Below are 72,089 nucleotides of genomic sequence, written 5' to 3' on the forward strand. Positions count from 1 at the left end.
ATACTGTAGGCACCCACATTCTTCTGGCTACTCAGGCCAAATAGGTAATCAAAGCTCAAAGTTTAGTCCAGAGGTCTGTGTAAAAATATGGTCTAAGTGTGGTCACAAGAAAGTTCCTAAATTCCCTTGGGCTAGGAAATGAATTATTCTATTGACTATTTTCTGAAAGAGGCACTGAAGTGTCCCCAGTGAATGATAAGCTGAACTGGTTGGGAGAACAAGGCTAATGAAATGAACAATTTAGGAAGCAGAGCAAAGTCATGTGTGAGTATAGATACATACATGCAAAGGCTTCTGGGTGTAATTCAAGGTGCTGGTTGTCACCTTTAAAGCACTGCTTAGCATGAGGCCAGGTAACTTGAGGAAACCATGGTTTCTGTCCATACTACTGGATTTGGCAGGGTAGGCATGGTCTGGGTCCCTTCAGTGAAGCAGTATTGTCAGAAAGGCACCTTCACTGTCATGGCACCTACCTTATGGAACAGCCTCCCCCCCCCCCCCCACACACACACACACTGAGATACAGATAGCCCCAAACCTGTTGGCCTTCAGGAAGCAGTGAAACCTGGCGTTTCTTCCAGGCACTGGGGCCAGGATGTTGATAGAGCCATCACAGGCTGGATGGGTGCAACTTTTGCCAGTGACTTTAGTAGCTCATTTGTCCCCCATCCCACCCTTAAGATGCCCTTGAGAGCAATTCATTCTGAATACTTTCTGAAGTTCCATTAACTTTGATCCATTTTAATGTCAGTTAAAGCTGACATCAGTTTGCCTCATTCTTTTTTTGGGGGGGGGGGGGCGGCAGATTTTCCCAGAATGCACATAAAAATTCACAGTACCTGAAAATTAATTCAAAGGTAAGCAGAATTATTACATAGAATTTCTGTTACAATGAAGGGCACAGCAGTTGTGTATCTTGAGGGATAACAGAATTCTAAGTAATAACTATTTTTTTTCACAAAAGTGCCAGCTTTTATGTCATGGGTGGCTCAAGCTGCATGGTGATTTCAATATTCTTTTTGTGTTTCTGTTTCTCTTGCAAAGTCCAATTTTTGATTTTTGAATAGGAAACAACTGAAGAAACTAAAAACCATTGGATTAAGTTTCATTAATAAAGACAGGATAATTCATCCTTCATTTTATGTTACAAATTACCATGAGTGATACAAAGATATTAATAGATAGACTAAAAATAAAGATGGCTTGTTTATACAATAGCTGATGTAGTTCTTATATTAAGGCAAAACACGTTAAAAGTTTCCAACTTCCATTTGCAACTTAGATAAGAGTCTGCATGAATATAATAAAGTATTGTAATAAAGTGTTTATGTTCAATAACCACTTATTGTTACCATTTACAAATATAATTTATTCAGTTATATAAAACAAATATTAAGTAGGAATATTGTAATGGATTTCAAGTTATGCATAAATACTCCCCAGAAGAACCAGACATGCACAGCTACAATTATGCATTCATCTTGGTTGACATTCCATAAGATACACTGGAAATTTCTTCATTCAGAAAGAAAAATGCATGCTTATATTTGACCTCTGATTTATGCATCTTACCAGTGTAACATATTTTCATCAGTGGCTGTTCACTTACCCACTTCAAAGTCAATCATTTGTCTATAGAAGTTCAACTTTTCTCCTATATTTGTCTATATTAATCTATATTGTCCGTAGAAGTTCAACTACTGTATGTAGTTTGTAAAGTTCTGCAAATTTGCGGAATATATCACAGATGACTAGTATAGTATGGTGGTGTTGGTGATGACAATGATGTCGATGATATCAAAATAAAATGTTTGTATTTTTTTTTCCCCGTTACCTTCAAGGGTGTGATTTATATGTATTCAGAGTAGAACTACCATCAGGTTTTCAAGAACTATTAGCCCTGCAAGGTAGTCCAGACAATAAGACAACCAGGAGTATTAGCTTTATCTTTATTGTATGGTGACATTATTAGAATCTCGCAAGACTGAAAGTATTTCTCCCCTCCTTCCCTTTTAGTTTCCGGAAAACTAGGGAGGGTCCTTTCTGAAACACTTCCCACATCCTCCCTCCTTCTGTGGCTGAGACATCTTTTCCACACTGGTTGTCCAATCCACAGCTCCCCTCCTGTCTCCGAAGGTCATTCCCACATACTATTACAGTAACACAGGACAGAGTGCCCTCCATACCCTAGATCCTAGACCCAGTAAGGAAAGAGGCATATAAAAGTAGTTTCTTTCCTTCAACATTTTTCTCAGGCTAGAAGACACTCTAACCCTACTTCTAATGGTTGCACCCCACTTGATCCTTGCATTTGCCACTATGTAACTTCCATTTTTCTATGGGTAAGAGAAAAGGCAAACAAGCACATTTACTCTATTGTTGCATTCTCACAATGGTCTGTTGCTCTGGTAGCCTCCATTCTCTGTGGGTAAAAAAAACATCAAACAAGAGCACCCCCTGTCATTTATTGTTGGTTTATTTACTATTACCCCCTTACTTTGTATGTTCTAATAGTAGCTTATTCACACATATTCTTGCTGCCTTGAAATTGCCGACATCATAATGTATGAATTTCATAACTATGTATTGCTTGACATAAGTCGATGTAAATTAATTAAAGTATCCTAAAACAATTCTAATGATATTATATGAAATGAAATGAGGTGTTGTGCCACACATATTACACAACGGCAACTGAAGGGCTTTTACACAAAATTGACTCAGATTTCCTTCCCATGAAACTTCAGAATGCGACATTAAGTTAGAGCACTCCACCACAGGTGAGAAATGAGAAATTTTATGGGCTGTTGAACACTAAGTATTTTCTCAGTTGGTCAAGGCAATTTTATTCCATGTAGAAGTCTTTGTGTTTAGAATATCTCTTGAAAATTCCAGAACCTTCTAACTCCCAAATGCATTCTGGACTTGCTTGCTAGTTTCAGTACTTTGAGATAGTCTGGTATATGTCCTTAGAACAGAAATCACAATTTTGTCCCTCACAAATAAAAATCTCCTGCATCTCCAGGCTATCATAATGTTCCAGACTTAGCAAATGAAATGCTGGCTGTACTAGTTTCCCTTGAATCTTGACTCAAATTTCTGTCAATCATGCCATAATAAAAACAAAAATGTACTTACATTCAGATGTCATTGTGTGATTTTGGCAAGCATACTTAATCGGATTCTAAACCATCACCAGTTAGTGAAGCATACAATTGTCTATTGTCCCAGCTATATAGAACCATTTTTCAATTAGGTTAATACTGGAAGATGATGAACGAGATTTGCAAATCCACTTCCATATTTATGAAAAATCTATCATAAGTTCAGAGTTTTCCTGCATCTTCATCATATTCCATGTCTACTGTTTTGATTCCAAGGGGTTTTTGTTCATCAGCCAATACATTCTGCCACTCATACTTTATTCAAGAGACCCAAAAATCAAGATCTCCCTTGGCCATGGAGCTTAGCCCAGTCCAATTCACAGAGATGCGATCAAGTAAAGCGATAGAGGTTGCTCTATAGATCTCCCAGGGGAAAGACTGCTTATAAATGCTAAACAAACAAATTTAAAGTGCCAGTTTAACATTTCCTTACAAAATCAAAGCATGTATATCCACTGATGTCAGTAAAATGTTTGAATCAACATGTTAACTTTCACAGTGTGCGATTTTTTTTAAAGGTTTCTGACAATGGTAGGCCCCTGCCTCTTTCCACTTGATTATTTTAGGAGCTACCATGCTGCAAGGAAAACTCCAGCTTCTAACACTGACTTCATTTCCATTTCCAAGAATATTTCTGGATGTCACATAACACCCATAAAGTTTCAGGGAAAGAAAAAAAAAAAAAGCATGCTCACGACTCAGTCCTTTCCTTGAACTGCACTGGCTACTTTAATGCCCATTCACTGAATCTGCTGATCACTTTTCAGAGTGTGTTACAATCGTTTTTCTTTTACAGCCAGAAAGATGAATACAGTCAATCTTGCTACCATCCTGATCAGTCATAACTCTAAATAATGTATGTAATAAGTTAAAAATCACCTGTTTCTTGTGCGATGCACACATACACACCCACTCCAATTAAGCCCTTAGTTAGGCAAAAACACCTGCTCTCTCCCTCTAAGAAACAAGATGTTCCTGGTACCCCATTCTCAAATTTCCACAAAATTACGCATACCACCTTTCCTGATATGAAAACAAAGGTGTGTGTTATAGGCACGCACACGCGCACACACGCACACACAAAGATATCCCTTGAAGTGTAATTGCTTTCCTGAATTACATATTTCACATGATTATGTCTAAGTGAAATAATATTCAATGTTGTGAGATGATGTTGTAGGCTTTAAATAAGACAATACTTCATGATCCATATTTTAGGGAGAAATGCTAATTGTTTTATTTCCATTTGTTTTGAAGTTTATTTGCATACATTTTCTAATATTTCATAGTTGCCTCCAAGGAAAATTTTAATCTAAGCCTGTTAGCTTTTTTGTCATTTATTCTCTATGTGAATAAAGTTCATGATTGGGAATTTCACTTGTCTTGTATTTTCTGCCTGATTCTGTAATAGTTTCTTTTTTTGGCCTTTTTTTTTTTTTGTATGTAGAATAACATGCATATAGTAAAGCAAAATATCTGCCAAACGTAAGGATATATTGGCAGACAGGCTGGAAAGATACGAAGGCGGGAGGCACGGGTACTTTTTATGGACCTATTTTAGGAAAGCACAATGAATTATGCATGAATTTTCACATAAAGCTATGAAATCTTTTGGGTTAATACTACAGTGTTCACAAACCAGAAAAGAAAGAAGGAAAGAAATAGCCATTAACAGCATCTCTTTGAAATGCCTCTGAGTTGCATAGTATTGTGTTCTTAATGTTCATCTCACATGGGGCTACTGTTCCTTAAATGTAGCCTATCCCGATTGAAGTTGGTGTCATGCTACATAAAGGTTTTTGTTAAGATAACAATACCAACAAGTATGAGAAACCTTCTTACTTTTATAAGTGATTTCCTGTTGACGGCATCACCACCCTTGCTACAAGAATACTGCCAGTCATGAATGTTTCATTTGCTATAGATAGGAAGCGCAGCAAAATTTCCTCTTCTTGGTGCTGTGGTGGGGAACCCAGAATATAAACAATATTCATATGGGGAATGTACCTTATCCAATTCATCATGTATACAAACATTTATTGTTTGTAAACTTACAACAGAAAGAAGAGGTGGGTTTTTGTTGTGTTATTAAATTTTAACAATCTTTGCTCTAATCTTCAAAGTGTTCCTTGATGGCTCGCTGAAATAATTGAATGACTCTTGAGTTGTTCTACAGAAGACATCTTAGCTTTCTTTCATTACCCAGCCCATAGCTTCTTTTCTATTCCCATGAAATCCGTGTACATACTTTACAAGCCTTCCTGAACAAGCTTGCGTCGAACTCTCACCAAGCTCTTAACACAATTTGAATACGAAAGAGATACTGAATAAAAAGCTTTAATCTCTTGTCAGCTTTTCTTTTCTTTTCTTTTCTTTTCTTTTCTTTTCTTTCTTCATCTCTTTCTCTTCCAAGAATTTTCTATATGTAAGGGAACACTTTCTGGGTAAAGAACTTAGTATAACGCTCCAGAAAGAAGACCAGTATGAAGGAAATTGAAAGGCCAGAGTATCAAGCTTTCAGTAGCAGTTTAAGCTATATTTGTGGATGGATACCTAAGTGCAAGCTTTTCATTTTGGGCTTGCAGGTGAAATATTAGAAGGAAAAAAGGGAGTGCCCTTTAACAAAATGATTCAATCAACAAGGGAGTTAAAGCAGTATCCAGTGTGTCCTGAACCTCAAATACTGTGGGCCTTTTTCTTGAGTTACTACTGGAGCTGCTTTGAAAGGCCTTTCTGTTCTCTGTCTCTTGTCAGTTTGAATGCCAGGAAATGAGTCCCTTTTGTGAGATTAATTAATTGCAGGAGCTGATCGGTCCAAGTCCAATCACCACGCAACCGAGCTGTAATTGCTACTTTGTGGAAAGGAACGAAAAAGTTTTGGTTGCAGTTTAAGAAGAGGGTTTAAGGAAAGGTCTTTGAACTAAAGGTCTCGGCGCACTGGATTAAGGCGAGCAGCAAGGAGGCCTTTGAAGTTCGCTAAGAGGTTTTGGAGGAGAAAAAAGTTGGGTGGCAAATGGAAGTTGGCAACATCAAAAGGGCCTAACATCGTCTTCCCCCCCCCCACCTGCTTGCACTCAGAACGTGGAGGAGGCTGAAAGCACCATTTTCTTGAACGATCACTTTAATGAGACTGCTTTTGTTTTTCTTAAATTGTACTGTGGTATCCTTCTGGGGCAAAGCCACTGACACATCTCTAGACACAACTTGGTTAAATATGCAAATGGATATTGGATAACTTGGATCACACAAAATTCAGAAATAAATCCCCTTGCTAGTTGCAGATGGAATACCTATGAAACCAAGGTTTGAAATCTGACTTATTCTTCCCTCCCTCAAGCCACTGATTCTGTTTGCTCTAACAATCTATTTTTTCCTAGGATGATGATGATGATTTAGCAATGTCTCAAGTTTCTTACCCAAATTCTGATTTCTAACATGAAATTCAACCAGATTAGTTAAGTATAGGTGGGCTCAAAGGATTTAAATACATAAGCAAGCTTTTCTTTTCTTTTTTCTTTTTTTTTTTTTTACAGAATTTTACAGTAGCTCTCCAGCTTTTTTTTAAAGTTATATTCTCTCCCCTTCTCCCTGGTTGCTATCATTCAAATAAACTTAAAAAAAAAAATTGAGGAAAGCAGTTTTAGGGACTGCAGGAAAAAAGCATAGGGTCCTGGTAAAAACTGAATACAAGAATGAAATAATGCAAGCTATGTAAACATTGGAAGCCCTCCTTCAAATATTGATTTGGAGTATTTGATACTAAATAACATGAGCTTGTTAAACTTTGAGAATTAGTGGGATCTGGTTATTATTGGGTAGAGCTAAGTTCATACAAATATTTATATTTTATTGCATGTGTGCAAGTCCCTGAGCTTATGTAAATTTAATGTAGAAGCAAAACAGTGAGCAGCATGTGACTTGCTAAATTCCTATTTTTCTGGGCAACCCAGCCAATATTGAAAAACTAAAATTTTTCATAGAGCCAAAGCATGCACAAACCTCACTCCAGGTCTTGGTCAGGTTCTTTTTCAAATCTTAAACAGGAAAATTGGCTATCCTTTCCCCATACCAGGTCAGATCCAGATGTCGTTATGGATGGAATAGACCAATTAAAATCAATGGCATTTGACCAACTTCAGTTCAGGTGATTACAATGGGTATACCTAAGCATGAGCAACTTTGTATCTGTTGAATCATAGCAAAAGAATAATTCTGTGGGCAATCAGAACAGATTGTGTCTGTTTCTGTGCATTAGATGAAACCTTCACTAAAGCACTGAAGGCACAGACTAAGAGTAAAATTATTTCTTTATACTCAGCATGCAGACTTTGTCATGGCACAGATGGCAACAGTGAACCAAATCCACCGGCATTCATCTTTCTTGGCTGAAAAAAGTTTGTACAAACTACTTAATGTACATTAAGAAAATGTAGGTACAAGATCAGCCTCTATTGGGGAAATTAATTTAAACTTACATACCTATACTAGGAACTCTTAAGTTATAGCAATAAACTTATGCTATAAAAATACAATTGGTACAATTGTGCAGCCATTGGATTTATTACAAGATTTACTCTAAAAAGATTGTAATCATATGTGAGTACCTGCAACATGAAAACATCTTGGCAGGGATCAAAAGAGATATAGTATTGCAGTATTACATAACCAAGGTACCAAACAAAGTTGCTGGAATAGAATTCTGCTTGACATGTAGGCTGGTAGTTCCCATTATAGTAGATTCTCATATCTCACCACTTGTGCCTTGTATTTTTAACATTTAAAGTTTTTTTCCCTTTTCTTAGCATTACTGTTGACACTGGAAGCTTTACCTAAATCCATAATGGCTCCAGGAAATGTTTTAGCTTGAGGTTTTGGGTTGCAGGACTTGTGGACCAGACATGACAGCCTTTGGAGAAAAAAATGTCTCAGTTTCCAAGGATTTTGGGAAGGGGTGATGTTGTAGGGGTGACGTTGTAGGTTTCCAAGGATTTTGGGAAGGGGTGACATTGTAGGGTCTGCTATCCTCCTTTATGGGGTGATCAAGATGCTTTTATCTACAAGTATTACACAATTTTTACCTAAGGTGTATAGCATATTCCTGCACCGAACTTTCATGTTATACGATCTAGCCTTTCTCCAACTTGGCACTTTCTGTGCGGCCTTATGGAAGCTATCATTTCAATATATTGAGAGAACATTGAGAACGTTGAGAAGGCTGCTATAATTCTTCAGATTTTATAACTCAGTAAAGGAGGCTCTATTCTGATTCAAGGTTGGTAATTTTTTATTTCCCATGTCTTCTCAGAAATAGTACACTCTAGGATTTTTTAAAGCAACTTGATTTTCTATATCATGTATAAAATGGCCCTCAGTACAGTGAAGGGGTCAAAGGGATACTTGGGACTGGTAATACACAGGTTGTAATGTCAAAAGCAAAAGGGAAAATAACAAAGTTGCTTCCTCACACCCCCACCAATTCTTTTGTTTAAATGGGAACTTGCCAACATCTTTGGAAGTTTTCATACATCATGGCATTTACAGGACAAAATTAAAGAAATAAATGAGCAGAAAACCAAACAGAGATTCTTCCATCTAGCTTTAACCCTAACCCTAGCATCTAGACCAAAATGTAGGACTGAGAAAAAACGATTTACCTAAAGACTATGAAGCAAAAACAAAAAAAAAAAAGGATAAGGAAAGAAGAAATAAGCAACCAGTTCTTAAACTTAAATCCAGGACAAATGGAACAGCTTTGCTTTCCATTTCATAACTTTGTGTTCCAGCTTGATGTCGTAGTTGTATCTACTGATTTGGGCTGGTGTAGGTGGCTGACTATTTTTGTCTGGGTTTTAATTCCCCAGTGTTTGTACATTCCTTCATGAATGAACCATTTTTAAAAAACATTGTGAGAGCCGGAGAAAGCGCACTTTTCACAATCATCCACCCCTAAAACTATAGAAAGAAGCAACAGTTTTGGTAAATGATGACAGAACCACTTCGCTGTACCATGCCAGTTAAAGAACACCACATTTAAGCGAAAGCCAGCCCCCAAAACCATCTATAACCATCATATAAATCACTGGCCCAAAGCCAATGAATATATCAACTACTCTATAAATCCAGTATGCAGCTCCCGGAATTCCCCAGCCACCATCTTAACATTGCCAAGTTTGAAAAACACTGGTATAAATTCATCATCAAATAGGTGTGTAGGCATATAACAAAGGCCTATTGTATTTCAAGGATTTTATTTCTTTACAAATGTGTTGCCTTACAAAACCGCTCGTGTGATAAAGCTGACAAGATCAGACAACTTGGGAAAGGTGCATCCAATCTGAAATCAGGACAAATCAACTTTATGAAGCAACATCAACAGGTTTCTGTTTGTCTTTGCAGTACATTATAACAGGTCAGGAAGTCCGTGAACTCAAAAGTCATTTTGATATGTGTGGTATGATAGATGTTGCCAAACAGTGGAAAAGTACAATCATTCTCTTTCATTTTTTTCCTGGTAGTAAATTCAGTAAAAATTTTATATATATATACACACACACGCACACACACACACATATGTATATACATACATACAGTATATTATAATATTATATATCTGTTTCACCAACATGATATTTTCTAGTACAGCCGGTGGTGAATTTATGCCATATTATATTCATTAGGGATCTGTGAGCAAAGATTTGCATAGTTGAATCCAAAGTATCAAATTCAGCTTTTCTGTCCTCAGTTCGCCCTTACCCCTGCAACCTCACAGCTGCTGGACTTCCAACATTCTGTAAACCATGAGATCAGCTGGATATGGCTAACCAGGGTCTCACGTGCAGCAGACAGTAAATTGTTAGTCTGGTACAAGCATTTGTTTCCAGATAGATCAACCACTTTGGTCTCCAGGACAGTTTGAAAATTCTAATATTGTTCCCAGATTGTCTTCCTCCTTCCTTCTTCTTGGCTAATGCAGTTATGCAACGTGGCCCCCTTGAACCTTTGGGAATGCCTCATTACCTATTATCACAGTGTCTAAGATTGTGAGTGGCCTCATAGCAGCACCCACCGAGTGTCAAATAGAAAACGCAGTGACACACAGGAAAGGGTTCTCAGCTGGTTTGCAGATTTAATGCTCCTTGCCTCTGTTTAGGCATGTTCAGGCCACCAGTGTTGTCAGAATAAGGTAAGGCATTTTTATTTAGGCTACCATTTTGTGTCGAAGAGCAAACCTGAATGTGATCTAGACTGCTATTCTGCACTGCTGCACCATTTCACAAACAGAGGAATATGATTTATCATATTTCCTTATCCTGAGTTGGTTTGTACTTCAGGGTCTTTCACATTGATACGGATATTTTGGAAGATCCAGATCCAGGCTTTACTGGAATGAGGTGTAGTGAGACCTACTTACTAAATGCATTTTCCTTCCCAAGATACTTTAGCTACACACAACTGTTATTTTTCTAAGGCAGAAGAATAACAGTATCAATGTACTAATTAATATTAGTATATTGACTTCTATAATATGTCTAATGAGAAGTGAATGATGATAACTCTTTCGATCATTGCACTAAAGGAGCAAGATGTAATATACACGCTAGCCAGTAGGGTAGTATGTTAAATACACCAAGAGTTGGTTAATGGGGAGGGGAGGGGTAACAAGACTTTCAGCTATTCCTCTGGAGTGCAGTAATACACGGGAAGTTGAAGGAAAATAATTAAGTAGAGGCTGCATAATTGAGTGTCTCCAATTTGTTGGACTTATAACACTAATAAAATTATTATTGTTATTGTTATATTTGTTTTTTTCCCCTTGCTGTTTAAATGATAACATTTCTTTGCTAGATTGTTTTCATAATTAAAAGATTGTTTTCTACTGCCTTGTTAAATCTTAATGCATTTTACAGATTGAGTGTCAACAGACAGAATGAAGCACCACTGAGTTTATTGGAATAGGACTTATTCCACATAAGTGGCAATAGGAGCAATAGAATATATAGCAAATGTGTTATCTGTGTATCTATGTCTATGTCTATGTCTATATCATCTCAGTGTACATCAACATTCAGTTGATCTGACATTTAAGAAGCCATCTAATAATTACACTTCCCTTCTAATTTTCATCTACCAACCAACTGGATACAATCAGTTCAATTATTAAAAAGAAAGTGGGGGGGGGGGGAATTGACCCTTCATTTACTAATCACCTTTATTATTCTACCAGGGGGAACTTATTTCATGCTGTATATGTTTTAATGCTTGCAGCTACATTTAGTAAGAAATAGACAGAAGCTTGTAGTTTCACATGCACATCATACAGAGATTGGATACAGCATTTCCCAATAACTCTTATAGTGAGGATGAGGATGAAAAGAAGGAGGAGGAGCTGCCGCCGCCGCCTGCTTTGATATTTTCCAAGCAGTTTAACTTCAGGTGTGATATACCCAACCTAGTTAGTTGTCTGGGATTCTTTCCCTGCTTGGCTCTTCTAGCAGAGACACTGACCAGTTCTTTTTGCTTGCAATTTCTGCCTCCTCCCAAGAGACGTTTTAATGAGCCCCTCTGACATGGCTAAAGGCAAGAAGTGTCCTCTGGGCCACCGAGGTGAAGAGCCAAAGCTTAACCTACTAGACAAACAATAATTAATACACCTTTTCCCCTCCAATTCATCTCGGTGCTCTAACAAGTTACCTTTTTTGATTCCCACCAAGCTGCGTGGCGTTAGGTCTATCGCATTACATAGACGTAGGAAATGGAAATGTATGGCCTAAAATAAATGAACTTAGAATACTAATTAGGTGAAGGCCATGGGCATACAGTGAGCGATTGATTTGGGGGAAATCAAGAAATCTGCTTTCTGTTTACAGTAAGGAGAAGAAATGAATTTTCATTGCAAGTATGCAGGCAGTTTGAGCTAGAAAGTATTTGACTGTAAGATTGTTGTTGTTTGAAAAACCAATTTAAATAAGAAATAATCCATTCACATAATCCACATTCGCATACATGCTGCTCAGGTTTACAGGGTTGTATGCTGTGAGGATTATGACATCGGATATCCGGGTGGCAGCCTTGAAACCATTCTATTTTAAAGGCTGACAATTTTCAAGGAGGCGGTGTTAACTGAAAATGCTGTTTTGATTATATAGCTTTCCTGTAGATGATGATGATGATGATGATGATGATGATGATGATGATGATGATGACGATGATGATGATATACCCACCCAATACCTTCTATATCTTTTTCTTTAACTTATACCATCCCCAGTGCAGGCATATGGCTCTTTTATTTTTAAGCTAGGAACACATATATCCAGTGACACATTAGAGACAGCCGCATCATGTAGAATTGAAGGAAAGAGGGAAAGACATTGATAAAAAGATGAGTGTGAAAAAGAAATAAACATATTTAGTTTTAAAAAGTGTCTCAAGCTAACCCAAAAGCTCTTTAGTGATGGGAAGAGGGCATCAATCATGTCTCTGGGCACATTAAGCTGTTACATATTACAGCCATCTCATTTTAAGTGGTGTAAGGCTCATCTCATTTGCATATGTTGTCTTACAATCTGGCTGCAGGCCTGTCTCCACCGTGAATAAGGTGGCTGTGCAAGGCAGCTTGGGGTTGGCATAAAGGATGTGTCAGAATCAAGCTGCTCCAGTAATCAGCTTTGCTGGGGCAAATACATGATAGTCTATGTGAAGCAATTCAGATAACGGTAATGCAGCACCCGCCGGAATCATCTTTATACGTGTGTGTGTGTGTGTGTGCGCGCGCACGCTTGTATATATATAGAGAGGGGGGATAGTGTATCATTTGGGTGTGCATGTGTGTATCTCTGAAGGTTTTAAGCCACCTTCTAATCCTTCCTAGAAAATGTGTAAATACTGCAGTGATGTTCTACTGACCTCTAAAGGCAGTTGCTTTCAGTTGTTGAATTTTTGTTCAATCTTAAGGCTTTGTGCCACACATATCGTTAACTTCCTCATGGACTCATGAACGAAGAGTCTGTGCCTTCACTCACAAAGTCATCTGATTTTTTAAAAATCTATTTTGCCAGGCATCTATTATCATTACTGTTATTGCCACTTCAACACCAATTGATAAATGTTCTCTCCAACCTCTACTGCTTGCACAGCTCCTCTTCAATGCAGATTTATTCACATTGTCCTATCTCAAGACAACATGCCCAGCCAAGAGGGATAACATCTTGTTTGCATGACTTTCCCCCCTGGGCCAGATACCCTGGGGTCTCTTTCTACATTTCCTTCCACTAAAAGCTTTGGAACTCCATCCTCTCCTTAATCTCCTGCAGTGGACGGAAGCTGGCTATAAACTCTTTTCCTAGAGGAAAAAGCAGGACCTCACAGTGGGCAAAACAACATGGAGTTGAGCTGAAACAGACAGAGGAAGGAAGGAAGGAAGGAAGGAAGGAAGGAAGGAAGGAAGGAAGGAAGGAAGGAAGGAAGGAAGGAAGGAAGGAAGGAAGGAAGGAAGGAAGGAAGGAAGAGTGGTCTTTGGAAAAGCTATATGGTACAATGTTTGATCAGTTCCTAAGTGGAAGCTGCAGGATGATATTTTATTTATGAATGCAACATTGGTGTCAGTCAATACCACCCTGTTCTCAGATATTTGATTAAAGCCCAGCATTAAAATAACAATACAACGATCTTTCCTGTCACCACCATCAACACTAGCATGACAGTTGCTAAATACGACAGAAACCACAGTCGCCTTCCTTCTCTGATTTGTTATAACCATTATTACCGTGTGAGTGTGTTTGCGTGTGTGTGTGTGTGTGCGTGCATGTGCCTCATTGATCAACTGAAAACAAAAATCAAAATATACCCTGGATTTCATGACATCAAATGAAATAGGTTATGTGGCCGGTTGATTCATACGTCTTCTTATTACACGAGGTCAGGAAGAACTTTTTCAGTTTCTTTTAAGAATGATGGATTTTAATGGGAGGTGGGCAGGGGAGTCTGGGTGTCCCCCTCCCCCTGAAAGAGCATATTGAAAGACCTCTAACACTGAATAGTTGGAAGATAATAACCAAACGGTAAAAAGGTTCCTGCCTACATATACCACCCTGCCGCTGGCATTAATCCAGGCTTTGGGCGAATCTGAAATTTCCTAAAGATGTATTAGTGTCTTATACACATGTGCTCCTGTGCACTCATAATCCTTTTTACTGGCTTCTTCGTTGTATGCTTTGTATTTAAATTTTCCCTTCTGACCAAGTAAATCCCTTTGGATGAAGTGACAGCGGCTTTTCAGCACCCATAGCTGGGTGACAGCTGGTGTACAAGCTCTGAAAAGACGGCAGAGTGTTCCTCGCTAGCTTTCTTCAAGACCAGCGTCAACCACCAACTGAGCGATTTGTTAGTTCCTCCTTTAAGCATCAGTCAGCTGAAGAGGTTCATATTATATAGCGAAGTAATACAATAGCTATCAATATAAACAATATCTGCGCTCCCGGCTTTCAGCCGTGCTTTTAATTAGCTACTGAATTATGTGAACCTAGTACATTTTCATTAAACCCAGTGTAACCCTTTATTAACACTCTGTGAAGGACAGTCAGTCAGTTATAGGCTGGATTTGGGCACAGTCATTGAAAATCTTTGGCTTGAAAGGAGTAACCATCAGGAGTTTTTGAAAGAGGAGACCAGCAGTTAAAACATTGTGCTTAGAGGCCATGAGAGGGAAAATATTCTCTTTTTTCCGCATCCTCTCTCCATGTAAAATGTATCTCTTGAACATTCAATGACTAATATATTCTGTTCTTTCAGCCTAGATATGCTAGTTTTCTTTTTGAAAATCAGCAAGTTTTATTTATAAGTTGCTCTGGCGATCTGCATGGAAAAGCCATTCCCCAATTATTTTAGAAGCGGGCCATTCAAAAAATAGAAGTTTCTTGGATGAATTGTTCCTTGTAGGGAATTTCCAGTGGCAGCATGCAGAAATAGAGGTGCCCCTTTTGGCAGTTCTCAGTATTTAATCCAAAATCATTCTGTTTTTAAAATGAAAGATCACATTGTTCAAACTTTAACTTATGACGCATTTCTGATTCCTAGACTTGAGATTTTGTGGGAGGTGATGCTGCTAGGAAAGTCATGCATTTCAATCACAGGTAAGATGTATGAAACGAGCCATATCAGTTAACACTTACTTTTGTGATTTATCAAAACTGATGGCACCACACGCATCTACACATACACAAATATTTATAACAACATAATTGAGGGATATCAATGATCCTTTTAAAAGATTTTTTTTAAAAATGAGCTAACCTTTAATTTTTGATCAGCGGCAAATTTCACAGCAGCGGTACGGCATCTATGTGTTTATTTTATTTTTAAAAAATGATATTTTTTTACTCTATTTCTTTGAAAATAGAATGCTTTTAATACTAATAGAACAGAACAGAAACATTGCCAATTGACAATCCAAAATTAAATATTTTACACCTGGATCTCAAATCCATTATCTTCCAGCCCCACCAAAATTAGTATTACTACCTAATATTAGGAAAACAGGGGTCCAAACATGCATCCTGCAAGAATCTCAATGTATATCAATAGAAGATAATTTTAAAAATTATTTATATAGCCTACGATAAACATCTGGTTAAAGGTTGTATATAAACAGTCATCACCAATACAACTGGTGATCAAGAGAAGTTTTTATCTGAAGCTTTGACCTTTTCCCCACGTACGCTACATTATGGGGATAATAATATTAATAATTCCCATGATTATTATAAGCAAGCCCTAGTGAGAGAAACAATGCACTTTTAAGCTCAAAATATTCTGTAAAATATTTTATGGCGGTATTATTATTCCCAGATCATTGCTATTTTCTATCCATATCACTATGAGTCTGAACTGGAATTTTTAATAGCATAAAATACAGTTCTTACTGTCAGGTTTGGCATAGTTTGTAGACAATTCACACTGACAGCGTTGGGCTTTTAATAACACCAAGTAGTGCCTAAAATGCTCTTACTGCTTATTTCCCCCCCCCCTTATACTTCAAAAACCATCTCAACTAGCAACACCTGTCCTATTCCAGATGTTTGAAAGGGAGGTAGAATCTAATTTAAGATGTTATCTCAGTTCCATACCTATTTCTTTCTCCTTGTCTTACTGGGATTTGCAGAAACGCTCCCTTAACACATTCACTCCTGCCTCTGAGACTGAAAACACACACGCACTAAAATTTCATCTTATTTGGGGAGGAGGCAGGATTAGCTCAGAGAATCCCTATTTTCCTAACTCATATAAGGAGACAATCTTGTCATGGGTGTTACTGGAATTTTCGTGTAGATTTCTGTATTTATCATTCCTGAATACAGGTGTGGAAATAAAAATGAAGAGAAGTTATAGCCAGAATTGGAGAAGGAGCCTGTTTGAGAATGGCATGATCCAAGCACAAATCCTTAGAAAGTTCAGATGTTGTCCTCATCATACTTAAGGATACAAACATAAGGATGAATTTTAAGAAGTGCTGAAATCAAATAAATGAGAGTTTCTACAATGGGCTTTAAGGAGTTGATGGCTTTGCATAGCCCCACTGTGTAGATATACTTCACACATTACCTGCAGATCCATATATACAGCAAAACATAAGAACAGGACAACCTCTGAATAGATATTACATGTGTACACTCCAGCACGTCCCAAAACACAAAATCACCTTTCATTTGAATCCATCATAGTTGATTTATTTTTATTCAGGGCAGAGACTGCAACCTCATTCTTTGTGCTTCATGCCATTTGTGGTAGTGAACATCTTTGCATTTTCATAGACACCCCCCCCCCCACACTTATATATTTTTTTTTCAAAAAGAGTTTTTAAAAAATCAAGAAAGGATTAAAAAAAATAGGGCATACCTGTATGTTTGGTGTCTGTTTACATTTTCTGTAATGTAGTCATTAAGCACACAACGTCGACTTAAAGGATGTCAAAACTGACAAGCACACTATGATTGATGATGCTGTGCTAGACTAATTCTTACCAGGTGCAGTGTGATGTGAATTCAAATGTAGCTCAGAGAGCTTATTTGTATTAGTAAAGTTATGCTTTGTCAAAGTTCTCCGACTTCTTTACCTATCAAATCCATCTTTTAATCCACAGTGTACTCTCCCCCTTCCGTTACCTCTTAGATCTGTGAAAAGTGCCCCCCTTCTTTCCAACCCTGCAACTAATTCCCCCCTGTGCATAGTGATTTGTTAAATAACCATTTGTCCAACTCTGTGAGGAAGAACTCCCTGAGTTGGAAATCTTTGGTAACGCTCAGATTGCACATGCTAATTTGCACAAGCATCGTCAGCCCTAAATTTTCTCCACATAATCACAACTGGGGTTCAGGTGAAGAGAAAGTACTACGGAATTGAGTAATACACGTGTATTTTTTTTGCCAGTTCTCTGATTTTAGCAGTTTTGGGGTGCTATTTTGATTATGAAAATCTCTACATAGAATAGGCAGGCAATGTCATAACTCCATGGAAAATGTAACTGAACTTGTTAATGTTCTTTTTTTTTTTTAATGAGGCGGTGCTTTTATTAAAAGTGGTGCATTAAAAAAGGATCCACAGCTCTATTATACATGCCTCCCATGATACCCCCCTAAACATCCTCAGAGACTACTCCAGAGAGTTGGATGACTCTCTAGAGCAGATTCTAACCACGTTTGAGCTGTTCAAAGGTTCTGTAATGTAATACTCGAAAGATACGCCAGTGAGCTGATTTGGCTTCATGTATACGTATTTCACTGACTACCAATTTGAATGACTAGATCGCATTGTGATATCATTTACTGCATTAATTCATTTGCTTAGGTCCCCTGTGCAACTGGAAAGCGTTCTCCTGGCTCTCAGCTGCACTACCCCCTGATGTCATTAATTAGCCAAATCTGATTGGCTATGCAGGATAGTGATAAAGCCTCACATTACGTAAAATGATGCATGACTGGCAGAGAGGGCCTATGTGATTAATCCAGGAAAGGAGGAAAAATATTTATTGAAAATAGCGGTGAAATAGCAATAGCTCAGAGAGATATGGGACAGACCAGGATTCTTTAAAATATTAAACAATGAATAAATACTTTTCAGGAAATATGTACATTCCACAAAAATAACTATTTGACTATTTGACAATTCATAAATTGGTATTAATGAATACTTCATGAAGCTCAAGTGTCATAAATAAGAACAAGTCCCTGTATGTTGTTCAGTGAAGTTAATGATTAAAGTAATAGTTGCATATTGCATTTCCTGGCACCACAACTTTAGGCAACTGCTTTGATTGAATTAAAGTCCATGAACCCTTGCCATTTATAAGGAATTCATTTCCCCATTAAAAAAAATCAGCTTTTGCCAAACCAATCAGCATTTTTAAATCAGCAGCAGCAGTGCTTAAGGCGGGTGGTTACTTGTAAAATATGTTTATCTCAGATCCATGGCAACAGCAATGCTTATATCATTCCTATGTGCTTATTGAAAGTGGCTTTATGTTTTCCCTGTGCCAGCAAGAAAGAGAGAAGTAGAGGAGGTAAGAAAAAAATTCTTCTTTAACTAATAATCTAAAATGAAAGAGAAAGATCATAAGACCAAAAGAATAAGAAATTGGAACTGGAGTTGAGGGCTTGCTTGCAAGAAGGCCAGGAATCAGTAAAGACCTCAGAACAAAGTTTTGAAAATAAAGAATGCTTCCAAATACTATTTATTTATGAATAGTAAATAGTCCCGGTGGGACAGTGCCATCCTCGACTTTTTTAATACAAAATGTCTGACTTGGCTATCGGTGGATTAAAATATAGAAAAATGATATTTCTTTATTTTAATATCCTGTTCTTGCAACATGTCCCAACAGACCCTACCTACTATGTCCCTCTTTATATTTTTCTGGTATTTCCAGAAAATCCACATTCTATGTTACTATTATATTGGTCACTAGAAAACCACATGCAAGCAGGTAAAATTACCAAGGTTCCATCCCTTGGCCAACTAACTTCAAAAAGGAATGTATAGCTTTAGAATTCAAGGACCAGTTATGGCCTCTGAAAGCTATGGATTCAGCCAGGAGTACCCACGGGGTATGATTGAAAAAAGTGAAGATGACAGCCACAACAGTGCAATCAGAACTCTGCCTGTTAGTTTGTTTGTTTATAACCAGCACCTTGAATTGCACCCAGACACTACTGAAAGCCAGTGCAGCTTGCAAAGTACAAGTGTTACATGGACACACCAAGGTGTACCCATGTCTACTTGTGCCTTGTATTCTGGAACAACTGAAGCTTGGTTGGTCTTCAAGTGCGGCCCTACTTGAATAGCTGGGGGCAGAGACATACTGTACAATTGAGTATCATCAGCATACCGGTGATACTCACCCATGCCACCAGATAATCTCTCCCAAAGGTTTCATGTAGATCTTAAACAAAAGCAAGAAGAAGATATCATGGGATGGTATCCAACTGAATTGATGTTAAGAATTAAAGGAGTAATTTTCTGCATAAAGCAACAGTGGCTGAAAGAAATTTCTCAACTTTCCTTGAGCTGTTAGGGTTCTGTTCCAACAGTAGGGAGCAAATGGAGTCATTCTCAGAATAAGCAGAGTTGGGAGGGTAAAGCACAAGTTGCTACAGAAAGGACATCTAAAGAGTATGTGTGCTACAGGGTTGGTTCCCTCTAAGTCATAGGGGCAGGGTCATCTTCCCTCCAAAACTGCAGAGTTAAATGCGTTAACTTAAATGAGTTAAAGAGAAAGTTCTGCAGTGTCTTGGACAGGTAAAATCAAATAAGTAATGTGCTGATGTGAATGTTTCCTATTGATTCACTGCCAGTTTATAAATCTATTTGGAAATCTATTTGGAGTACTATGTATATCAAGGCCTGATTGCCAGATTGTAGTTCTAGGTCCAGTTCTAGCTCTAGGTCCATGGCCAAGAGGGCTTTACTTGAGAAACCACACTGGTGTAGGGCATTCTGAGTTCTAGCTTTCCAGGAAAGGAACAATTGTCAAAAAGGTTATGACACTCAGAGAATCTCTGAGCGTTGTTCCTTGGCATGAATGTTTCCTATTTATATACTGGCATATGTGGATCCTGGATTCCAAGGGGATCCTGCCAGTTTCTAAATGAAATGCTATGTTCAAAATGCAGCAAGGTACTTGTAATAGTGCTTTTGGGAATCTGGACTGGATAAAATCTAAGGGCTTTAAGTTATTGTATGCACATACCTGAGTGCCATGTAATATCTGAGAAATGGATATAGCTTTAAAAAGTTTTATTACAGTATGTACGTTCTTGCCTTCCATGGTATGAAAGAAGCCCAATATGGCCTTAGTGTTATTAGCCTTATCAGAAATAGATTTAATTTGTTTGTGCCAGATTTGCGAGAGTTGTAATACTGTGCCAATATTTGAAGGATGAAACCTGGTCTATAATATTGTTTATCTGCCACTTGTATTTGCAGCATCTCAGGCTTTTTTTTTCTGGGGGTGGGGGACATATTTTGCTTTTGGAATAGTTTATTGTAAGCCTTTCTTCCCTACAATAGTCCACAAAGGCCTGTCGTTTTCTTCTGAGGCCATCCTAAATTAGAGAGAGAGAGAGAGAGAGCATAGCTATATCGTCAGCATAAAGAAGCAGAGCCAGCTGGCTATTATAAGTATAGGGGAATGACATTATTATTTTTCCTTCATATTATTATACTTTCAAGAAAAAAGGAAACAACATCATGCCGATACAAATACACAGTTTAAAGAATATAGGAATATAGGAAGAAAATTAAAAAATAGCATAAGCAGTAAAATATGGGTGGATAACTATCATATCTCTAATAGCCAGCAGATCTAAAGTATTATAGGGCTAATGTATTCCAGTACCATTAACAAGGGGATGGAATGCTGGCTGGGTTAAAGTGGTGACCACTGAGTTCACATACATTAAAAAAAAAAATGGGAGGGTCAGAATACAACCTGTTTTACTCCTTTATGGATTGAGACATCTACAGTGACATAACCACTGCGATCACATCTAACTTGTTGATCTTAACTGTATGTTCCTGCAGCATTCTAATCAAGTAACTTTCAATCTACAGAGGAATGAAGCAGCTTCCAACCCAATTTTTCCCTTGCTGCTCCATTTAATATAGTGACCCCAAATCTTCAGATGATACATAATAGATGCCAGCCTGCTGTATTAACTCCCTGATTCTTGGAATTCTATACCTTACAATATTTGTCAGAACTTGCCGTTTGGAATTCTAGGTCTCAGTTTTCCAAAACACCAAATCTGAACACCTAAACTAGCCCCTTTTACAGAGGGAGGAATAATAACAAAATAAAGCACCACGCCTGTTCCTCACCAATCCCATCCATGGAACAGAAAGCTTGTTTAGACTTACCCAAAATGTCTAAAGTGTATGTCTGGGTGCTTGCAGTGAAGTCTTTAGATGGGAAACAGGGCTGTGTTTTACCATTAGCACCTAATCTGGTGTTAAAGTCCCCTATCACTATGAGACCAATGTTTGGATAGCATAAGATGAATCAGGACAAAATAGCTCTCCAATTTATCTGATTCAGCATTTGTTACAGAAAGCAACCTGCAAAGGGGAAGGTAGGCATCCCTAATTAAAATATCGACATCTGGCTAAGTTGATCCTTGAGGCTAATACTATGTGGTCCTCTTTCGATGGAAGTTGGAGACTATTCATCTCATTTTCAATGATAATAGAACATGAGGATGGAAGCCCTTTAGATACTGTTTGTGGAAAAGGGGAGATGGGAGTGCCCAGATTGCAATATATCCAATGGAAATCCAGATAAGTGGAGGTGAAATCAGTAGAATAAATTAGGTGGTGGATGTTTCCCATGGGATCCTCACCAAAGTTAGTTTGAGAGCTGTAGCCAATTTGGTTTGTCTGGAGCTCTGATTTGTGGCTAAGGGAAATACATCACATGGGTGAAGAAACATCGGTATTTGGTGGAATGTCTAAAGTTTGGTTTAGATTAATTAGTGAGACCAATTTAGAGGCGCGAGAAGGGAGAAAAGGATCTAGCAGGTGGGAGCAGTGTGTCATCTGTGTTACCATACCCTGCACCCTAGATGCTTCTCCTGGCTATAACAAGTCTCTGATTATGTTAGAGTGCTTGTGGGAGAACTCACTTATACCATTAGCTCTTGCCATCTTGTCTTTCAAGGGCACCAGCTGAAAAAAAGCAAGCAGCTTGTGAGCATCCATTTGAATTATTTCCCCAGGATTGCTGGTGTCCAGCAAAAAGTCAGAATTATCTAATTCAGTATTCCTCAACCTTGACCACTTGAAGATGTGCAGACTTCAACTCCCAGAATTCCCCAGCCAGCAGCCAAGGTTGAGGAACCCTGATCTAATTGATGAAAGCACAGTGTCTTTGGGGTTTGATGATTCCCAGTTGTCCTCGACCACCATTTTCTATTAGAAGTAATTTGGAATCTTCATTTATAGAATACTAGTGCAGCAAGGGGCTCTGTAGTCTCTTCTATCTGTTTTATTATCTGTGTAAGCCCTTCAATTTTGAATAATATCTCTGACTGTTCACCTTCAGCCATCATGCTGTAAGAGTTAATCAGTGTACTTTCAAAAGAACTAGGCAGTATTTTCCTGTGTTGGTAGAACATTTAGCTATATTCCCTGCTGTCAAGGTCAGAGATAAGGTAGAAGAAACTTGGCAGCTCTCCAAGTTAGACACAGCATTTTGGAATGGGTGAGCTGATGAAATATTATTAAGGAGAGGGCTCATGTTTTGATCAATGAACACCCAAGTGGGGATAATTCCCAAAAATTTCAAATAGATCTTCATTTTAAATGCATTGATGGTATTATTGAATTGCTAAAAAAGAACTGAATCAGACAGAACTAATTGATTAGGTTGATATAGGAGGACAGAGTCCTTGTTATTGTCTGGGCTCGAAGGAGTACAAGTGTTGCTGCTTTCAGGCTGCTTTATCAGTTGGTGGGATAACCAATGCAGAAGCTTGTTGAGGACAATTTGCTTTCTGCAGCTCTGCAAAGGAACCTGTGTAGGCTTCAAATATTTTCTTCAAAGCATCCATCTTTTGAGAGAGAGTTGTTAGCTACTCAGACAAGGCTATTATAGTCTGAACAGTTAAGCCAAACAAATCTGAAGGGGGTGTGTGTGATCAAGGTGTTATTTAACTCTTCAGCTGAAACATCATTAGAGGCATAGGTATAAATAATATCTTCCATATGGTCAGTATACTTAACAGAGGCAATATTTTCTTGGAAGTCATCATTCCATGGGAGCATTATCCTCAATGGGGAAAACAGAGTTTGGCATGTCTGTTGATTGCTGGGGCAGGACTTCAAATCTGTTCATAGAATTCCAGGAAATTAAGTCCTCAGTAGAAACCTTTGAGGTGAGGAGCTCATTAATTTTCAATTGTTTTGCTGCCTTTGCTGGTTTCAAAATCCCAAGGCTGGTTCTGTATTTCTTTTTCCTTCCCTGAATTGAAGATCAGAAATTTAAGGTCATAAAATAAGTAAAATATTTAGGGTAGGGTAGGGTAGGGTAGGGTAGGGTAGGGTAGGGTAGGATAGGATAAAGAAAAGATAATAATAACAAAAGCCAGATAAAAGAACTTGTAAGGAGCTTACTAAAAGAGTCACTTTTAATCGAATCTATTAGTTGAAAAGGTGCTACTACATTCCTTTTGCTTTTAGGTTTTTTGTTTTGCTTTCTTTTGTTTTTTTGGCCATCATAGAAATTATTCAAAAGACATATGAAATTGTCTGGTATATGAGTGCTTTTAAGGCTACCTGAACTTCATTGTAATATACACTGTCATAGGTCTTAGAATGGTCAATAATACAAAAAGTAGTCATTCACACTACTGAATATTTACAAAGAGCAAACCCCGCTCCATTCTAGCACTGAAGATGTTACCTAGCCAGGTAACAAAATGTTTGCAAGAAAATAGCCAAGCTCAGAGAACCCCAAGGGCTCCACAATATAAATAAATATATACGTGTGTGTGTGTGTGTGTGTATGAATGTGTGTATGTGTGTATATATATATATATATACATACACACACACACACACACACACACACATTTACTAGCAACAAATTCCATATTGCTCACAGAGCTTCCTTCATTACAATTAATATAGAATTGTAGTCTATGTTTTGGATTTTAGTTAGATCAAAAAGATGGGGCACCATGCTGTTATCTAACCCATCTTGCTGATCTCCAAAGTAATTTAATCAAAATCTGAGTTGCCTCTTATCTCAACAGCTTTGTCTTCTAACAGGCTCAGGTAAAAATCTGCCACCCTCTTTATTAGGTTCTGGAAAATATAACTAATTTTTTCACCAGAAATCTTCTTAACCAACCCGATAGATAGATAGATAGATAGATAGATAGATAGATAGATAGATAGATAGATAGATAGATAGATAGATAGATAGATAGATAGACAGACAGACAGACAGACAGACAGACAGACAGACAGACAGACAGACAGACAGACAGCAGACAGACAGATAGATAGATTTTTGCTAGGTGATTCCCAGCACACAGCAAGGGGCAAAGATGGGATAGCTGGAGTTATCCATGAAAAGGCAAGGATTATAACATTGCTATAAGCACATGCTTTTTGAGACACGTTTTTTGAAGGAATGAGGAGCAAAACATCCTGAGATTTTGGTGATCCATTTTTGAGCTTTGTTGTTAAGTTTGTGGGAAGGGGAGTACCACCAATGTTTAATTATTGTCAGGAGCTGCACATAACTCAGGCTAATTGTAATAAAAGCACTTTAAATGAATTTAAGCTAGGTTGCAAGTCCAGACAAATTGCAGATAATTCAGTTCAGAAATTACACTTGTCCACTAGACCCCTATTTCAAAATTTAATATTCGATTGTGTGAATGTGGTGGACATCCACTTAAAAACAATGCTGAGACTATATTTTATCCCTTTTACCTATTGCATGTGCACCCTCTGTGTAATTAATGTCATTCAAGATATTTTGCTGTCTGCGTTAGAGGACAAGGAAGCACTGCCCTTATTCCATATCAGAAAATTGACCAAACTGTTTGTTCAATCTTATTTCAACACCGGCAATAATGCCGTTTCCTCCATAGCAAGATGCTAGTATTTGAATACACGCTAAGTAATGTGGCAGGCCTATCACTTTATCATTTCCTGAGCCTTAGCATCTGCTGCTTATGTTGACTGCCTCTTTCTCCCTAGTGGTAGATCTGGTCTTGACTTTTCTTCTAGAACAGTGTTTCTCAAACTTGGCAACTTTAGGATCTGTGGACTTCAGCTCCCAGAATTCATCAGTCAGTTGCTGATTCTGGGAGTTGAATTCTGGGAGTTGAAGTCCACACATCTTAAACTTGCCAAGATTGAGAAACACTGTTCTAGAAGCATATCAACTATCTTCTTTTTTTAAATGCATTTCCTGTTCTATTTTTATAGGAATATTTATTATTTTCCTTTTGAGTCCACTGCCCTATACTGATTACACATCAACAGAACTCCAAAGTATCTATTTCATACTTCCTGAAATAACACATGACCCAGAATGTGATTATCCACCGATTTTTGGATTTCTCCAAATTTAGCAAGGTAGTTTTTTGACCGACAAGTAGAAACAGAAATAGATATATAAGGGAAAATGCATACAATTTTTCATATGCAAACATTAAGGAATTTTGCATATGAAAAGCACATTTTAGAAGAAATTACCTTGAAAGGTATATAAGAAGAATACACATTGACACATTGTCTTGCACATAACCATGCATATGACATTCTGTACAAAAAGCATTCTCAACATGATATAGGAATGGGACAGATAAAATTTCTTTCTGATTAAATGAGAACATTACAGAAACCGACAGCTATAATAGGACAGCTATGTAGCCTATTTATATGTGTAACATTTAAAGAAATTCCAGAGGGAAAAAAAGAATCTCAATTGGGAAGTGGGGGAGACTAGGAAGAAACTCCAAAACTGGGGAAAAAAGATACCTATTTTTTTTTTTAACACCCTTTCCATATATAAAGTCATGTTGTTATTTTAGGAACATAACAGGTATTATGTATGACTCAGTTTGTCCTAATATCATCAAGTCAAAGTATGGCTGGTTGATATATTTAAAAATATGGATGATGGGCTATTTTGCCACAAGGCTTCAGCTTAAAAGAATTCAATTATAATTTACATTTATTATGAAAATGTAACTAAAATAAAGTTTTAAAAATGGAATTCTCTGGATGTTGCCTCCATGTCCATTTGTTTTATAACCAGTTCACCAGTGGAAGGATGAAAAGGTGGGTGTTTTTGTTTGACTTACAAGTTCACTGATGGAACAGTGCAATAATACAGGGTTCCTCAACCTTGGCGACTTGAAGATGTGTGGACTTCAACTCCCAGAATTCCCCAGCCAGCATGGGAATTCTGGGAGTTGAAGTCCACACATCTTCAAGTCGCCAAGGTTGAGGAACCCTGCAATAATAGACCTGTCTTGTTTATCTTAACCAGGTGAAATTGACAGAAATTCTGCCACTTTTCCTTTCTAACACAAGGGACAGGAAAAATGGTGTGGTGTTCTTTGTGCTTGCTTAATCTCCTCTGGGTAGTAAAACAAAAACTGGTTGTTTTACCAGTCCAGGATGGGTAAAGAACTAGGAGAGATTAAGCAAGCACATAGACACTGTCGCAAGCTTAATTGGATTATAAATCCAATCAGTGCTGATCACCTTGAATGTAAGAGGAAGGAAATAATCCTGCAAGAAATCCCAAGCATATCTGTAAGACAATCAGATCTAGGAAGCCTTTTCTTTACTTGCCTTTTGGCAACTGGATGACTCACAAGCCCCTCTAATAACTCCTATTGAGAAGGCACAGTAGAAAACACACTGTACACAGCTAGTGAAAGGGGGGAAAATGTGTTGACAACTTCACTAATGGAAGTCACTCAAGAGGAGTGGTTAGATCCTGCATCTTTCCTCCTCTTTGCATCATTTTACTTAAACCAGGGTACCTCTTTGAGACATTGTTGATTAACTGCTCTTAAGAACAGCAAGCACGAACATGAAATGGGCAGAAGATAGGATTCTCCATGAGTAGAGGTTGCAGTTACAGACCCAAAGAAAGTGTTTGACATTCCAGGAGCTGAACTTAGCTTCACCAATTCATGGCCTCCTTAAATTTCAGAAGCATAACCTTCCTTGAAGTGTCCCTGCTGAATTGGCTTTTGCAGCCTAGATGAACCATCTGCCTCATCCTGATCAGCTGGATCCAGATCAGAAAAAAACAGCAAGGTATCAATGTCCAACCTCTGAGCTGACCTGAATCCCCAGCTCCAGGGCAATGGTGAATTGGTTAAACTAGCAAGAGTGCTAAACTGATCCATCCCAAATGCACTAATGAGCTCCTACTGATAAGGACTCTTTCCTTCCTTTTCTCCTGGGAACTTCTGAAGGCTCTGTCTACTGTCATTCCTAAAACAAAAAGGACTATGAGACAGAAAGATACCCACCCACCCCCTTTCCTGATCTATCTGTCTTTATATACAGACTGGCTTCTCAGACCTTTTGATTTCTTTTCCTTTTCTCCCCCAAAGCTACACACAGGCTGGCTTCTCAGTACCTTTTCCTTTGGTCAGGCTTTTAGACAGCTGAGTAACCAAAGTGATTCTTTTCTGACCAAACTTCTCACAGAGTTCTCTTGAGCATGAGTTCCTGAGATGGATGGGTTGGAGTTACAAGAATTCCAGCAACTGACCTATTTTCCATTTAGAACCCAAATTCCCAGTGTACATTAGGGCAGAGATTTTCTGATTCTCTATCTAACAACCTTCTGATGTGCTGAGGAGAAGGAGAGACACTTCACTTATGAGCTTGTTTTTTACATCATGGTCTCTTGAATTTCTATCAGCTGAGTTCCCACCTTACACATTTTTGTCCTCTTTTTGCCACTGAACTCCTGACCCTTACCTCTCTTTCCTTTTCTTCACCTTTATTTCCTCTCCTCCCACTGATGATGATGATGATGATGATGATGATGGTTGTCACACAGTCAGCCAGATGTTTAGACTGGATTTGGCATTTTGATCCACCTATCGAGTCCTTCCCAAGGACCTGGGATAGGCAGATGTTGTTATTTGATGGAATATCATTGCAGGATATAAGCTGTTCCAAGTAAAGCTGCCTTTTGCAATTAACTGATGGTGATTTTGTCAATGCTGATGGTGTTTCAAGTGGTGCTCCAGATATTTTGGGATTGCACCCAAGGCACCTATAACTATCAGTACTATCTTTGCTTTCTTTTGCCATAGTCATTCTACTTCTATTTGCAGGTCTTTGTATTTTGTGATTTTCTCCAGTTCTTTCTCTTCTATCCTGCTGTCTTCAGGTATTGCAATGTCCACTAACCAGACTTTTTTGTCTTTCTTATCAACAACTGTTAAGTCTGGGATGTTATATGGCTGCTCTCCTGCTTAAAAACTGCATTCTTCATGCTGTTCCATTATTAGTGAGCAGGGATTGCCGATAGTTCTTTCTTCTACACTACTTAAATGTTATTTGTCCACTGAATGTTATTTCCCCAAAGATTACTAGTTCACCCTTCATTGCCATTTCTTATTGGCATGCTTTCATTGTGTTGTCCTTCAATAAAATCTGACACTCTTCTCTGAGGCCTATGTGTGTGGTTGCCATATTTAAGGTCTATATTTCCTCTGAAATATGAATATGTTAGAAAATTTCTTTAGTTAAAAGATGTTGCTTGCATAGTAGTCCCTAGTGAACTGTCCCTGCAAAAGAAATGTCCTTTCTCAAACTTTTTTATTTATCATTCTAAAAGAAAAAAAAATACATAATTCATAAAAAATACAATTCATCATGAAACAAAAACAAGCAAAAGACGAACAAGGAAGGGCTATGTGGTAAAAAAAGATACAGTTTCATTTTTTAATGTCTTTATGGTCAAAAGATCTCAAGTCTTACTTTAGAGATGACATTACTCATTTTTGGGTGGGCATCCCATCTGTGTCCCAAGAAGTCTTCCAAATTATGATGCCAAAACATGACAGCCAGATGGCTGAATTTCAGCTGCTTCTTTTTGTTTTTTGCTTATTCAAAACCAAACAAAAATTAAAATAAATTTCTGGCAATTTAGAGTTGCAAATGGGTCTGCTTTGCTTTCCAGAGGTTTTCCATTACCATTCTCATCCTCAAAACATTGCCTTCCCCACAAAAAACCCAAACAGGCCAAAAACATTATGACAACACGTGGCCATCTGCTCTCCTGAGACTTGGAATTGCTCATCCTACCTTCACAAACGTTGCCTGCTCTGCTCTGTATGAAGGACCCATCTAGCTGAAGGACTTTCTGTCCACACTGATTAAAGATATACAAAGGTATAGACCATAGAAAGAAGAAGTTGCCTTATTTTAAATTGTCGTTCTTGATGATGATGATAATGATGATAATTCAAGTTATATTCTGCCTTTCTACCCAAAACATAATCAAGGTGGCTTAACTTGCTTGCGATTGAACAAGCACCAGGATCATCTCTGGACAGAAGCTACATTACTTTGCTATTTAATCTGTATAATCTTTTCCTCCAGACCTGTGCATAGTGTTAGCATATGTAAATTTGAGCAAATTACGCCCTGTCATCTTTGTGATACCTTGGCTGTTCTTGTGCAAGTGGCTCTCTCATCTGTACGGTGGGAATCCCCATGGGCTTGAAAGCTCTGAGAGTGCATCAAGGAACATATGGCAATTTGGTCCTTCCCCTATTCTTGGTGCAAAGGGTGGGGAGGCAGAGACGTGTCATTCAGATTTATTTTCCAAAGTTTAAAATAAGCCATTCGAGCCATAGGCGTGCATAAATGATTCCTAAATAAGTAAGTCAATAGTTCATTGTATCTTATTGAACAACAAACAAATATTAAAACAGAAATTTCATATAATGCTGCTTGAATAAATAAGTAGTGTTTTCTGTTTTAATGTATGCCCATGATGATCTAATTGAAACATTAACACTCCAGCTGCTTTTGAATATTGACAGTGGCGGTTCTGGAGTACAGTGTGCAGGTGGTGCTGCAGTTGCTATTCAGCTTGGCACGCTGTGCGCATGTGCTGAGTTCGCCCTGAAAAATGTGTTGCTGTGCCAAAATCTGCCTCCTGGTTTCATAACACTTCTTTGCCAGTGAAAGAGGTTTCTGTTTTTCTACTTCATTCTCAGAGCGGTTCCAACTTGCTTTCCCATTTCTTTGATAATCCTTCTGAGCTTATTTACTATTTCCGTGTGATCGTTTTTGTCTGATACATCTCCTTCACACTTAATTTTTCAGCTTCCTGGGCTACTTATGATTCCTGATTTCAGAAAGCCCATGAGCGGATTTCCCACATCGCAAAATACAGAAAGCCTGGAGGGAAGGAATCTCGGATTTCTGTAATCCTAGAGAAATTATTCTACCATAACAGATCGAAAATCCATGGCCTTCTCATAAGTAAGATAGAAGAATCTCACATCCACTCATAAGAATTTCAATGCATGCTATGTTCTATTTTGAAAAGGAAAAATCCAAAGGAATTTGCTTTTTTTTCCCCTCCGACTGAATGAAAAGGAAGAAGAAAATTGAAGAAGAAATTTTTCACGGAACAGTTCATTAAGGACTAGCCATTACTTCATATTTCACTTTACAGAGAGTTCTAAGAGTTTTTTCCTTCTACTACATTTGGTGTGTGGTTAATATTTAACAAAAAAGTAGCAGAAAAAGGCAGACATGAAGACGTGAAGTCACTGACTGGTGTTAGTTACGTCTTAACTCTTCTGTTTCGGGATTTTTTTCTTCCCAATTCCCTTCTTTCTTTTAAGAAAGCATTCCAAAAATCATGCTTATTAACTGTTCAATGATTGGCTACCATTATTAGGATCTCTAATGGGAAAACTTTAATAATAAATTATAAAATAATTATATTTATTTTCCTTCTATCTTTTTTATCTGCTGCTTGAAGCGCCATCTGTTGGTGAAAAAGCAGGATGGTGAAAAAGCTGTGCCTATCCCCGGGGCCCCAAAAATGGGAAGGATCCCACTGCCTGGTTAGAGCACAGCTTTGTCATCTTTTTCAGGCTGCTATGGGTTTTATCCTTTTGTTTCTATTTTGATTGTTTTGAATATTGTAAGCTGCCCAGAGTCATGTGTGTGAGATGGGTGGCCATATAAATCCACTAAATAAATAAACTCTCACAAAGAACAGAACAAGCAGTTGTTTAAAAAGGAGACGTGTCCTACTTACAACAATATCCCTAAAAAGGAAGAATACAATGGAACAAATTATTATACAGACAAATGTATAATGAGAAATTTTTTGAGAAATTATGCTCAAAAAGTGCAGGGCCGGGGCAAGAACTAGATTAAGTGAATCAGTAATTACAAATTAAAATTAATTTCCTATAAAATAATGGATTACACAATGAATATATACGTGCAAGTATTCACTCCCTCTTTCCTCCAGGAGATCCACAAAAGAAGGAAGTAACAGGTTGCAGTTAGGTAGGAAGGAAGAGGGAGGGAGGGAGGGAGGGAGGAAGGAAGGAAGGAAGGAAGGAAGGAAGGAAGGAAGGAAGGAAGGAAGGAAGGAAGGAAGGAAGGAAGGTGGCAGAATAAAACTGGGTAGAGAGAAGAGTACATTGGATAGGAAAGGAAGGAGAAGCCTTAGGTATTAGAAGAAGGGTTAAATTCACTAGGCAAACAGCACTGATGATGTTATCTAGTCAGGTAATGAAAGGTCTGCGAGCAAACAAGCAAGCTCAGAGAGCACCAAGGATAAACAGCCATTTCTAAGCAGCAGCTAATCTTCAAAGGCACCCAGACTTTGCATAGGGATGTCTAAAGCTATTTGCATCTCATGTTAATTCCTTCTTCTGTTCGTATCAGCAAATGTTAGAGATCCCTCTTCTTTGTTCTATTGAACAAATAACAGTAGAATGTTATTCACAGTATTTCTTTGTGAGAGAAGGCCCTGCAATACCTTTCTAAATCTTTCTTTCTGATGAAAACAAGGCAAATCCAAATTCTACAGATTCTTAAAATTATGCCTGTGGGGATATGATAGATAGATAGATTCTAAGCCACATAGCTGTGAGCAGTAATGGTGGAACTTTGTTTATTTATTTATTTGAAGCATTTCTATGCTGTTTCTCTTGATAGACAATCCATCTTTTGATAATGAAAAGAAAAAAATAATTCCTAGACTCAACAGTACAAAAACAGAATAAAAGCAACCCATCAAAACTGTAATATTAAAGTTAGTGGCTGGTGAAGGCCAACATAAAAAGTTGGGTTTCCCATAGATGCTTAAACCATGTCAGTATTGGAGTGTAATATATTGCAGAGGGAAGTCTTTCCAAACTACAGTTATGATCTTCAAGAAGACAATATGTGTATCACTTCCAACTGGTAATTTGCAAAGAAAACATATCCCTCTTGAAGACTGGCTATGCATCAGAAGCTAATGTCACTGGAGGCCTTCCAATTAATTTGATGCTTGAATATGACTCAGTAGCAGACTGGTGGGCAATGGAGACATTTTAGTTAGGGTACAACATTGGTGAAGTAAAATATTAGTGCTGCATTCTGCACTAAATGTAGTTTCTGGACTAAATATGAACAGCAGTGCCAGCAGTACATAATATAAGGATCCAGTCTTGAATCACTCTGGCCAAGCTTGTCCAGAAATAATTATATTGACATATCAGCCTAAATTGATTATAGATGCTTTTAGCCAGAGATTTTATTTGAGCTTCCAGCAACCATAGTGAGTTTAAGAGCAGCCCCAAACTGAGAACATTTTGGGTTTTTTGGGGGGAAAAGGCTTCAATTCCATCCAAATTTTGACTGGGAATTCTGAGTGTGTTAAGCCAACATGTCCAGAGGTTGAAGTGACAGGTTGAAGTGATTGTGCCACATGTTCAGCAAAATATGCATTTTTTCCCCTCAGACACATGCAATCTAGCAGACAGTAGGCATTGTCTTGGTGTAATATTTTGTCTCACTATAACCAATCTCATAATTTGCTCATTCCCATGGTATTCTTTTGTAGTGGAGTGGAAGAACATTTACTCCTATAGTTTACACAGAGAAGACCCAAGTTTAAGATCCCATCCAATCCAGAAGCTTATTTGGTAATTTTAAGCCAGCTACTTCAGACACATTAGCAAAGATTCAGCTCTCCGGAAAAGGCTGTAATGCTGGGAAAAGTGGAAGGAAAGAGAAGAGAATGACCAGCAGCAAGGTGGATGGACTCAGTTACAGTGGCAATGAATGCCCCATTGGGAGACTTGAAAGAACAGGTTAAGGCTAGTTTGTCATGAAAAATATCTATGTGGTCGCTGGGAGTTGAAAATGACTTGATGGCACATAATCAATCAATCAATCAATCAATCAATCAATCACTACCTCTCAGCCTAATTTATCTCACAGATCTAAGATAATTTTTTTTAAATGCATTTTTCTTTGAGATAAAAAGGAAGGCTATTTATTTTATTTTTCAAAATTGGCAAGTCATACTTCAGTTGTATGCGTGGAAATGCAGGTAATGTTGTTCTCTTTAGGACCCACTTTACATGTGATGACTAAACTTTCATACATAGTCGAAGTGTTTAGCGCCTTACAGTTCTAACTGTGTTATTACCGGTTCATGATAAATAGTATCATCACAGTATTAGCATAAGCTATCCATTCATCATCTGTTCACTCCATAATACCTGAATGGAAGCAAAGCTGCTACCAGAGCTATCTATTTGCAGAAGGCAATAAAAAATCTTCATTGTATTTTATAAGAGGAAGCTGATCTTTGAGAAAGGAAAATGTGTCATATTTCTACCTCTTCTGTAAGGAAATACCCCATTTATCCTGTTAAAAAGATAATGAATTTGATTCCGTAGCTGTTGTAATGAGGTGTATCTCAAGAGTGGACACTTTTCTTTATAGTCTGGCCCTTCCCAGGCCGCACTGAATGTCTGCCAAAGAAGCAGAGGTACAAACATTGTTGGTTTCTCCCTGCTGTAAAAGTCCTGCATGGATCCTTTCGCAGTAAATAATTATTGTCCTAGCTCCAATCTTTCCTTTTGGTGGAAGGTTGTAGAGATAGTGATGGAGTGACAACTGCAAAGAGCAATGGAAGTAACAGATAATCGGGATCCACGGCAGTAGGTTTTCAGACTTGTATGAGACCAAAAGTGCATGAGTGTAGAGGGCAGAAGAAATGGATTGAGGGACAGAGGAAGAGCCACTACCAAGACAATGGTCAGATAAAAGGTGCTTGAGTCCAGGACAAGAATGTAACATGAGTAAACCACTCAGACAAGCCCCTCCCTAGCTCACACAAAGATAAAGGGGTGGGGGAGGCACATTCAGACTTGCAAGACTGATGTCAACCCTTCATGGTAGATCAGACTAGGAAACCAATGCCATGTAGCCATGTACTACTTGAAAACCATGGGCAGCTCCAGCTGCTGCACCAGTTGCAGAATTAACTAGAATGGAAAGTTGAAAAAGCTCACTCATGCCCACAACATCTCATGACTGCATTATTGTAATTTGCTTTACATAGACTTGCCCTCGTAAACCATAGCTAGCCCAATTCAAGATTCTGGTTGTTTGCCCTAAAGACTTGTATGGCTCAGGGCCTAGATAGGAAGATCATCTTTCACAGCCTGCTAGGCCAATTCAACTGAACAGAGATTGCTTGAGGAACATCTCCACCTATCATGTACTGTAGAAGCAACAGGAGGAGTTAGAGAAGAAGGCAATATCTGTGGGAATTCCCTGCCTTTGGAACAGCTTCACTCCCTAAGCAAGACACTCTCATGGCCTCCCAAAGACTTGTAAAGACCTGGCTGTTTGGAAGGAGCCTGTTATGTAGTTGGTGACAATTTTCAATAGATATTGTTAATGTCATGTTAATGTTTATTAATTACAATGTTTAGTTATTTTTTATTTATACTGCAGTTTCAGACAGTTTTAAACAGCTCAACATGGATATCTAAACAAGGCTGAGAGGAAAAAAAGAAAGTTTTAGCAAGAGTCTAGCCATTAACTGGTCTTTTCAGTGGCAACTCTCCAATTGTGGAATTTCCTTTCAAGAGAACCTTTATTGTTGATGTCATTACACCAGAAAAAGCACAAGTTACTCTCTTAGATGTTTTACCATCTAAGAGATGCATGTTACTGGATGTCTCCATGTTTGTTTTGTCTTAGAAATCATCTCTCTGGAATTTTAAAAGCTTTATAAATGCATTGTTTGTGAGATTCTTACTTTTTAATTTGTTGTAACTGTGTTTCTGACAATATTCAGTTTTTAATTGTATGTACCATAAACACAATTAACATACTACATTTGATAAGACTGGAACAATTGTGTGTCCTCTATTTTTCTGCTCTTTTCAAACCCCATCTTCACAGAGATTTAAATTTCCAGAACAAAACAGCTGGAAATAAATATTTCCTATGTATGGTGACCCCCCACCATTCCAACTTGCCTCAGAACAAGACAAAATCTAAGCGAGTCAGTGCATGCCTTTTATTTAATATGATGGACAATTTGACTCTGAGAAGAGCATTATTAAATTATAACTTTTGAAAATTTCCACATCCATTTTCATCTTCAAGTATTTAGAAATGTGAAGATACGATCCGCTGAAAGGTTCTTCTGCACAAGTTTTCTTCAAATGAAAAACAGTGGTGTTGAATAGGTTCAGATTTGCAAACTTCTCATTTATTTCAATTGAGTTTATCTGTAGTTTAAACTGTAGTTTAAAATGTAGTCACTAGATGGTGAAAAACTCTATTCCATTTAAAATGGCATTATTAATTGTTAACACAAGAGCCATGGTGTTCTGAAATAGGCAATTCACCATCCAGGAGTTCCAGGTAATTCCCAGATTTTATACTCTGATGTCAGAGCAGTCCTGAATTATGCCAAAGTGGCAAAAAATAGCTGATTTTCAATGATGTAATTTTTACCTTTTTTAAAAAAGGTATATTTTGTGGGTTAAATTTTCCCACTGTCCTACCACCTGGAGAAATAGCTCATGTAATTTGAGCCCTACCCATCTACCGATTGGACATATACCCAGCATCCTGAAGCTGAAATAATTATTTTAAAAATGTAAGCCCAAGAGCTTGAAGATTTTTGAGGACAGTTTGATAAATATTTGAAATCTTGATTAATCTAATCAATATCTAATCTAATTTAATCTAATCTAATATCTCAATGGCTTACTACCAACATTTTATTCCAGGGTATCAGCTGTGTTGTATTTTACTTTAAATCCTAACTGAGCTGAATTACCTGCTCTTTCACATTGTCTCATCAATGTTGAACATCTGAAGCAGAACTGATTAGACTGTTCTAATTCAAGCATAGATCTCATATCACAAGCATTGGCTGGCAGAACTTATTGGAATTCCTTTCCAGAAGGTGAATATAGTGGTTCACCTAAACCACTATAAATGTTCCCTATCTGATTAGATGCTGAAGTTATATGATATTTGGGATTTTTGTAGGGTGTGGACAATTCATTTTTTCAATTGATGTTTAAATGTAAGTGTCTGTGTAAGTGTGGTTCTTTTTATAACTTTTAATTATGTATTTATGGTTTTAATTTGATGTAAACCGCCCAGAGTCCCCCATTGTGGGGAGATGAGCGGGGACAAGTCTACCAAATAAATAAATAAATAAATAAAATGTTGATAGTCCTGTAAGAGCTTATATAAGAAAACCAAGAGAAAAGCAATAAGAATGAAGAAATAAGGCTGCTCTATGAAATCCTTTTTTTTTCCCGGTTAAGTATATTAAAATGGAAAATTCTTTTTTCCATCCTTCAAACTACTGTCAGAACAACATTCTCACTCCCCACTTTTTTTCTTTATTTGCCAATTTGTAATTACAGTATGTAAATACTCAGCAGAATGGGACTTTGGTTAATCAAATTGATTTAATTGCTGAATCCCCACAGATTAATGTGAATGGAGTCTTCTCTTTTACATTTTTTGTTGGCAAAACACAAGCACATGCTTGACAAAGAAAAGTTTTTACTAAATAAAGGAATAAGGTTTGAAGAAAACTTGAGAATACTGGTGAGACTTTTAATATTCATCTTAACATAATTTTAATAAATACATTAAAAAGGAGTTATACTTTGAAGCATGAAAAATAATCAAATGCCAATGCCTATTGTCTGTAATATTTAAGCAGAAAAGTTTACTACATTACTAAAATGGCATGATATATAAAGGTGAATATGCTGAGAAAAGAGAAACTTTAATCAGAAATATGAGAAATGTGGAAAAATGTGACAAAAGGAAAAAGGAGAATGTAATTAGTGTTTTAACTATTCAGTGTTGTCATATATTCCAGTTTGTACCTCTTTAAGTGTTTCATCTTTTCTCAAAGTTGCAAGTCATTTGATCTTCTCTTCCTTCTAGTTTTCCATGTTTCTTTACTCCTTTATACAATATGCTAGTGCTTATTTCTACCAAACTATTAAAAATTTCTTTCTCTGGTCCTTAAATATCTACCCTAGTTTAGTTTCCTAACCATGTGTCTTTGGACAACTTCCAGGTGGCTAGGAATTCTGGGAGTTATATTCCCAAGACATCCTGAGGACACCAAATTGGAGAAAACTGATTTACATTCTTTAAAGCAAAAGCAAGAAGTCACTCTGAAGGTATTACTAGCAGCATTCAATAGCAGTAACTGCAGTATTCTTCTGGACCACCTGAAAGGGTTGGCAGTTCAAGACATTGTATTACGGTGGTTCTAATCCTTCTAAATGAATAATTCTAGTTGATATGGAGAGAAGAGAAGTCAGCCCCATGAGTGCTCACTTGTGTTATGCCCCAGAGCTCAATTATCTTGTCCCTGTTATTAAACATCTACATGAAATTTCTGAAGAGGTTTATATTTTCACCTTGAGCTGTGGTAATACTAATTCATGCTTGGAAGCTATTGGAGTCTAGATGGGAGAAAACAGACTTAAGCTAGACTTTAACAAGACCAAGCTGCAGTTTGTTCAGAAATGTTTTCTGCCAGCTCTGGCTGCATACTTGGATGACAATCTTCCTGGAGGAGGAAGTCCATGATTTACAGGCCCTCCTAAACTCATGGCTACTGATGGATAGGCAGATGAAGGCCATGGACAGGGAGGCCTGTGTGCAGCTGTGGCTGGGGCACCAACTACAGCCCTATCTAGAGCAGGAAGCCTATAAATTTGACTTGTACTGAATGGTATGCGTCTCTGTGTGTCAATGTGTAAAATAATAGTTCCACTAAGTAATCTTTAGGGTCACCCAGTAATCATTGTGAAAAACAACTAATGAAGGAAGGCTTATAAACACCAAAGCAAAGGCTGTGTGACGCTGTAAGTTTTTAGGGCAGACATGACTTCCACTTACCATGAGATCTATGTGTTTTACATAAAGGCAGAGTCAATTTAAATATCATTTATGTTTTTTGTCTTCAGAATGGGAGATCAGTCTTTGTTTTTATCCCAGCTGTTCTCTCCTTGATTCAGTCTAACAATCACAGCACCTAGTGTAGACGTCTGAATATTCAGATATAATTTTTGTCATTTCATCAAAAGTTGGCTACTGGCCATAGATGTGCAAATCAGTTTATTCCTGGTTCATTGTAACTTTTTGTTAGCTAGTTGCTGGGGGGCGAGGGGGAAGGAAGAGTTCATTGATAAACCCATTTTCAGATAAACTGAAGTGGATTTCAATCACTAAATGAATGAAGCAAAATGCATTTTTTATGTACTCACAATTCTTGTTGGTGATAGAAACCAAACGGATAGGTGGAATTGATTGCTAAGAAGGCTTGAAATCATTTTCACATGCATCCAGTTATAAGTGAATTCCACATGTTTTTTCACCTCGTTCAGCATTTTTTAAAACTCATGGAAATTTGAACTTATTTGGGGGTGCACTTTTACATCACATACATTTTCTGGGCGCAATTTTCTATAATACAACAGATACGCACTGTTTGTGTGAATCTTTCCAGACTTGGTTCTTTCAAGGACTCTTGCATAAAAGTGTCCCTATTTTGATTTGATTTCTGACGTACTAGAGGCTATGCATCATGATTTAAAAGGGGGGGAAAGAATCATATCCTGATCAGTTTGTCCATGGAGCAGAGAAAACCTATCACCTTCCTTTGAGTGTTCAGTGTTAGACACCCAAAGAAAGCCAAATGCCTTGATGGACTTCTTCTAGCTGAGCCAAAGTCAAGGAAGGGTAGAATTTAGTACATGTGCTGGTTGTTGTGGCTGATGTTGTTGGTTCAAAAATAACTCCCTGCCCACTGCAGACAATGCAATTCTAGACAAATTCTAGAAGGCTATCTAATTCTTTACAGCAGAGCTATGGATTCACCTACAGAATACCTGATGTGCCTCCTTTTCATCTCCCCCAATGCTCCAACCCTAGAGAAATAATAGCTATGGGACAAGGAAGAGAAATCCAAAACTGAATCTCTCTTGGAAGTCCCACCTTGAACGAGAATTTCCTCTGTCTCCAATTTGTCCTGGGAAATCATGTTAGGCCAGAGAATTACAGCTTTCATATTCAGTAGGAATGTTTTAAAATTCTGCCTGTCCTCTGGGATATATAGACATGCAAACAACATACCATATTCTCTAAGCAATCCAGATTTACAAAAATGTTTCTCTTGTAATGATACAGGAATTGCTTTTACTGACTGCATCTGCATGGCAGAATAGATCATAAGTTATATCCATTACCAACTCTGAAATTTTTTTTAACACTTGAATTAGCCCCTATATCAGAAGCAGATGGACATTGCAATTTTCTTTGCTTTTCCCAGAGAGAAATTGTACAAAGGATCAACCCCTCCATTGCAACCGAGGGGTTCCATGGATTAGGCCAGCATGCAATTATACACACTACAGCTGAGCAATGGCCTTTTCATGGCCCTCTCCCTACATGAAAAGAGCTCTCAGACTTCCAGCTGAAAAATCTTTCAGATTATGAATCAACCACTTTCAGAACATCTGTCCTATATATTTCAGAACAAGTCACCATTTTCAGCATGCTTCTTGAATGGAAATAAAGCAGAGGCTTGTGAAGACATCCTATAGGAAGCCTTCTTTATAACTGATTAATTCTGCTACATTTTGTGCAGATGTGATTTGGCTTCCATACACTTATAATTACCTGATTAATTTCTTCTTGCAGCATTGAGGCTGTCCCTTCACAGAATGCTAGTGTGTCTTGGCATGCAACTTTGGAATAACTGTCCTATGTGGTATGCAGCCATATCATAAGTTTGTTTAAGACATGACTCCATGCTTTACAAATTATATTAAATTAACAATGAAAAATAATAGGATAGTGTGTAAATACTGTAGGTCATGAATTATGCAGTAAGCACAATGAGAGCTCTTACATCTTTTTATCAGCTGACTTTAATTAACACCAGACCGAAAAATGCCTTGCTATGCAAAGAAAACATAGATGGATGGATATGCATGGTTATTCCTAGATTGCCACCAAGCATTCAAAAACAACATATCAACTTCACAGTACAGTTTGACCTGTTCACAAATATACAGGGCAGAAAGTTCAGATTTAATTGAACTGCTAATACAAATGGTTCAGATGGGGCCGAATGCTTTTGTGGTCCTGAAGTCTTCTGTTGAACAGTTAAGCTTCTCTTGAAAGTATCTAATACTAAGAATGAAGATATACATTTAATCCAAGGACCAAATTATTCATATGCCAAGCTGGCTATCTTCTCTAAGATGGAAGAGCAGGCTGGTGGCTTTCCTTTCTATTACAACGCTATAAAGTACCAAGCCAGGCCAGAGGTCCAGTTTGAAAGGCCTAGGTAACATCCTTATCTTCTTTAAGAGGGAATAAGTGTGTAAAATGGACTCCTCTGAAAACCAGGTCTCCTTATAAAGCAAGTTTTGCAATAATTTTGCCTAGGAAGTGTATCAAGAGTCATTATGATTGAAGGTTGTGTAACAATTCACCAGGTTATTGACAACAGAAGAAAGAAGCAAAGAAGCATGAAGGTGTGAATAAGTGAAGTGACTGATAGGCACTTATCAGAAACCTGTGTCTATTCCCAGACTAGTATGCTAGATGCCCTCTACCACCACATCACATACACTATCTGTTTTTTGCTGTGAGGTATGCCAATAGTTTGTTTATTTATTTATCTGCTTGTTTATTTATTTATTTATCTATCTATCTATCAATCATATTTATATAGCTGCCCATCTCACACAAGGTGACTCTGGATGGGGTACAACAATTAAAAAATAAATACATAAAAACAACTACATATAAAAAACTGTAAAAAAACACACACACACAAAACAGGAGGGGATAAAATTAATAAGGGAGCCATCGTAAAATCTCCCCGGTCCCCTGGGAGCCCCAGGCCTGATCACATAGCCAGGTCTTGAGGGACTTAGGGAATGTTAAGAGGGATGGGACTAATCTCACTTCCAGGGGCATAGTTAGTTGGTATCCAAAAGTTGGAATGGTTGTTTTGGAAGATCAGTCAGTACAGAGACCTTCTTGTAGTAGAAGACATTTGTATCATTTTTTTTTTTAAGTGACTCTTTAAACACTAAGTATAGAAAGAAACAGGATTTCAAACACTCCAGGGAAAACATGGTCATGTGAAGCCTTGAATATATGTACTGTACCTGTTCAAAAGGCATTTTCAAAGTATTTCCAAGAAGCAACATTAGAGCCATAGAAGAAGCTTTGTTTTATCAGGTAGCTGAACAGAAATTGTCCCTTCCCTAGTCGTAAGGACAGTCTGGGTGTATGCATTACACTAACTAGAACTGCTGATCCTAATCATGCAACTTAATCAATGGATACTTGGCAGGACTTAGTGCAATAAATCATCTTCAACTTGGCAGCAGGATCACTTAGAAGAAATATGGGCTATATGAATAATGTGCTGTTAATTTGATTTCCTGAGACGCCTTCACTGGACACGACTGTATAACAGTCCCTGTATATATGTAAGTGTGTGTGTATGTGTGTGTGTTGAGGTTGGTTAACCCTGAGGACATAGCTGAAAATAAGAGGGAGATGAAAACATGTAGGAAGAATTGTGCATAAGATCTGAAGTCTCGGATACAGAGACAAATGAGTAGAAAGTCAAATCTTCACATATGATTCAGCATTATTTAGTAAGTTTGCTTATTTGATTATATCTTTTAAAAGTCTCTGCATGCACAATCACTTTTTTTCCTACTAAGGATTTTACCAAGGGCTTCCTTCACCCTTCCTGGACCTGCCGTGGAATGGAATTGATTGTTCTGGTGTGTGGGATGCAGTGAAATAATTGTTCATCCAAATGGCATTACTGAGAGACCACCATGCATTGCCTTCTATCCCAGTATTCGGTAGGCACAAGCTATTGCAATGGCTGTAACTCATGCCCTCTGTTGCATAGCTGGCTGGGGAATTCTGGGAGTTGAAGTCCACACATCTTAAACCTGCCGAGGCTGAGAAACACTGGACTAGAGGATAGGATATGGCCCTACTTCTCTTTGTCTTATTGCAGGGAATAGCCTACTGGCCAAAATGAAATTTTCCTATTATCATGAATACTCCTATAGTCCCTGCTTTCTCATTCTTGGCCCAGATGTTACTCTATGTCCCTGTTTTATCACTTTTTCCACTGTGTGAAGGATTTTAGTATTAAAATTTAAAACAGTTTAGTAGTAAGCAATTTAAAATATGAAGATACTGCTTTTTCAAGATGTCAGTTTTGTTAAATCTTGCGGTATTTGCTATAATTAAAATATATTAGTTCTGGACAGGTCAGTCCTTTAGGACTTACCGCCAAATTGTAGTCAAATTGTAATTAATATCAGAAAAAGGCAAATATTATGTTAGCTATTAAGGATGTGCAAATCAGCCAAATTCTTATTTGAATTCGAGATTTGATATTCAGAAGGAGTATATTTGGATTTGACTTTGCGATCTGAGATTTAATTCAAGCAAGAATTCAGTCTAAAACAATTTAAGGTTTGATCTGATAAAAGTATCATAGGCTGTAATATGGAAAGAACAACCTGCCTGTATTTGCTTCAGTTTTTAGAAGAATGAGATGAAATACCAGGAATGGTTGTCCCTAAAGGCTATTAACTTTGTAAAGTTTCAGACTTTAAGTTTAACCACCATATAATTTAGAAATATTTTCCCTACACTTTTTTTAATGCAGAAATGGTAGGGATAAGAAAAGGACAGCACAGTAGCTTCCAAATTGTCCAGCACAGAGAAAAGTGAAAGAATAAACACAAAACACAAAAGTATACATTCTTTTACAAAGATGTAAGTGCCTACTAAGAATTGGAGAGTCCACAATCCTCTTGGCTTTTCTGGACTAGCAGGCTTGTTCCTCAAGGCTCATTGGCAAGGTTAGCCTCTTGTGGGAATGGTGCATTATATGATGCTTGTGTGACATTACAAGAAAAAAAAAACAGCCTCTGAAAGGTATTGCTGTATATAATGCATTATGATATTAGAAAACAGCCTTCCATCAGGGTTATCTGTACTTTCCAACTAAAGTTATGCAATGGCCCATTTTTATTAGAATGTATTCCTCCAAGCCTTGGGGATGATAAATACACGTGATAAAATTGTACATCTGGGCATATTTGATTCTAAAGGAACAAATGAGACATTGTTGGGTATTTATTTATAGCTGACTGAAATCAGTCTTTCAAAAGTGAAGTGCCATTTAGAGGCAAGCTTGGAAAAGTGGTCTGGCAAGGCTGGGGGAGGGGTTGATATCAATGTCCAGTAAATACCATCAACAAGTCTCTTAGTTGCCTTGTCAAGAAATCACAGCTTTGAAAAAGCTGTCCTGCACGGCCCAGATACCAAAACGGTGAAATTAATCATCCCTGATTTAGAAGACTGTAGGTATTTCTCTTTATTCATTATTAATATTGCTCCTACCACTATTACTACTGTTATTCAATCTCTCTGTTGTTCTCAAATGATAATGTGCTGTCCTGGATTGTAGGTCGCTCAGACCAATCTGGAGGACATTCCCACTGCCCCTTCCTCCCCACTTATTCTTTTCATTCTGACAGGCGTATTGATGAAGACCTCAGGAAAAAAAAAAAATAGCAGAGCCCAAGACACTTTGATGGCCTTTCCACTGTGTAATTATACTTACTCTTGATAACACTAAAGACATGCCTTATTGGTAATGGCACGGGCTGCCTTCCTTTTCAGCACGAGATGGATTGTTTCTGCAGGCCGTGATGGCCTTCAAATTATCTGAGCACCGAAAAGAGAGCAGAGTGAATTTTATTTTAACTCATTTTATTTCTAAATTTATTTCCCAGTAGCTAGAAGGTGATGACTGCCCCAGCAGTCAAGTCAATTGTTATCTGTGGGACTTGATTATGTTTAGACCCAGTCTCTCATTTTGAGCAAGACACAGTTAATGAGGAGAGAAATGAAAAGTGCATTGAGTCACAGTGTGTTTGTGGTAATTTGTGACACATTCACTCTACTCAGTTCTTTGTTTATTCCTCTTCCCTCTCCCCATCCTCCTCCCATTCTGAGTTCTGTAAAAAAAGGGGAGCAGATAAGTGAATTCAGTGGTAGACAGTTAAGGATGTTGAAAGTAATGAATCTATATCTCTTTGGCTTTTTCTCCATTGTTGGCAGTAATTGGAGTGGTGTTCATCTATACAGTAAAATGCCAGTAAAGCCCCATCTTAACAAAACATCTTTTTCCCCATTATTTTGCAACACATTTTTCATTGGCACCGTTAGTTTTTATTTTCACTAGCAGTAACTATGTATATCAGGCTCATCTATGTGCGTGCGTGTGTGTGTGTGTGTGTACATGTGAGCTCTTTTCCACTTTTCTAAATAATAGTCTATTAAACAGTTCACAGTGTGTGTTCAGTAGAAATGTAAAAAAGTGATTGGATGATACTAATTAAGGAGAGATTTTGTTTCCACTTACTGCAGATCAATGGTGGGTTACATTTAAGCTGGGGTTTTGTGATGAGTTTAAGCACAAAAGAACAGCTGTGCTAAATACATATTTCCAGGCATATAGGTAAGTCGAATAAATCTCTTTTTTTTCCCCTTCAAAATACAGTTAAACAGAAGTGATCAGTTGATTAAAGAAAATAACTGTGTAATAAGTGTTGATAAGTTTGGTGCATCAACAATTATTTCATCAGGGTGGGTCAAATCCAAAATCATAATTCTTAATAGTGGAAATGACGTTTTCATTTAATGTATCCTATATCCTCTGTTTATTTATTCTTGGCAAGTAAGATGTCCAATCCACGGTACTACTAGTCTGTATGTTATTCTCCTTTCCAATTTCATTGCTAACAGCCAGGTTTTAGAAAGCCCCAGTCATATCTGGAAGGTGGCAACTCTGTAACCTATGCACCAAGACCAAGGCTACTGAAGTACTGAAACACTCAAAACAGCTTCCAGAAGATTGATAGTGGTTGATCCAGCAGAAGTGTATGGAAAAGGGAGTCTACTTAAGCAGTTCTTCTGGAGTGATTTCTGATTTCTCAGTAGGATATGCACCTAAAAGTTTGTGACTTCTCTATTACTTAAGATACATCTTCTACCTGATGGCAAGTCTTAAACTTTATTAGGTACTTAATCCTCGTGAATCCCAGCCAGCATCAAGACGACACAGTTGAAATGTGAATTAAATTCCTGTCGTTTATTGGGCAGAGTTTTGTTATATCTGAATGTCAGGGTAATGTTAAATATTATGAAAAATATATATGCAACCTGTATATTTTAAACCACATTTTCCATTTTAAATCTATATAATTGATATTTAATTACTGAAGCAGAAAACTTCTTGTGACATGCAGCAAAAACATGAAAATCATTCACATCAATAAGAATGAATTTGGATTTTTTACTGACTCTCTCTTGTTCATGATCAACAGAAACATTGTGAGAAATGGGCTGAGCAGCTTTCAAGCAATATAATGATCCTGGGGCCACATGATTAGAGACCAACAATATGTACTCTGGGTGGTAGGCATCTAAAATAAATCTTTGAAAATTGAAAATTATTTTAAAGGTGGAACATTTTAAAGATTATTAGCTGAATTTGCTATTGAGTGTTTAGGATGGTTAAGAAAATCATCATCATCATCATCATCATCGTCATCATCATCATCATCATCATCCTGTCACCTTTCTTTCCAAGGTATCAAAGAGGCATATCCTTTCTAGCCCCACAAGAACTTTGTGAGATGTATTAGACTGAGTGACTACAGCTGTCATCCTGTGAAGTTCAAGAGTTAATTAGCTGGCAACCTGAATGTGGATCCCATCAGTAGTATGTGCAGGTAATTCTAAATCTAGTCTGTTTCAGTCCCACTTACATTCACATTCAGTCAACTGTTGTAGCACATTTTCTCACATTTTCTTAAGTATTCCCAAATCTGTCATTTCATGTTTTCATATGTGCATTTTGTATTATGCAGCCGTAATTCATGTCTTTTGAATCAAATTATTCTTACTATCCTACTATACTTTCAAAAAATACATAGTATTGTATGAAGTTTAGCCATGAACTCTAGTGGCAAAGAATAATGATACTATTAGACTCATGTTGTGGCAGTATAATTGCTTGTATTAAGGTATTTTCTCATTTATATCTACCTGGATCTCATAATATTCTGAACTGGATGGATCTATACAGGTCAGTATTGACCAAACAGATTTTCTTGAAAGTAGAGCAAGGGAGTTATCTTTTGATCCATGATTTCAAGACTTGCTACTCAGGGCAATATATCTCACTATTATCAATATAATTATTGTGACTATACTTTTATGTAGGCTGCTTTGTTACAAGATTCAATGCTGGTACCTCTGTGTGAAAACTACTTCATATATGCATGAACATTCGTTGACCTTGAGTAATCTCTGCAGAGTGTACATCCTTCCATATGATAAACTATAGTTGGTATAGGGAAAGCATTGTGTTATTTCCCCTACCACAAGATTTCATGATACATTTGACATATATTCATATTGCTAACTCTATATTCTTAAGTAAATTGATCTGATTGAAGTACAGATCTGATTTGAATTTTGTAATACAGTTCTCAATAAAAAGGACATAAGTGTACATAAAATTAAATATTTTATGCTGAAGTGTGAACAAAATGGTGCATTTTTAATCACATGGGATTAAAATATGATTTTTTTAAAAAGTTTATTTGAAAAGAGTCTATTACAAATATGTAGTTTAAGCATAATTCTATGTTTACGTACACAGGGCAAAGAAATTAGTGTAAGTATAAACTCACAGTTGATAAAACTGCTTGTGATGAAATAGTAAGAGAATATGTGAAGGATACAAGGTAGATGACAGGTAGCAAATAATGGGCCCACCTTTTTTTAGCATTGTCAGGAGTACATCTTGGAAGAAATGGACATGGAAGAAAAGAAAGTAGTGAAAGTAAAATCACTACAAGAAGAGAAAATATGGATCTCATATGAAAAACTATTAGCAGAGAGATACATCTTTCAATAGAATGAATGGAAAAGGTCTTTAAGGAAATTCTATGCTTGGAACCCCCTAAAGAGAATAATGTTATATAGTATTACAGGAGTAGGTGGAGTTATGATAGTGAAAGTATGAAAAAGGATGTTTGGTGGAATGATAGTGAAAGAGACTGCGGAATAGGAACAAATACACATAGGAGAATGATTGCTGAAAACTGTGAGGATGAGAGAAAGATGCAGGAAAAAAAAGATAGTTGAAAAGAATGCTTGACCAATCAGGCCAAGGAATTATTAAAATTAAAAGGGGGAAATAGAATGCAGAATCAAACAATTGGAAGAATGTCATTATCTTTCCCCTTTATAAAAAAAAAAGGTAGAAAAATAAGTGCAAAAAGTACAGAAGTATTCGTTCATTAAATGTGCCTAGAAAGGTGCTTGGCAGAATTTTGATACAAAAGATATGAGAGGTAACAATGAGCAAAATGTGAGAAGTGCAGCGTGGCCTTAAGATGAGCAGGGATTGTGTAGGCCAGATTTTTGCTCTTCAGCCAGTCATTGAGAAAAGTAGGAAAGAAAATCCATTGTTTGTTGATTTAGAAAAAGTGTACAATAAAGCGAGTGGACAAATGTTTATTACTAAATATTTTTCATGATTATGGATTTATGACTTGATTACAGAATGTGATAAGAACAGTATATGATGGAAGTATGTCATGTTGGCTGAGAACTCAAATAATTTCCATCAAATGGCAAATAGATTGCATGATGCAATGAGGTGTATAGATCTGAAAGTGAATATCGCAAAAACCCAAGTGGTTATATTTTACAGGAAAAATGAAGTGAATCATTGTGCATTATAGATATAGGACAAAAAGCTAGAGCAGGTAATTAAGATGTGTACCTTGGTAAAATGTTTATTAAAGATGGAAAAAATGGACTATGAAATTTTAAGATGTGCAAATGTTGGTAGAAAAGTAGTGGAAAGGATATGATGTGTTGGAAGGAAAGAATGCTTGTCTAAAGATGTCAATGACTACATAAGAGCAGGAATCTAATATGTTTTCTTATATCAAAGTAAGAGTTGGGCAATGCAAGAGAAGAAAATTCATAAAAACTAACATAGCCAGAAATAAATCCATTTATCTATACCTCATTTTAGTACATTCTATACACCTTGATGCAGGACCTGGCAACGGCTTATTCTCTAACTAACCTAAGAGCATTCTTCAGGTAACAAGAAAAAAGAGAGAGAGAGGGCACCATTAAAAAATTAACTAATTTGTACAACATGTAGTCATGTTTCTGTATATCTTGATGCTCTTCTGAATGTTCTAGGAAACTTGTGAAAAGTGGAATGGGCTTCTGTGCTCCATTCGTAGCATCAATGAATGATTATCAATGAAGAACTAATGAAAAATAATAATATTAATTGCTCTGCTTTTCAGACACACAAGTAGACTGATGTTTAATATGTCCGTAATGGTTCTTTGTAACTGCTTGTTATCACTTAGCAGCTCCTCACATTCAGTTTTCTGGAAATATTTGTATTAATCTATTGATTCTTGGCACTATTCTCTTTGCAATTTCCATAAAGATTTTTTTTTTACTAATGGCATAATCCATTACAAATTACTTAACCCCTTTTGGTGCAAATCTCTATGTGTTCAGTGTTGAAATAGTCTTTCTTATTTAGAATAAAATGACAGTAGGGCTTTCTAAGTGGCTGTCAGCAGTGTCTATGATACCCTATAAATGCACAAAGTAATCTCCTTCCATTCAAATTATTAGAAAGAGGGAAATTCATTATCCACATACATCTTGATACTAAAATCATTCATGTGCAATGCTGTGCTGCAATTGTGGATCCGAATGTATATATTCCAGTTCAGCTTGAGTTGCATGCAACAAGATGATGAATGGGAATGATTCTAAGTGATTTCCTACCTGTACTTGTGAATAATACATTTCACAATTTCACTGGAATATGCAATTTTATTTATTTGCTTGCTTGTGTAGAACATTAATATCTCTTCTTCTGGCTTAAAAGTCCTCTAGTGCAACTTACAGCCAATATTAACAGTTCAAGTCTAAGCCAGTTGAGTATAGCTGGGAATCAAAATATCACACACAAAGGGATTTGGGGGGAAACTATTTTTAAAAATTTATTTATTAATCAAATTCACGTGCAACCCATCTCACTGTATAAGTGACTCTAGGCAGCTTACAGATAAAAAGAACTATAAAATCTTTACAAAAATATACAAAGCTAAAAGCTAAAAAAGTTAAAGCTAAAAACTAAAAAGATTAAAACTAAAAAGGAGAAGAGAGCATCCTCAAGCTATCAACCACCCCCAGTACTGTCAACTCACGTTGGGTCCCCATGCAAGTTGGCAGAGCCAGGTCTTAATGCTCTTCCAGAAGGCCAACAGAGTGGGGGCCAATCTCACCTCAGGAGGCAAGATGTTCCAGAGGGTGGGCAGAAAACGCTCTCTTCCTGGACCCCGCTAGTCAAAATTCTTTGGCCAACAGGGTCCGTAACATACCCTTCCTGCTGGACCAGGTGGGATGGGTCAATATGATCGGGATGAGATGGTTCCTCAGGAAATCATAAAAATATGTTTTATATTAGGAGACATGAACACAAAAATATATTTTTTGTGCATAAATTTCAAAACTCATATTAATGTGGAAACAAGGCAAAACAAATATAGAACTGGGAAAATGAGGAACTGAGTGGATAGATTTTCCTCACTGTTTGTTTTACATCTTTGGAATATTCTTTTCCTATACCGATATTACATGGGTGTGTTTGGTAAATGACTTCAAACTTTATGAGAATTAGCAGGTCAGAAATATTTAAACAGATAAATAAATCTCTAGAAGCTCTTTGATCACATTTCTTAACACAAATGCACAATTCTGTAATTCGAAAATAGTAATACATGGGGCAGTAATGCCAGAAATCCCAAGCAAATAAGGACAATCTGAAGATCAATGGTAAATTAACCTTTATTACTTCTCATTAATCTCTAGCATTTGATTTGCATTCATATCAACCAGTGTATTTCTGACACTTAAGATATTGTAGCCTATATTAGCACTCACTTTGGGTTTAGCATCATTAACTGTGCATTGTCAGGGCCCCGCAAATCCCACATTTCTCTTGTCTCTCAGGCTTAAAAAACTCATTTAACACTAAGGTCTAATTAATTAACTGGATTTTTCTATATTTAATAGAGACTACCCGAAACCGCAAAACAAGCCAAGCTGAAATTTAGTTCACAGAAAAAGATTATAATTGCACAGAGCTTGATTTAACATTTGTTCTAATTCTTATTTATTATTGGAGTTATATGATTATAATATAATTGCTATAAAAAGTATAAACATCTCTGGGTAATTTGGAAAAAGGAAGTATGTATTCTCCTGTATTGGCAGTTTTCAACAAAACACAATATTGGAGTTTTGGTCCTGTTCATAATAGCAAAAGGAAGTTAAGGGGGACAAAATCATTCTTATCTTCTCTCTCTCTCTCTCTCTCTCTCTCTCTCTCTCAATCTCTCTCTCTCTCAATCTCTCTCTCTCTCTCTCTCTCTCTCTCACACACACACACACACACACACACAGGGTGATGCCTCTTTTTATTTTGATACAAGGTACATGTGTGTGTGCATGCATTTTCCTATGCTTGTGGCTCTTTACAAAAGAAACTTGTTTTTTCAGAGTAGAATTCCAAAAAGTGAAGAATTTGTTTCACTTTGAAATGGTACTTGAATCAAGAAACAATGATTTGGTTCATCATCTGCTTACAACCTAGGAAGCAGAGAGACTGTGCAAAGTGTGCATCTTGGGAAAGATGGGAAATCAAGTGATGTAAGTTCAAATTTCAATGAAACTATTCAAGATATTTATTGAAAGCATTTGATCCATCTAGATCAGTGTTTCTCAACCTTGGCCACTTTAAGCTGCATGGACATCAACTCCCAGAATTCCCCAGCCAGCAGTGCTGGCTGGGGAATTCTGGGAGTTGAAGTCCATGCAGCTTAAAGTGGCCAAGGTTGAGAAACACTGATCTAGATCAACAATGAACTTGCCAGAGATCATAACACTGTTGTTCCTCAAAGAGGCTTCCAGCAAGTCCCATCATCACAAGTTCTGTGTCTGCTTTCACATTATTTTTCTTGACTTAGGGTCAATTCATGGCCACCTGTTTCAGATGCTCTATCATAAATACGAGAATCAGTAGCCCATAAAGATTTTATTTTTATTTTTTTTGCAAAACAAGTAATCACAGAATGAAAAACATGCTTTTCCTATTAAGATCCATCGCTTTCAGGAAAAAAAAGTTTTGTAAAATAATAGACTAAGTCACGATCCACATCCTTTCTGCGCCAGGGGCAAATTTGGAATTTTGAAAGCATATTGCATTCACTCTCACAAAATGCTTAGCAACCTATACCAAGAAGCAAGCACAGCATTTGGACTACAGCCAACCACTGTTCATTTTCTGAGAATGCCTCTGAGGTGTATATGGGCAGAGGCATGGTTAGAATACAAGTGACAAATGAGGCTGGTGTTTGCTTTACAGCACGCAGGTAACCACCATGAGTTGCTTGATTTAGGCTTGTAAAGGTGCTGTCCCTGTACAAGCGAAGCAAAGGGTGAAGATGCTTCCATTCTTATCTTAGGAAACTGTGCATTTATGTGCTTTTATCCCCATGAATAAGGACAGTTGAACTACTAAAGGTTTTTGGTGAAATTGTAATGCGAAGAGGAATCAGTTTCTGTGTTCCAAGGATTTAGGGGTTTGGGGGCTTTAATTTTTGTGATTCCTGCAGTTCTCTGATTTCAGGTGTAAAGTCTGACTTCCCCTTTGCAGTGATCCCATTGGATCCTGAGGAGCCAAAGAAGCATTTGGACTGGCTGACCATGAAGTTGAAAGCAAAACTTTCAGACAAAGAAGGATTGATGGAATGAACTTAAACTCTGTGTATTTAATTCCATGTTTGCCAAGGTGTTATACTCTGTGGTTTAACTGAAAATACAATTAAATTAAATCCTCCTTCATTCCATTCCAATCTAGACCCGTAGGATCCCCCTTAGGTAGGTGCACATTAGCCCCATTCTTTAAATAGATAAATAAAATAAAATAAAATAAAATAAAAATGACAGATTGCTGGGCAAATTGTCCCTAAAGAATCCATGTTCACAAACAATTCCATTTCATCTTCATTGGTATGTTCTGAAATGCTGACACACATGCTTGGTCCAATGAAAAACTAAACCAAAAGTTTTGAAAGTATTGACCTTGAAATACCTTCAGTTAAACCTATGGAAAAGAGCAGCATTGCATTAATTCAATGTACCATAAAGATGTTCAGTTCCATATATTTTACATTTGCACGACTTTTCCAATCCTACTTTCAATCTATTAATAAATGAAACTCAGAACAACTCATAACATTCTCATAAATGACTTTGTATTGATGACTGTCAATTGATTTATACGCAATTTTTCCTTCTTCTTTTCCTTCTAGTCATGCTTTCCTTTCCCAGCATTGCATTCTATCTTCACATGTGAAATATGCTAGATTTACTTAGATTTAGTTTGTGACTAGCTAAAAGCACTTCATAGCTGAGGAAATATTTATATCAGCCCCTTTTTTTTGTTGTTGTTCACTCTCATGTGAGCAACAAACAGATGTTACACTCCTTGTCTGATATGCCTCTTATCTGAATATTTTGGATCATTTAGTGTTTCTCAACCTCAGCAACTTTAAGATGTGTGGACTTCAACTCCCAGGATTCCCAGGTTGAGAAACACTGACATAGATAGCAAATGCTTGAATGGACTTGAACCTGGGTCCTTTTGTAGTCTGTTAAGCACTTCATTTGTGCTTTCAGCTCTCCAATTATGTATTCTTTATCTCATTTTCTTTTTCTATATTTGGTCTGACTGTTTGCCCATAATTCAGATAATAGCACACAGGTACAATTAATTTATGTGTTTAGTGACTTGAATTTTAATTTAAATTAATTCTCTACAAGTTTATATTCTAGCTTTTTATATAGTGTTGTATATATTTACAGAGGAGTATGATACATGCCTATTGAAAACTAAATCCTGTTCTTTTCAGTGGGATATTCCTAGGTGAGGAAGTATAGCATTTCAGCTTTGAAATGCATTTTTTTTAATAATGTTCCATTATGATTCTGAGGGTCTAGACCCTATTACTTGCAATTTATAGAACTGATAGACTTGCTAAGAAATAGTGACTTCCCTGAAGCCACACAGTGAGTGCTGGTCACATTTTGTGAAACTAAGTTTCCCGTGTCCAATTCAATCCTTAACTGCTGAGTTAATATAACGCAGTGATGAGAAACATGAATCATGAGGCTGGATATCTCTACTTCAGTTTTCAGTCATGAACTCGGCAATTGAGGATAAGTCCCAGTTTCATGTATATGAAAATGATCATTCGGATTGCCAAGGTTGAATAAAACTTATATAGATATCAAGGCTGTGGTCCTACAAACTCTAGGAGTGTATCCCAGTAATCACATGGAACGTTGGGTTCCCCTTTCAACTTTGAACAAGAAAACCTGATCTCAGAAAATTCCTGACATTTGTGGCTAAAAAGTTCAATGGTGGGTCCAAATAAAGTATGGTAAGGGTGCTGGATCATGTGATTCTAACACATGGGTGTCTGCAAGATGTGCTCCAAAAGGCCAGGATGGCAGCCCTGATGCCACCAAAGTTCTGCCTGAATTTTTAAATGTGTTTCAGATATGTGACGCATATAAAAAAATAAGGTTGCCATCTTGACTTTTTTTACACTACCTTGCAGACACCCTAGTTCTAACAAAAGCTTTGGTCTTCCATTTCCCTGCTCTGGCAAACTAGTATATACCCACCTGAAGTTTGCCCTGGAAAGAAAATTAAATTAATTAAATCACAAAAGCAGAAGAAGAAGGAGAGATGCAAATGACATTCTTCACAGATTTCAATTTTGCAGAAAGGGTATTGGATTTTTCAGAGCATCTGATGTCCAAGTGTTTAGGATATGACAATGCAATTGTGATGATGAAGTTACAGTATATGTGTGATGGCCAACGTGAAAGTGAAATACAAGGCTGTGTGCCAACATTGGAGTGGATTTGATTGACCATGAAATTCATCTTTTCAACCATCTTGTTGTATATTTTAAAACAATTTAAGATCAAAAGTCATTGTCAATTTATTAAGTTCAATTATCAGACTGTAACATTTGTATTATACTAAAATATATTGTAATCTTAATTTGAGTTTATTCCCCTTAGCTTTCTCTGTGTATGAATCCACCTTAACCAATAGCTGCAGCAGACACTGAAATCCTGTATGCAGGATTCTGGAAATAGCTTGGGAAAATACATAAGCAGAACCAACTCAATGCATGCCATGTTCATTTCAGACATATCAGATTTTCTGAATCTCCTCTCAAGTGACATCACACACAAATCAGCAATTACCAGAAATAAAAATAATGATCTATCACCCAAGTGATTCAAGAAATAAAAGGATAACACTTTTCTGATATGAAGACTTTGCTTAAAACCAACATGTTCAATCTTTATTACCTTGTGGGGGTAAAAAGAAAAAAGGGTTTAAAATGTATTTAAGAAGGATTTTGGATTAAAAATTCTTAATGCCACCACCATGAACCTAACTCGGTAATCTTGGGTCAACCACTATCTCTTAAATCTACATAACATGTTCTGAAGATAAAACTGTATGGGGAAAATACCTCAACAAGAAATCTATATTTATCTCAGTGAGAGGGCTTTGTAACAAAATCAGAGCCTTCTTTAATGATTATCTCCATGAACTGAGTTTTGGCTTCTGAGACAATTCCAAGGATAGGGCTGCAAAAGGGAGTTTAGAAATCCAGTAGTTTTCTTTGGAAATAATGCTATAATAATCCCTTTTCCTAGTAGTTTTCAGGAAATAAATTATTCAAGTTCATATTTCACACAGACAGGAAAATGTGGCAAGATAATTTAAACCGGGCAATCTTCTCTTTCTTAAAATATTACTTTGAGTTTACAGCATTATTTTCCCCCTTCTCCATAATAATTTACAACTCAATGGAGTAGCACAGAAATACTAACACCTTGACTCCAGCCCTGGATATGCTGGGATTATGTGATTTACTCCTTCATGGGACAGTTATTTACTTTTTCGCGCCCTCACTTACTTGCCAAATGGTCATTTTCTCACATTTATTATGACAATAGGATAAATGCCAAGTTTTGTCAACAACTCGTAAATGACGAGTCTTAATGAGGCAATCTAGCATTTCTACTCCTCAGAGGAAGCTCCTAATAGGATGAGCAAAATATCAGTTTAACGGAAGTGGGATGGACTCCCCGAGGGCAAATCTTTTTGCATGTCCTATGTATTCCTCAAGGCTTCTTTTGGAGTACGTTCTAGGATGCAGGCCAATTTGGCCTAAGCCTCCTCAGCAACATTTTACTTGTGTTTTTATCAAAGCCAGCCAAAATTCAGTCCCTGCACTGAATACATTGGTAAACAGATCACTTTAGGTTAAAACTAAAGGAGGGAAGGAGAGAAAACAATGTCTTAGCTGGCTCTCTAGGGATGAACCTCTGAACAATAAGTGAGGCAGAGCAACATTCAAAGACAAACATCCACCAAGATATAGCCTTTCTTTTAATGATACACATTTTAATAACGCCCACCATCTCCCTCTCTGTTTTACAGCTGTAGTCCAGCACAGCCCATACACACGGCTTTATTGTGTTTAATTGAAACTGATCCCATAATCCCAAAAGCCTTTTGCAAAGCTAGGGCTGGAAAGGACCAGTGGCAACACCCCAAAAACTGAAGAGCAAAAGGAGAGGAAAACTTCAAGCTCTTGTGAGAAACGGTTTATTTTAAGAAGTGGCCCTGAAGCACAGCAAAATGCAGTGCTGAAAGGCGCCTGCTTTAATTGCAATCCATATCCAGGGTTTGGTCCTCAACCCAAAATTCCAGGAGCCCCATACACAATTACCTAAGTTCCCTAGCACAAAAGCAAAAAAGATGGTCCAATGCTCCTGCCACATTAAACCTAGGGACCACAGATCACTGCAGATTGACTACTTGGCTCAATGATTGGTATTAGATTTTACTGCCCTTAAACTTAGCAGACCGCCTTGCATGTCCATTTCCAAGGGATTTGTTCATTCCTTTGAGATTCTCCTTCTGGCAAGAATTATGGTTCCTTTACAGGAGTTACTTTCTCATTAACAAACTCTGGATCTGCTTCCCTGCCTTATTGGGAATGAAACATTCACAACTGCCTTGAAGGGCATTGCATGAGACACTCATGATAGCTTCAGTCATACCATGTGTCTACTAAATTGAGGACTTCTGGTCTTCTGGAAATGCAGAAAAGGACTTGTGGGATAGCTGTCATCCTGCAGATTAAAAATGTCAGTGACTACCTTTGGCAGATGCAGAATCTCATGGGGAACCATAGGTTCTCTATGATTAACTGGCTGACTGACTGCTTCTGGCTGGCAGTTGTTAGTCTGTCTCCACATTTCTACAATATTAGGCTAGTATATCAATGTCTGAGAGTTCGCTTTGGACCTTTTGACACTTGGTGGTGCACATATAGCAATCATAGCTTGTAGTTTCTGTCTATCCCTGGAATAATGGTCTTGTGACCCAACACCAGTAAGGCATTCTCTGTTTGAATGCTATGGCTGAAAGGCCAATAGGGGTGAAAATCAGACTTGCATATGTCTGCCAGGCCAACCATCAATGTAGATGTTTTCAAATATTTAATATATGCATCTATTAATATGAGCTCCTGCTTCTCCCCACCCCCCTTTTTTTAAGCAAGTGATCACTCAGTGGGTCTGTGCTGTACAGGTTCTAAAGCATCATGTCTTTAGACAAATCTCACCCATGGTTGCCCTTGAACTTATGGTTTAACAGCTGCAAATATATCCATCCTTTCTATACTGAAGGTGTCATATTTCTGTAAATGAAATAGTCATTTTTATTTATTTATCTACAGTACAAGACCAATAATTAAAAAATACATCAAATATAGCAAATAAAACACATACTTATATATGTGTAGGACAGGTCTGAAACAATAACATGAAGAGGGAATAAGACAGCTTCTATAAGCCATAGCTATTCATAAAAAATTTGCAACCTTCTGAGTTTTCAACAGAAGAATAGTCACCTCATGGTCACAAAAAGAGCCAGGTTTTCTAACAAATGGTAGTATAAAGTCCATTTGCCATTGTATATAAATATAAATACAACTTTATATTTTAGTATAATTTAAAGCAGGTTATTTGGCATGCTGTGGCTTTTCGGTTCTGATAATAGCCACTCTTGGACTTGATAAATCTGATTTATTTAAAACTGGGGTAGGGTTGGGTAGGGATAGGTTTGGATAAATTGCCAATGCAATTACCTTTCATTTGAATGGGGGTGTATGGCTGTGAGAGCTGGTCCATAAAGAAGGCGGAGCGCCGAAGAATTGATGCCTTTGAACTGTGGTGCTGGAGAAGACTCTTGAGAGTCCCCTGGACTGCTAGGAGGTCAAACCAGTCAATCTTAAAGGAAATCAACCCTGACTGCTCATTGGAAGGATTGATAATGAAGCTCAAGCTCAGATACTTTGGTCACCTAATGCAAAGAGAGGACTCTTTGGAAAAGACCCTGATGCTGGGAAAGATTGAAGGCAAAAGGAGAAGAGGATGGCAGAGGATGAGATGGTTAGATAGCATCACTGAAGCAATGAGCATGAAACTGAGCAAACTCAGGGAGGCAGTGAAGGACAGGAAGGCCTGGCGCAATATGGTTCATGGGGTCACGGAGAGTCGGACACGACTTAACAACTAAACAACAACAGCTGTGGTGCAATGCTACTATCAATTTTAAATAAATAAAAAGGTTTTAACCTGCTCAGTAAGTCTCCTGTTGATCATCCAGGTAGCTGGAGACTTAAAGGGCTTTCTGGAAATTTAGTATAGCATTTTAGTAATACACATGATACGGTTTCAACCTCCATATCCGAGCATACACAAGTGATGTTAGTAAGGGAGGCCAGTGTATCTGCCTGTTGTCCCCTGAATGAGTAACGCATCAATTCACACCAGGGAGAAAAACTTATGAGTGTGGCATGTGACATGTTAAAAAAAATATCTAGGGATAGTCCAAAAGGGAGTGGTTATTCCACTATAGTGAGGGTAAGAAACACTTCTTCTGTCAGCTTGGAAGCCTCGATCCCAAATCCTCTGGTTTATTCCAGCCAAAGATTTATCAAGTCCAAGAGAGCTATTATCAGAACCGAAAAGCCACAGCATGCCAAATCACAATGCATTTCTCTTTTTAAAGAAGAAGTGAACCTATCTCACAGGGCAAGGTGAACCAAGGAGTTCCCCAGTGGATTTGCTTTAACCAGAATTTAAGACAACAAAGTCTCAGATAAGCCTCAAAGGAGATGTGCCCTAATTCTAATTGTATGAGAATATTAAGTCAAATCAAAGATTCACGTTATAGATTTTAAAATTTTTGATTGGACACTTTCGAGCCTAGAGGTGTCCTTATAGAAGCACAGCTGGCCACCATAGAGCATCAGAGCCAGAACTTTGGATTTAAAGAACTTAATTGCTGCTGGGACGTAGTTGTTGCCATGTTGATTTGCATATTCAGTAATTGCAAGGGATGTTCTTTGGGCTCCTATATTATTAAGTTAACTCACTTGATTGTTCCAGTAAGAAGATTGAAAATGAATACCTAAGTGCTTGAAGGTTTTAACCTGCTCAGTAAGTCTCCTGTTGATCTTCCAGATAGTTGGAGACTTAAAGGGCTTTCTGGAAAATGCTAAAACCTTTATTTTAGAATACTTAGTTTCAAGGTGTTCCTTATATGCGGATGATGCAGCCATTCTCTCTGTAACACATGTGGGAATGTGCCAGTGTCTTAAAACCTTCTCATTTTATTGCTCCAGGAAACAATAAAATGAGAAGGCTTTAAGACACTGGCACATTCCCACATGTGTTACAGAGAGAATGGCTGCCTCATCAGCATATAGTAGAACAGAGATGGAGCAGTGAGCAAGAGATTGAGGATGAAGTTTTGGCTTAGCAAAAATGTCAACTATATCATTAATATATAAATTAAAGATATAAGCTATACATTAACTATATCATTACAGCTGACATCGAGATGTCAACTATACATGAGGCAAGAATACATCCTTGCTTTATGCCCTTTTGGGTAGGGATAGGTTTGGTTAAATTGCCAATGCAATTACCTTTCATTTGAATGGGGGTGCTGTGATGCAATGCTACTATCAATTTAAAGAGGCATTGGTCAATTAATGCAGAAGCTAGTTTCCTTCAAAGTCATAATATTGAATCAAAGGCTGCCTTTAAGTCAATGAAAGCAAAATAGAGGACACCTTTTGGTGGACTACTGTACTTCTCAACCAAATGATATCAGATTATACACTGCCCCACTACTGAATGTTTAGGCCTGAATAGTCATTATAATACAGGCTTTCCTAATTCATCTAGGAAAACATGGCTTGTGGTTAGATTAGTACTATATTTGGTATCTCAGAAATGGTGCAAAGTTCTACTCTGCTCAAATAGGACTTGGAATGCATATATAATTAATCTTTTTTTTTTTTTTTTTTGAATAACAACCTCAGAGCCATTTTTGGAAGCATCAGTTTGGGCCTCTAGTCATTCTATGCATGTTGTTGTACTACAGCACTGATACTATTTTGGTTCTGTTTCAAGAGTTCTGATGGAGAATATGCAACAATGAGATATAAGTTGCTTGTGCTAAGTCCATGCTAGAGTTTATCTTTGAGTTTCACTTTGGGTTCATGATTTGAAATGCTGAAAACAATGTTGTTTCTGACCTCAGAGAAGTAGAAGTCCCAAATTCATAATGCTGAGATTTTATCTCACTACAGTGACAAACCAAAGTCTACACCTGCAGTTTCATCATAAGGAAGTAGCCACATCTGGAACTCTTCCAGTACATGGTTTTCCTGAGCGGATAATAACTTTTTAAAAGCAGAAGGAATCTTCCTACTATCTTATTTTCTGTATCTGCATAGATGCTATGGAGGTCATTATATATTTCCAAAGTCTTTTCTTCCCTGCATCATCCCAGCACTTTTGTAATCCTGTGACTTTTCATGAGTTTTCATACCTTAAAGGTATAATTCTAATATTTTTCTTCATAGTCCAGAAAGAAATTTAAAGTGGTCCAATTTGTGCTCTAGAAGCAAACAAAATGGCTGGAAATAAACAGTCTCTTCCAATTCCATTTAAGATGGTGAAGGTAAAGTTGAACTTCCCTGCTGTGCTTGTAGTCCGTTCGGTTCTCAAATTTATGAAGATTCACGGAACCATGAGTCACCAGCCAACTGCATGTTTCTCCATTATTAATAAAAAAAACCTGGCCTCCTCACTGGATAATAGGAAGTCTCTTAGAAAGAAAATCAGAAAATCTCCACCCTAATGTACATGTGTGTGCATGTGTGTGTATAGGTCCCAAGTGAAAATCATTCTGTTGCTGGAATTCTTGCAATCCCAGCCTCTCCATTTCACAAAAAATCATTCTAAAGAGAGTTCTGTGAAAATCATGCTTAGAAAAGAATCACTTTGGTTTTAGACAGCCATCAAGGAGCTTAACAGGGTGCCCAATGCAGAACAGGCTCCATGTGATAATACATGAATATATGAGGAGAATCTAATCTCTGAGGAGTTTCATGCAACAGGGCCTCAGTTCCAAAGCACTAACATGAAGATAGCTTGCCCAAAATCAAAAGAAAAGTAAAATTAGTTGCAGGTTTTCCATTAACTAGATGATTGGTTGGCTAGCTAGCTAGCTAGGCACACGTACCTTGGAAAATCTTTCATTCCACACTGGTTGTAGAGAAAGGTAGTTGTGGTGTGCAGAGAAGTGCTGGCTAAATAAGCCAATTTGACACTTCTATTCCCAGATGTAGCTAGCAAGAGCTGTTCTTGATTCAAGAAGAATTTCCAATCAATATGAGGTCTTGCAGTTGAACACTTATGTGGCTGAATAGAGGCAATAATTCCACACCTTACAAGAACTTGAAGTGAAACTCAGGAGGGCTTTAAAAAGCCTCTCACATTTTTTTTTTTTTTTTAAATCATAAACCAAGAACCAATCAGGAATCAGTACTCCAAAAATGACCAGTCAGAAGCTGGCATGAACAAAGGACCAATCAGGAACCAACACAACCAATCAGAATTGGGCACAAACAAAGAACGTTGGAGACCAGCCCTCATTAACCTGCACCAATTGGAAACCAACTCAGCTAAAAGCCAATCAGAACTCAGGATGCCTGGCTATAAAAACAGGAGCCCAGACAGTCTCTCTTCAGTTCCTTGTATCCACTTTGTTTCTGGAGATGCTAGCCACAGTTGCTGTTTAAATGTCAGGAAATCTGTTTAGTAGAGTCTGGTTACTAAACCCTGAAGCCCAACAGATATCAGCCATGAAAGCTTATACCAGTATATTAAAAAAAAATCTTTCCCAGCTGAATGAACCAAACAGACCTGTACAACTATCCTCTAATTTTAGCTACCCAAACAGCCAAGGAGGATTCCCTTAACCATTTTACTTAACCTTAGTTAAAGAGCCCCATGCTTTCTCCTTCCTGCAGGCAATAACTTATGAGAATTTGGAGCTGGATAGAATAAATCTTTATCTCTTGGACTGGATAGCTTAGCATCAGTAGAAAAAAAGTTTTTTTTGTTAGCTTAACTTTAAAAAAATGAGATTAAATGTGTAATGGGTGAGGGTAAGATTCATCATCATTCTCACTAAAAGGTTTATTAATCTGATCATTTTAATATGCTTTCATTTAGGATGAGTAAATAATCTGAAAAAAATGAGAATTATTTTCACCAGGTATTTTTTGCCTTTAAAACCATCCTAAAATCATGTTGAGTGAAGCAAGCTCTAGCTTCTTTGCCTTCTCTACAAAGAGCAACCTGATGTCTGAACAAACATGGCTGTGCATTTGGGGAGAGGGTGGGGAATGTTCAGCTACAAATCTCTGTGCCATTTCCCAAATTACTATCTCCAAAGACCTTTGGTGAGGAGCAACATGGAATGACTTTCCAGCATTGAAACACTGAAGATGAGTCTCTATAACTAATAGCTGAGCACTTGACAGGCAAGATTTGATCACCTTGTGCTATTCTTTGAATTATAAGAAGAAAAGAAGACAGCTTTTATTTCAAGGTAATCCAATGCAGCTATGAGCATACTCAATATGCATGAATTGTAATGGAAAGGAGTCCAGTGCAAAAAAAGAAGAAGAAGAAGAAGAAGAAAAAGAAGAAGAAGAAGCTTTCTCTGTTGGCCACTCATGTCCATATTCTTCACACTTTAATTTACTTTTGCATGCCAATGGAATGAGTCTGTACATCCTTATCTTCATTTAAGCTCATGAAGCTTGCAGAATGATTATAAAGCCCTGTAAGCTTATTAAACCCCTAAGACTTGGTTTTCCCTAATCAAGAGCACCACATTTTAAATTAGTGTAGGTAGAAGCCTATAAATATAAGTCCCCTTAAATAGTGAGACCTGGTTAATCCATGCTTACTTTATCCAAGTGCTTAGGTGTCCAAAAGATTTTAAGTGCTAGACAGTCTTAAAGCATGAATATTCTTTTTTATTTTTTTTTCAAACATCTGAAAGGGGCTTTACTTTGAAGTGCATCTTGCATCTGATCGTTGTTCATACAAATATTTCAAAACCATGATTCTGTTTTCCATGTGACTTTTCCCCACTAAGACATTGCCTTCTTTCTTTCTTTTTTTCTTTTTAGCTTAATTTTAACCTTTTGTAATTTTTAACTTACATATTTTTCTAGTGTTTTCTAGGGTTTTTTTTTTTATCTGTAACACCACCTAGAGTCACTTGCATAGCGAGATGGGCGGCATATATAAAGCTGAAAAATAAATAAAATAAATAAATAATGAAGATGGGATTCACCTATATCTTGGAGGGTCTAAGCACTCTTTCATGCCCATCTCATGCCTCCTTCACATATTCACTTTTATACCCATGTCCACAAATACACTAATATATTACCTGCTCATCACACAATGGATTGTTATTGCTTGCCTATTCCTAATCGGTATCTGTGGCCACTGAAAGTTTACATCATATTCCATTGCACATGGTGAGGAACTGCTTTGTCAGGGCAACAAGCCTAAACAGCTGAGAGATGGGAGTCACTGGGCATATATTAAATGATTTTAATATATAATTCTGTAGCGGTTGGACGCATCATAGAGGTCAAAACAGTGTGCACATCAATCTTTTTTTTTTTTTTTTTTATCATCTATGATACACTTCACTACAGAATGGGGAGGTCAGTGTTGCACAATTCCAGTGGGCCATGATATGTGTCCCTTAGAGCATGGATTGGCATTCTGCAAAGTTTTGCTTAAGGAAACTTTACTGCTTTCTATTTCTCAAACCAGGTTTGTTTGTTTTGTCTCTTGGGCTTTTGGAGCAAGTTTAGGGCAACTCCAGACCTTTCCTCACTTTGTAAAACAGTTTTGCTGGTAACTTGACTCCTTATTCCTAAACCATTATTTTTGCTCTGTAATCCTACGATATCCTTCAGCATCATTTGATTAGCTGTTCTGTACTTAGTTTGTGGTTATTGTTTTTTGACAAGGGAGCTGATTCTTTAGAAATTGCCTGTTTATTGGTGTCAGTCTAGGTCAATGGAAGGAGTTTTATGTTTTCTTGATTATGGCCGGTTTATTTCATAAAAAATGTTCCCCCTCTACTCTCTACATCTTGCTTCCAATTTTTTTTTTTAATCTAATGTTCACTGTTCAGTAAGCTATATGTAAAAACACAATCTACAATAATTGTACACTTGTGTATAGCTATGCATGCCTAATTAGTATACATTGTATGCATAATGTGACATAGCTGTGTAATAGAAATCCATAAATTATGTGGATAATTGTTGGTTTGCTTTTCCATCATTGACACTGAGATTTTCTGTTATTTTCTCTGCAATGTCAAATTTGATTTGGATTTAGAAGCTACCCTGAGGTTTTGCAGACTAAAAGCCAAGTGGAATTCAATCTTGAACAAAATAAAGAGGTGGAGATCAAGAATGTGTACTACATAAATAAGAAGAAACAAAAAACTCATGTGAGGCCATTGTTTACTGCATACACTAAAGTGAGTAGAGACCTTTTGGGGACAGACCATATACATAATATAGAAGGCTGTAACAGAAGCTAGCCATAAGCTTAAACCCATTGATAAAGCTGAAGTTAAGAAAAATTATAGAAGTGTCAACATATTTGAAAGAAGGAAGCAGGAGTCAGTGATTCAGTAGCATTCATAGAAAGAGCATCTGAAGAAAGGGAACTTTATTTTAAATCTAGCTGTTTTTTTCTTTGCTGTTGAAGATCTGGAGAACCATAGTAGGGGTGTGTGTCTGTAAACAGTAGGGTAATGTAAAGCTGTTTCTCAACAACATGATGCTTTGCAGGTAAATTCCTATGCAATTACTTCTTGTTCAAGGAATCCATGTACAGGTAGTCCTTACTTACTGACTGCTTTGTTTAGCGACCATTCAAAGTTACACCAGTGTAAAAAAAAAAAAAAGCTTTGTGACCAATCCTAGCGTTTATGGCCATCACAACATCCCTGCATTTACATGATCAAGATTTGGGTGGTTTGCAATTGGCAGGCGTTTACAACCATCACAGTGTTCTGGAGTCATGTGATCGCGATTTACACAGTTCATAGCCGTCTTCCAACAAGCAGAGTCAATGGAGAAGCCGGCAGTAAAATCACAAGTCCTGATCATGTGATGTCTCACTTAACAACCGCAACGATTCACTAAATGACAGAAACAGAAGTGACGTCGCAAGTCCAGCACGGTCATGATTTTTCGCTTAGTGACCATGGCGCTTAGTGACAAAGTTGCCAGTTGCCAGTTGCGGTCAGTAAGTGAGGACTACCTGAATTGTTTCGTACAGCAGAATGATTGCTTCCATGGAACACAATTTCATCTCTTTTCCGCAAATATTCAAGCGTGCTCTCATCCTAGCCCTTGCATATTTGCCATCAGGGGAAACTAAAGATCAACAAATATTAGCTACTTGGTGTTATGCTCTTAGGGATGGAAGTAGGCTGGTGTATTCTAATACAAACTAATAGCAGATTACATCAAACAGCAATTTATACAGATACTTTTCTGAGAAAGCATGCCGCTGCTGTGTGTCTTCTTTTGTCCTTAAATTTCTTTTATTTTGTTCCCTTCAAACTCATATGATTTATTTTCTGAAAGGGTCCTCTCCCCCCCTTTTTTTAACAGATAGAACAAACTGCTCTAACTTACCTTTCACTTTTCCTTCATTTCAAGATGCCATGGGATTTGTTGACATTTGCTGCATGCCCTGTTGCTATTATAAATCGGAAGCAACATTTTAAGCTTCAGCACACTCAGAATTAAGCTACACTGGAAAGAAGAACAAATAGAGAATGGAAGAAATTTAAGGAAACAGAGAAGAATGACACCATTTGGTATTTAACACATGATCACCTTTGTTTTAGAATATTATTGGAAAATATCTCTGTAGGACACTCCGCCAGAACCCATAGATATTAACAGAAAAATTAAAATTATGTTTGATTGGTGCTAATCAATATTGCACAATATTCAGCCCTGACATTAGAAGCCTAGTTCTGTTTGGGAACAGCTGGATTTCCAGGCTGACATACTCTCTCCAGAAGCACCGTCCTGACTGTAAGCTATTTTTAACTATTTTTTAACCAGCAGGATATGCTCAGTTTCTCATGAGCTTCCTGGAACAAAGATATGAATGCCAAGTCTTTGCCGGGTCAAAGAACTATCAGAACTGTATAAAGTATATAGGAAAAATAAAATAGATTGCACAATGGTAAGAGGATTGGATCACCCCACCCCAGAATTCACTAATTGATTTCTGGTAATTGCAGAAAGGATGAAAACATGTTTCCTTCCTGATGGTTTCTAGGTAGGCTTTGAGCTGGCAACTATGAATAATGAAGGCCAGCACATCTGTAAGGCCAGCAGCCATATGAAATTCATGTGCCTTTCCGAATGAGATCATTCTTTTATTAAACTTCATCCCATTCTTCCTTTTGGTCCTATAGAACATAGTAATATAAAGCCAGAAGTGCTACCCACTAGGTTTTGAGAATTACATAAATAAATGTCCCCTAGCTTGAGACTTTTGAGCAACATCTAAATGTAGAAATTATCAGGTCAAGACTTCCAAATTTCCAAGATGATTTTCTGTAATCGACAGCATTAGTCTAGGGTTTTGTTTAGCTTTTTGTTTAGTCTGAAGCTCTAAGTATGCAATCTCTTTTTACTGGTAAATTGCTATAAAACATTTCTTAGGATTCCACTCTTAAATAGATTGTGCCTTTCTTATGTCAGGTTACCACAATCAGCATCAGACTAAGGCAACAAGCATACAGGAAGTGTTATTCACTGTCACTGTGCACTTATTCCAGAGTTCATGCAATGAACATCTCTAATGATCAACCTATAGTGAATGATAATAGAGAACTTCCAGCTAAAAGGCTAATAATGAGCTTCTTCCCATTGTCATTCATTCTAAAAATAATAGCAAATTGGAGAAAGCTTCCAATGGAATCTCAAAATATTAATAATATTGAATTTTGATTACAGAATATTTTCCTATCTTACCTGCCCACAAAAATAGTTAAAAAGATAATATATTTCTCTATGTCTATAAATCTAGACATAGTAATTGCTGAGTAGGTAGTTTTTGCTTTCTGCTTTTCAATTTTTTTTTTTAATTTTACAAATTACACATACACAAGGCTCCAAATATGTTTTCTGTCCTTAACTGGTTACACATTTCCTCATTTGTTAACTGAAGTTTTGAATTATTATTATGATGATGATTGCTTGCATAGTCTGCCAGATGTTTAGACTGGATTTGGCATTTTTATCCACCTATCAAGTCCTTCCCAAGGACCTGGGATAGGCAGAAGTTGTTGTTCGATGGCATTAAAGGTATCATCGTAGGAAGTAAGCTGTTCCAAGTAAAGCTGCCTTTTGCGATTGACTGATAGTGATTTTGTCAATGTCGATGGTGTTCAAGTGGTGCTCCAGATGTTTTGGAATTGCACCTAAGGCACCTATTACTCTTGTTTGCAGGCAAATGGTATTTCTTGCAGGTATTCCAATGCACCATTGTTGCTACTTTGTCATGCCGTTGTTTGTAGTCAGGCTGTGTGAGCTTCTTGTAACAGCTAACGAGGTGCTCTACTGTTTTTTTCAGTTTCTCTGCAGAGGTGATATTTGCTGTCTGTTGCTATCTTCTCAACTCTAACTTTATATGCATTTGTTCTTAAAGCTTGGTCTTGTGCAGCCAGAATTAGCTCCTCTGTCTCTTTCTTCAACTTTCCTGCTATCATCATCATCATCATCATCATCATCATCATCATCAATTTGCCTTCAAGTCAGTCTTGACACTTGGCAACTGCTTGGACAAGTCCCTGCAGTTTTCTCGGCATGATTTCAAAAGTGGTTTCCCATTGCCTGCTTCCTAGGGCTGAGAGAGAGTGACTGGCCCAAGGTCAGCCAGCTGGCTTCATGCCTAAGGTGGGACTAGAATTCATGATCTCCCAGTTTCTAGCTTGGTACCTTAATCACTACACCAAACTGCTTCTCTAGTATTAATTACAGAATAAATAATGAAGTTGTTATCCCAGGTAATAGTGATAGTGGTAAAACTGAAAACCTTAACAAATGTAATGTGATCCCAGTTTTTTTCAAACTTACCGAAGCCCATGCAGAACAAAATACATGAAAGTACAATCCTGGTGATCTAATCTTACAGATTTTTACTCAAGAGTAAATTCCAGTGAGTAACAATATAGAATTGCTTGGTAAATATTCTCTGGTGTAAAGCTTTATGTTACTGTTCAATGTCTATTGCCATTTTAGCAGATTGCTCAGATCTGCATCAAATTGTCATTATTCTCATGGAAGACTGTTGAGTGTTTATTGCTCTTTGGTTTAGCCAAAACAGTAATAATGATATTTACAGTCTCCTTAAGTGTTATGATATTCTGTATTTCGGGGTAATCTGAATAATTAAGACAGAGAACATATTACTACTTGGAATGGATTCTGTGACTAAACTGAAACACTGAGGTGTAGGGGCAACCATATGAGTGAAATCTAAAATGAATATTGAGTTTCATGATCAGGATATGTCCAATCTTTCAAGATTAATAATGAAAGTTTACAGTAGCATGATGAACACAATGACTCTTTTAACCCCTCCAGTGCTCAGAATTGTATCCTTCACAGGAGAAGCATGAGTTGGTAGGCTGCATATTATGGATGCATGTCTTATACATAATTTTAAGGGCTTCTGAGGGGGAAAAAAAAGTTCAAATCCCATAGTTATTTACAGTGGTCATTAGGTTAAAACCTTTGGTGGGAAATGGACTGGTTTAACAATGAATAAATGAGAAAGATATTGTAACTGAGAAGGAATATACGGGCTTTCTTAAATAATAATAGCAAAGCCTCCATATTTCATCAAGAAGAAAATATCGAAGGATATAAGGAAACTACAAATTAAATCATTAGGATCACGAGAAGAGCTGTAGTAGATCGTCCTGCATAGTCTCGCAACTGTTCTAAGATCAGCAACCAGATATCAGAAATGCAAAGCTGGACATGAATGGGACTGCCACATGGGTCTCGGATATTGGAGTAATATACAACAGTCATCACTGATGAGCACTGATAACCTTTATCTTCCCTAAATTTATTTTCAAGGTCATTCAAGATGATGGTGGTCACTACAGTTTGTAGAAGTGAGTTAAATCTGCAACTATGTATTCTGCAAAATACTGTTTCCTTTTGTCTATTGAATAAGTTAACATTTAGTTTGGCTGGATTACTGGCATTATGAGAGAAAGATCTTAATTTCTAAATGCCCCTACAGATACTCTTCCCCCCCCCCCAACATATAAATGGTTTCTTTCTTTTATTCAAAGCAAAGTAGTCATGCACATCTAAAGAAAGTGAGGAACAGAAATACTGAAACTACAGAAGATTAAGAAGATTAACTTGTGATTCTTAATGGAAGTTAATCACAAGAAGTAAGATTTTGACTGAGATATCTCTATCTCTATTTATCTCTATCTCTGTCTCTGTATATCACTTCTTAACAGTATACATTTCAATGGTGTGCTTGTGTAAATAAATAAACACAAGGAATTTTTAGAAAGAGTGGTTCTCCTTCTATAATGTTAACCAATGGGGATTTGGAGTTTTCATAATGCTATGGTATAAGAGTATGGTTTTAAGTATTGTTCCATTCATAATAGGAATGACCTACCCATGAAAAATATCCTTATATGGTAAAGAAGAATATTTTGCACCAGTTTGAAAGTAGCATTTGCCTTGGTAAACAGAGAAAGAATGATTGATTTGATTATTGCTAATTTTGTTCATCAACTTTCACGGGACAGTGCCATAAAACAGGTAAGAGTTGGAAGGGATTTTACTGGTTGTTAGACCATATAATTCAATGTGTGAAATTCCCATGCCTTAAAAAAAAAACCAAGTAACAAAAACCTATATGTTCATGGACAAATTTATATTGGGCAAACTCCTAATCAATGGTTGTTTGATCAGAACGTAAAATAGGATTTTGGTTTGGTTCCCCCCCTCCCCAAAAAATTGCCCATAAATGACATAAGATTAGAAGGTAAAGGAGAGAGAAAATCACTCTTTCTCTATTTGAAAGACACTGAACTATTTTCCCACAGGAGATTAAGGTGAATATTATAGTGATGAGTTACTGTAAAAAGCACCAGTTAGCTATAGATCGTCCTAAGACTAAAAATGGCTGTTTTCAACAGGAAGACCAAAAGAAGTGTTTGGGAAATTGATGACCTAGCCATGAAGCACAGTGCTTCGTGTTGTTATCTAGAGATCCGTTCTGCTGAAACTAACTGCACCACAATCACATAAAGAAACAATCATCTTAAGGTGAACCAACCATTAATAGCACCATAACATCCTGGTGGTATATATATTTCCTTTTCTTAGGGAAGGAAATTTCTCCGACTCTTATTCGGACTAAAGCAATATTTATTAACTGTATTTGAAATTATTTTAGTAATTCCTTAAATAAAAGAATTATTTAAATTTTGCAAGTTTCTCTTAATACTTTGAATCAAAACAGGGGTTTTGCCATGGGAATTATGCTCATTTGCTTCCTTTTAATTGCTGGAACCATTATAGACCTATCATGCCATGAAACATCATTTTTCATCCTTTCGAAATTTCGTATCAGGATGTAATCTTACTTCATTTTTCTTTCGTTCCTTGTGGAAACATAGAAGGTTGCTGAAAGAAGTGCCATAGCCTTTTAGTATATGTAATAAAAAGATTGCGGAAATCATGTATGATGACTTGAGTTATTCTACTGAGAATGATTCATAATGCAAATATTAAGATTATTTGCTGCTTCCAAGCACTCTTAATTCATATATACCATCCATGCTTTTTCTTGAGAAGATGGTCTCCATTCCTTCCTACATTTAAAAATCTTACGTAGCATATCACCATAGCAATGAATAAATGATTAACTTTGTACACATATTCTGGACTTAGCTCTGCAGGATCTTTTATTTTAAGTAGCTTATGGTCAGAACAAATGTTTATCTATATATTTATAACTCAGCCTTTAGATAGACATAAAACAGTTTCATAATCAGGTTGAAACAGAGAGCAAATTTAATCTTTGTTAATCCATAGGTTCAAAAGTATATTATTTATAAAGATCATTTTAAGATCTTTACATAAGCATCATACAAAATGATCTTAGTTAAAAGATTCACAGTGGTACAATTTAAAAAGTTGTTATCATTAAATACATGTACATGTATTTATGATAAAATGATTCAAGGTGATAGATTGAACTGGCTATGAGGCCAGTTAACACCTTTTCTGTTCTATTGTATTTTTCACCATTCAAAAGTCTTAAAATTTGACAAATGATTTGGAAGTTGTAGCCTCATTTTGCCTTCACAAGGATGAGTTATTTACTGCAATTCACTGAATCCTAGTATGGGGCGTGTTGTAATGGGAATGCAACACAGGTTCAAGGGATGTGATTGAAAGAGGGAGGGCCATACAGCTTCAC

The 72,089-nt window shown here is 37.2% G+C and overlaps 1 long non-coding RNA gene across 1 annotated transcript; it reads left to right on the plus strand.

The window, feature by feature from the left end:
- Positions 1-18,553: 18,553 nt before the first annotated feature.
- On the plus strand, positions 18,554-31,136 carry LOC112541930 (uncharacterized). The gene is made up of 3 exons (XR_003085863.1): positions 18,554-18,717; positions 27,397-27,503; positions 30,546-31,136. It is a non-coding gene; the product is annotated as an uncharacterized LOC112541930 (long non-coding RNA).
- Positions 31,137-72,089: the final 40,953 nt, after the last annotated feature.

Source organism: Python bivittatus, unplaced genomic scaffold, assembly GCF_059951505.1.
Source record: "Python bivittatus isolate LINGU-HERP-01145 unplaced genomic scaffold, Pbiv_v1 ctg000060_np1212, whole genome shotgun sequence".
Taxonomy (NCBI): Eukaryota; Metazoa; Chordata; class Lepidosauria; order Squamata; family Pythonidae; genus Python; species Python bivittatus.